Source organism: Mercenaria mercenaria, chromosome 1, assembly GCF_021730395.1.
Source record: "Mercenaria mercenaria strain notata chromosome 1, MADL_Memer_1, whole genome shotgun sequence".
Taxonomy (NCBI): domain Eukaryota; kingdom Metazoa; phylum Mollusca; class Bivalvia; order Venerida; family Veneridae; genus Mercenaria; species Mercenaria mercenaria.
In genome coordinates, this window is record NC_069361.1 from 388,891 (window position 1) to 451,672 (window position 62,782).

At 33.8% G+C, this 62,782-nt stretch overlaps 2 protein-coding genes across 2 annotated transcripts; one reads left to right on the plus strand and one right to left on the minus strand.

Annotated features, from left to right (window-relative positions):
- Window positions 1-23,173: 23,173 nt before the first annotated feature.
- On the plus strand, window positions 23,174-25,759 carry LOC128547985 (guanylate-binding protein 1-like). Its single transcript, XM_053522127.1, has 3 exons — window positions 23,174-23,210; window positions 24,007-24,149; window positions 25,316-25,759. The coding sequence occupies exons 1-3, from the start codon at window positions 23,174-23,176 to the stop codon at window positions 25,757-25,759; spliced, it is 624 nt and encodes a 207-aa protein (XP_053378102.1).
- Window positions 25,760-44,451: 18,692 nt separating this feature from the next.
- LOC128547986 (uncharacterized) lies at window positions 44,452-48,262 on the minus strand. The gene is made up of 4 exons (XM_053522133.1): window positions 47,238-48,262; window positions 46,744-46,959; window positions 46,070-46,154; window positions 44,452-45,728 (listed from the first exon to the last, which is right to left on the minus strand). The coding sequence occupies exons 1-4, from the start codon at window positions 47,448-47,450 to the stop codon at window positions 45,151-45,153; spliced, it is 1,092 nt and encodes a 363-aa protein (XP_053378108.1). The 5' UTR covers window positions 47,451-48,262; the 3' UTR covers window positions 44,452-45,150.
- Window positions 48,263-62,782: the final 14,520 nt, after the last annotated feature.

Sequence of the window (62,782 nt, forward strand, 5' to 3'; positions counted from 1 at the left end):
CGAACCGTAGTTTTAATGTTCAGTACAAAAGTCCCAGTATTTTTCTATGTAACCCAAAAACCACTATTTTATGTAAAGGGGGCAAAGCACCAGTTTTTTTAAATTGTCACGAGAAAGCACCACTAGTTTTAATGTCCCGAGCGGGATGCAGAAATAGAAAAAGGGTGAAAAAAATCAGTTTTTTTTCTCCCTCAAATTTCATGGGAAAAATTTTTAATTTACTTGTTAGAAATAAATGTTTATTTAAAAACATTTGGGTTTTTCGATAGCCCCCCGCTAATTATCATGGTAATATGTGATAAGAGGGGATTTTCCAAACCCAAAAAAGGGCCACAGCGACCCAAAATTTCCCCTGTAATTTTAAAAAAGTTTTAATTTTTCTTTTTTAAATATGACTGTTTTTTTGAGGGGTATCGCAAAAAAAATAACGGAAAACAACAAATGTGCGTGAATTATAATAAAATCGTCATTTTTGAAAATCTATCTTCATTGTTTTGCTTTTAAAGTTTTGGGTTAGTTCTGGTGCCTACGTAAAATCAAAAAACGACCATGATTCCCCCGATCCTTCAAGCAATTTTAAAATGGCAGAAGCGGAAACATTGGCGGGGGGGCCCTTAGAAATGAAAATAAAGTTATGGGAAAGAAAGAAAAAAATTTATATCTCAGCAAGCAACCAGATGATCCGGGCTTGCAACCCTTTCACAAAGAAGTATTTAAAAGTGTTATGGGCATACTTTAAAAAAGGGAAACGTGTTTGATGATATAAGCATTTTTTGAAAAAAACAAGTTTGGGAGGATTTTGAAAAAAATCTTTGTCATTTTAAAAACCCTTTGTCTTAAAAATTTTTGGCATACTGGTTTTTTGGGTTTGGGTTTTTTGGTTTACCCGGTTTAAAAAAAAGAAATATCAGGGTTTTTTCTGTCTAGAAAAGACGTCATGTCTAAAGGTTTTTTAGTTTCATACCCCACCTGCACGTTAAACAAAAGAAAATGATTTGCAGATTTTGGTTCCATGATATTTCAAATTTAAAAATTTCCCTTTTTTCCTTTTACTTAAGATAACGAGAAGATATACCCGGGTTTGTACGAGGATGATTTTAAAAAGATAATTTTTTGAAAGGGGAAAGTTGAAAAAACTCCCTTTTTCAAGGGAAACCCGGGAAATCACGTGTGTTAGTTTCCCTTGAAAACCATTTAGTTTGGGAGAATGTATTGTCATCCCCGTATTACGGTACATCCGCAACGAGACGACATCTGTTGATTTGTTTTTTAAAAAATTTAATCAGATCATCCCTTTAAAAAAAATGGTTTAAAGGGTATAAAAAATACCGCAGATCTTTAAATTTCATTTTTTTCAGGTGACATTGAACACATGAAATTTAAAGGGATTCTTTAGTTTAAAAAAATCTAAGAAAATGCTTTATACAAATGGAGAAAAAAAATCATAAATGATCATTCAACCAAACTTAAACAAAAAAATTAGAAAAAATTTTAAACAATGGTGCTCGATTAGTCTTGGGGCTCGAGGGAGTTTGAGGGTTTGAGTGAACCCGGGTTTCTTTAGTGAACCCGGGTGCCGAGTGAGTCTGAATGCTCGAGTGAAAAATGGGTGCTGAGTTTAAAATAAAATGTGAGTGAACCCGGGTGTGCCCGGTTTAGCATGGGTTTCTCTAGTGGAAATTGAGTGTTTTTGAAGAACCTGAGTTCCGTAAGCCCGGGCTTCGGGAAAAAATTAAATGCACGAGTGAGTTGGGTGCCCCAAATAATAGATGCCCCCCATCGAAAGAGGGTTTCCGTTGTTCCCTTTTTTTTTTGTTTTTTTCGGGCTGTTTTTTGAGCAAAACTCCAACAGTTTTAAAAATGTTGACAAGAATTCCAAAAACCCCTTTGCCCAAGGAGAAAACGAGATCCCTGGGGGTTAAAGGGTTCGTAAAAAAATCAACAATTTGTACATTTCTGCCTCCCCTGGAAAATGATGAATTTTATAGCTTTATATTGATTGGAAAAATTTAAAACAGTACAAGAAAAAAGAGCCAAAAATTGGTTAAGGTTTAAAGGGCTTTAAGTTTTAATTTAACCCCGTAAAAAAAAGGGGTTTTTTTCGCTTTAATGTTTAAGAGTTTTGCCCCCTTTTTTTACCGATGGCTTATATGGGCTATTTTTCCCAAAATGTTTTTACTTTTAAATAAAACAGGATATAAAAAAAATATTTTAGAATACCTTATATTTAAATTCATTAATTAAAAATACATATTTCAAAATTTTTGCCCAAAAATTTTTTCAGGCACGAGAAACCCTTCAAAAAATTTGCAACAAAAAAAGAAGAAAAGGGAAAATGTTTATCAGTTGGGCTTGAAAATTTCAAGAAAGGTTTTTTTGTTTTTTTGTTTTTAAGAACTTCTCAGTTTAATTTTGTTAAATGAAAAAATCAACCCCTTTCCCGCCGATTCTTTGGTTTTGTACAGAAATTTAAGGGGTTTTCCCAAAAAACAGTTTGTTTTCATTTAAGGGGGTTACAAAATTGTGTTTTAAATTTTAAACAATTGGGAAGGAAGCATTATCCAAGAAAGGGGGAAGACACTTTCCTTTTGGGGATAAAGGACCCGGGTTCAAGTCCCGGTCACTCCTGTTGGGGAGTGTCCTTGAGCAAAGGGAAACCCCTTTAAAGTCAATTTAGTCAACAGAGCTGTATTTTGGGGGTTTCCTGTGAATTTCTTGGGGTGTGGTATAATTGGGCCCGTTTCGTGTTTTTTTAAAAAAGGTATCCTAAAAGTCAACGCAGTTTTAATTGAAAAATAAAAACCAGTACCCGTTTTTAAAAAGTCCAAAATACACACATAAAAAAGTGTTTTTTTAAAAAGGCCCCAAAAAAAATTTTTAAAAAAGGATGCAAAGGTGGGTATAATTACCATTTTCAGATTTATGGGCAAATTTTCAAATAGGTAAGGGGCCCCAATTTAAAGGGTTTCCATGCTTCCCCCTAGAAATTTTTTCATAGGTACCAAATTTTTCGGCAGGACCAACCCCTTTTAAAAAAAAAATTGTCCCCCTGAAAAAACCCCTTTCCCACTATATTTGGGTTCCACTGTTATCATGGAACCCTTCGTTAAACCCGGGTACCAAAAAATGTAAAAATTCTTTCGAGGTATGATAAAATAAAGAAGTTTCTTTTTTTTTTTTCCCGCCTTGGTAAAAATTTTGCTCGTATTTTTTAAATTTTAGGCAATTTTGTGTTTGTTTTTGGGAAATTTTTTAAAATTGGGGTTAAAAGCAGTTAAATAGATAAAGTTTTTTAGTAGTAAAAAAATTTTTCGTTTATTTTTGTACATAGATTTAAGAGTTTTCGATAATGTTCGAAAAAAACTTTAATGAAATATCCGAGTAACTTGTTTTTAATATTAAAGACCCCTTTATTTTTAACTATCTGACGCATTACTTTTTTTCAGGAAAACAGGGCAAACTTTTCCCCAAAAGGTTAGGGTGGGGGTTTATTTTTGAAAATTACACCCCCCGGGGAAAGAAATTTAAAAGAAGACAAAACTTTAAAGCTAAAGCCCGTCTTATGGTTTTTTTCCCAAACATACGGTCTTAAAAAATCGGGGAAAAAGTATTTGGGAAATTTTTGACACTAAAAAAACAAGGTCGGAGGCATGCCCCAGGAAAAATATCGCCCCAAGATCCATATTTATAAACTTAAAAAAGAGGGCAGAAATTGGAGAAAATTGTTGGGGGAAAAACATCCATAGATTTGGGAAACAGTTTTAAAAGGGGCAAATCGCCCCCTTTTTTCAAGAAAAATATCCCCCCTGACGGTTTAGGGGTTAGGGGAAAATGAGAGGCGCAAAAAGAGAGCACGTACAAAGTTTCAACAGGATGAGGTCTGTGATAAAAAAAAAGTACCCCTGATAAAATGGGGGGAAAACGGTAAGGAAAACCCAAAAGGAAAAAGGTTTGTAAAAACCAGTTTATTGGGTTTAAAACTATGACAATGTGCGAAACATTTTTTTTTAAAAATGTAATTTGACGCAATTTTTAAATTTGGGAAAATTTTTCGCGGAAAAGTATTCAATATTTGACACCTGTTGCGACTTTTGATAACGTATAATATAATCTCGAACTATCTTTGAACCCCAGATGCAATATGTTCGCTACATATATAGCTGTGTGAGAGTTAAACAACATTTTAATGTTAGTTTTTTATGATTTTAGCATACTTTACCAATTTGCTTCCGTTATGAACGAAACAGAACAAAACAGAAAATACTATCTTAGAAATATACATTCAACTTATGACAATTTTCTCAAGATCACGATTACTAAGGAAATTAATTGTTAATATCATGGCGTCACATGCAAAACATAAAGTAAACATTTCCAGCAAAATGAGGTATTCATGTGCTAAGCTGGAATGGGTTTCATGACTTGATCTATAATCCATCATAAAAAAATGGAAAATGAACTTAATTAAAGAACAAGCAAGATATGTAATTCTAAGATACTTAGCTGTACTGATTATCTTTCGACTGGAACCGCAGTGTAAAATTAAAACATTCTAGGGAAGGATAATTGGAATATCGTTTAATTAAAATGAAACTTCTAAAATTGGGGATGTTGTTAATAAATGTTTAAGGGGCACTTTAAAAATGTCAAGGTTTCTCTCTTAGAATCTTTTTTGTACAAAATTGACATATTCTTTCATGGGCGTTTCTACCATACCCTTTCCCCCTGTGAGCAGACACGTGAACTCGTGTCAGAGCGAACCTGAAAGTTCTACATTGAAGTTAGGTCAGACACACAAGTTTGCATATAATAAGCACATCAAATGTAAAATCGTTAATGTTTAAGTGATTATCAGTTAATTTCTCAACCTCATTTATAACATTAGTCAGAATATTACCAAAGAATTAGACAAAATATGTTTGAAACTCTTCACCTGATATTCTTGCATCGTGTTTTCTGACTTTAAGTTTTAAATTGTTACCGAAAATCAACGATTTACTTCTTCTTCATTTAGTGAGTTCTTTACTCATTCACAATGTAAATGTTCTATAACATTTGAATATGAAGACATGTGCATTCTTAAGTTTTTGGTCTTACTATAGCAGTTTTAAATTTATCACAATTTATATTCTTCCGCATTCTAGCGTAGTTCCCAGCAAAAATCTTACTACATACAGTAGTTTTCACTGTAAGAAAACAAGACATATTTCTATTTGATTATTTTAAAATGTGCTTAAAACATGTAAAAACAGTGACAATGGAATTTAAGCACTTAAACACATCGAAATAATGTGTTTCCTACTAACGTTTTATCATTTTGCACATATTATAAAGACGACTTAAGAATAAGTTGTATGTAAGAATCATGTGAATGTGTGCATGCTGGTAGTTACTGTTATACTTTTTAGGGGTTTGGCCGAAATTGTTGCTTCAATTGAGAATTATTCTTAGCTTATTTCTTTTGAATTTATAAAACATTGTAACATTATTAAATGACATATTGTCCTGTGTGAATTTTATATAATTTTCTAGGTATATGTATGTAACAGTTCGTGTCAAATAATCATTGCATTGTATTGCTTTTAATGCAATGTTCATACAAGAAATGTAAATAAAGTTATTAAATCAATTTAAACATGTATACATAATCTGGAAGCGATATCAGGATATTTGCTATTTTTGATTATTTTGCAAGCAATCATATATACTGAATATCTCATCACATCCAATGGACTGATTTATTATTTCAAAGTAATACTGTAGAGACAAACACGTAACACCATGTTTGTGACGTCGTTTCACTATACGATGGTGCTGATATTCTTGATCAGAGACCACCGATTTAAATAACCGGAAAAAGGTACTTGTGTACTTGCAAAAAGTAACGTTTATTTCGTTCTGATTGGTCAGAAATATAAAAAATAACAAGAAATGAATTTGATTTGAAAATCGAACTTTTTACTGCGTTTTCAGTAATTTATTATACTAAACGTTTTGACAATAATTTTCTACATTTGATTTTTATTTAAAAAAAAGATTTACCGTACGGTTATTTCCAACCATGCTAACAACGTAAAGATGTATGCCAACATTGTGAAGAAGTAAACAAGAGTTTTTATCATTAATGTGAAATATTCTCAAACATTTGTGATTAACATGATCTTTAAAGTTCTATGTTTCATCAAGAAATCCACCAAAATATCTAATTGTGATCATCAACAGTTATGTTAATCGAATTTGTAAAACATTTGATCAATTGGGGTCTGCTATCAAACATAATAAATTCAACTATGAATGTTGATCTCTTCTTTTGAATTGTCAATTTTAGAATAATGATCCATAAACACAGAAGAAAACTAACTTTTTTATCGTTTATTTCGGCAGTATCTCTCACTGCCTTCCTCCCTCAGCGATGGCGTACTAATTTGCATCATGTGGCGATAGAAGGTCACCTGACCGAAGGAGGGAGCTGTAAACCGGAGGTAAAATGAAATATGATGTGTTATAGACTACTCAAAATGTGAAAATTGTGAACAAGCCTAGGCGGGCGAAACTTGCAGAGCATTAGACATTCGCATGAAAGAGCATATGGCTAGATCAAACTCGGCCATATATGAACACTGTCAATAGACTGGACATCATTTCAAGCCAGAGAACACGCTGGTCATAACATTTGAGGACCATCACACCAAAAGGTGTGTCAAAGAGGCTATCAACATCAAGCAAAGGCGGCCATCGCTCAACCAGGACGAGGGGCTTCCTATTGATCTGGCTACACCTTTAACACTAGACGGCCTCTCCCACTGTACCCTTCCACAGAGTCCTATGTTTATGTTAATAATTATTATTATTATTTACTGATTTTTATGGCGCTCTTTTCATCTATAAAATAAACGTTCAAAGCGCTGTACAAACACAGAATGATATGGACATACAATACAAAACAAAATATCAACAATAAAAGGTATTTAGCCTGAATCAGGTTTTACTCTACATTTTAATTGTACTAGATACTTTAAAGAACAATAAACAGTAGGAAATAATTTCCATGGCAAAGCTTGTTTTTCAGTGCAAAGTCAGTTTCAATAGACCTTGAAGAAAAAGCGTGTTTTCAATGATCGTTTGAAAGCATCCAAATTTTTAGCGTCTATAATGATACCCAGAAGAGCATTCCATAACTTCGGTGCCGCTGATGAAAAAATACGATCCCACATCCTACAGTTTTGCTTTTTGGAACAACTAGTTGTTTTGAGGTTGTTCTTGGATCTCAATTGTTTTGCTGGCCGATAGAGTTCAAGCAAGTCTTTAACATAGATCGGTGATTGGTCATGCAATGCTTTGTATGTGTGAACTAGAATCTTAAAGTCCATTCTCTGAGTAACTGGTATCCAATGCAGTTCTTTTAATACCCGGCGTAATGTGATCATAACGCGATATTCTCGTTATAATTCGAGCTGCAGTGTTCTAAAGACTTTGAAGTCTATTCAGCAAGACCTTCGGAACACCATACAAGAGATTTTGTAGCTGTGTATTTAGATATTTCTGATGTGGGGCCCATTTGAGTAACTGTCCGTACCTGATCTACAAAAATGAGTTTATATGTTTTTAATGCTCATTTTGGAGTCCAGAAAAGTACGGTTCCTTCACATTTAGATGGTTTAATGTTTCTTTCTCCAGTTTTCACAGTAACCGATTCAATATGTTTTTCGTTTCTTTGGGGAGTTAAATACAATGCTTCAGTTTTATAGGCATTGATTTTCAACATGTTGCTGTTCATCCAAGATACGATTTTACGAGAAGGTTTTCAACAAAAGTTTTTAAAGATCCTTTTGAGGGAACCAGATTTGTTGGTTTGATAGAAAATAAATAAATAAAGTTGCCCCTCGTCGGTGTAAAAATATGATTTAGTCCTTGTTTCTTGCATATTGTACCAATGGTTTGTGTACATTGTGAAAAATTTTTGGGACGGAACGGACCCTGTGGGACACTGTATGTCATTTGCACTGGTTTTGACAATTCCCCTATCTATGGTCACTGTTTGGTTTGCGGTCGCTCAGATATGAAATTATCAAATTTTAATGGTTTCCTGCGATTCCAAAGTGGTCATGGAGGCGATGCAAAAGTGTCTTGTGGTCGATGGTATCGAAAGCAGCCGAAAGGTCAAGCATCAATTACATTGTTACTTTATTTTGGTCAAGGGAGTTGAGAATGTTATTTTGAACTTTCAGTTAATGCAGTCTCAGTGGAGTGAAATTTTCTGTATGCAGACTGATGTTCTTCATGGAGATGTTCAAAGACCAGTGGCTTTCCCAAAAGAGCATCGACTACCTTTTCAAGTATTTTAGACACGTACGGTAAATTAGATACAGGTCTGTAGTTTTTCAGAACATTTGCATCTAGATCTGACTTTTTGATGAGTGGTCTGATCAACGAACTTGTGAAAGATTTCGGTACATTGCTTTCTCCAAAAAATTAATTGTTTTTTTTTTTGTGACAGATGGTAGCAGTTCTTCTAAACATTCTTTCAAAAGCCATGTTGGAAGTGGATCTAGCTCACACGATTTACTTGCAGATTTTGAAATAACTTTTTTCACTTCATCCTGTGAGACTGGAGTGAATTCAACAAGTTTATCTATTTGCGTGTTCGAAATTTCCTCGGTGGTAACACCAGTTTTAAGTCTGTTTCTGACCTAATTTTATTGCTTATTCCATCAATTTTATCGCTGAAAGTTTGCGCTATTTCTTTGGAAGAAGAAGATGTTGGCAGCACGGCCTCCTCGTCTCTACCAAGAAGATTCTTTGTCACTTTGAAGTTTTCGTTTCAAATGTTTGGCTTCGTGTAGTTCTTCATTATACTATTGTTTTAGTAAGCCAAGGGCGTGTTGGTCAACGAGTGATATCAAACTGTTGTTTAATGATTCCACGTGCTCGTCAACTTCAGAAATTAACGTGTTCGTGTCAAGAACATGTATAATTATACATGTTTCTCAAGTGCAGTGATTTACTGCAGACACCTAAAATACTCAAATAGTTACATGTAAAAGTTTGCTAAAGGTCAAAATATAATACAGACCTAAAGAAAGTTTATAAACAATGTCTTCGTAAAATAACTGAGCTACAGTTATCTTACATAAGCCTTTTGGACAAATAATGAAACAGTGTATTTTTATACTTCATCTTAAGTTCTATATCGACCTATACAATAGCATATATCTAATAAAGAAATGATAATGCAGACCATTGAATGTGTGGGTAAGAGTTGAGCATAATACTTTGCATCTCTGTATAGCCGATGGAGCTCATTCACCACGGGTAAAATAACTGTTGCAGGCCGTCCTAGTTAAAATTATTATATCTGCTCGTTGTTCAAAATAATGATAGCAGTACCAATCAGCAGCGCAATAGAATAAATGCTTTTTAGGATAATGACTCAAGAATTTGTCGTGAATTTACAAAAGCTGACAGAAAAGGTTATGATCAGGTTACCCTTAACAAACAACGTTTAATTTTAGGCGTGACAACCTTTTAAAAATTTGACTAAAATTGTAATAGGTTTGCCAGGTTTTATTTCTCTAGCACAAAGGTCTTCAAAAAAGCATTGGTTTGATTCATTTATAACTGCTTTTGTATGTATTTTTGTAATTATATTCATGAGCTTCCTCCAACTTACAGCAGCTTATTATGAAATGTATAACATAATTAAAACCAAGTACCATATCTTTTCCATTTCCAGTCGACATTATTAGCAATGTGAATGTATGCTATAAATGCCTGTCTACAACCTGCTTGATACAATGTTCTTTGTTACATGCGTGAACATCTCTTAGGAGGTTGCTTTTAATACGTCTAATTGCTATAAAAAATTATCTGACTTCATTTCGATATTTCCTTGCATGATAGAACATTCTATCATTCCAGTTGTCATGTGCCCACCCGCTTAGCTCAGTAGGTAAGAGCGTTGGTCTACGGATCACGGGGTCCTGAGTTCGATCCTCGGGCGGGGCGCATGTTCTCCGTGACTATTTGATAAACGACATTGTGTCTGCAATCATTAGTCCTCCACCTCTGATTCATGTGGGGAAGTTGGCAGTTACTTGCGGAAAACAGGTTTGTACTGGTACAGAATCCAGGAACACTGGTTAGGTTAACTGCCCGCCGTTACATGACTGAAATACTGTTGAAAAACGGCGTTAAACCCAAAACAAACAAACAAACAGTTGTCATGTGCGCTTCTCAAATTTTTGTAACGAGGCATAGCTGTAAATAAAGATAGCCTATGCCTGCAAACGTATTGAGACATTACCACAACCAGATAATGCATTATAAAGAATGTTAGCTTAAAGTGTTGTATAGGTGGCTACGTTTTTTTGGTGGGTCTTTTCCTGTTGGATTTATGGCCTTGGTTTTATGTCAAAAAGATGGCTTACTACGGAATTAGTCAGCATGTACCAAAACTGTTTGACCTACAGCTAACAACTAGCAAACTGTTTTACTATAGAAAATACCAGGGTGTCTCATTGTCTGTGTTCGTAACATTATCCCTTTTTGGATTTGTTTTGATTCACCTGCTGCAAACAAATGCATGCCATGTACAGCTTTCTCATAAATGCATATAAAGTGCTGGATGTATCGTTGAGCATTATATTCTTGCATGTATTATTTGCGTTTGCAGGCATAAGCATGAAGATTACATTATTTATTACACTGCTTCATCGCATACCATTTAGTGCACCACATGATGTGACTTAGCACTTTTGGAACAATACATGGTCATGTTATAAATAAAAGCATCAAGCTGTAAGTCAGTGAATGGAGCCAGATAAAATTCTAGTTCCGTAAGGAAATAGACAGCTTGGAAACATCTAAACTATCTGATGTTAACATTTCTAATATATCCACAGAACAATTTATTTATAAGGTCCATGTTTGGGGAGAGACATTAAGGTATAAACTGTTTATACTAAACACCTGGCAACAGCTGGCCTTTTTTATTCTAGACAGAACTGACACATTTCAAATGGCTACAGCACACAGTAATAGGTAACAGTAAGGGTCGTTGAGAAAATTGTCAGTGCTGAAAAAAAAAATCAAAAGAAAATTGAGTGTCACATATTTCAGGCAAACATACAAACTGCAAAATTGGCTATAAATGACACCCAAAATTGTATTGGAGGTGTATGACCTAAGTTTCAATGATGAATCTATCTTTCTGTCATATCATTACAAAAAAGCTTCCTTAATGTCAAGGATAGATCTGTTATGTGATTTCGGGTAAATAGTTACACAGAGCAAAAAAGGAGGAGTCTTTGGATCCGCCATTTTGCGACTACCATGACTTTTTTCGCGCCAGTTTCCTATCAATTAAGAAATAATAAGTTCCCAAACGTGGTTTATCATAGAATAATCCGAGTTTTGAGTTCTCATGCGTAAGAATATATAACGTAGGTCGTAGGCCTGAGTGATATAATGTTACGCATAAGAACGAAAATCTCGGGTTATTCTACGATCACTTGGGAACTAATTATTTCGATTCTAACACAACATACTAGTATCAACAGTGTTAAAAAAATGGTGACTACTTTGTATGACCGTGCTGCGCACTTTAATCGGATGACGTCATTGCACGCGAGTAGTTTATTGCAGAATACCCCGAGATAGATTTTGCTCTACATGTATGTAGGTTATTTGCTGGTCGTGTTAGAATCGTCTGTATACCTTAATTGTGCCCCTTGCATTGCTTAATTCTGTTGGATGGACCCGCAGTGACACTCAAGTTTCATTACTATGTACACTTAAAAGAAGCAATTAAATGCCAGTGCATTAACACAGTCGTGTATAGGGAATGTAAATTTGTCAAGCTAGAAATATTGGAAAACCTATTATAGTTCTTAGCTATCTATTGAAAGGATGCAAATATCAATTTCTTTTATTCTATGGGTCTTTGGATGAGTCATTTGATTTGAAAACATGATTATATCATAAACTGTTATGTAACAGACAAGATTAAGGGGTTAATTTCGATGTTCCCTACAAAAACATACAAAAATTGAGTGGGCCTCTCTTTTTAATAGTAATCTATTGCCCTAATAAATACAGCTATTAAGGTTGACTCCTGGACCTCAAAACGTGAATATTTGTTTGGCTTTTTGGCTTATACATGATGTACATAAATTCACTTTCTTTATTTATGTTAAATCAGTAATATGATTTTAACAATTGAAATAAATCAATTTGCCCTCTAAATGAATTTTTTTAACAATTTCCCTTTTAAGGACCTCATATCATTTTGCCTGAGCCATATATATTGAATGTATACAAAATATATTAAATTCAATAAGTTTTGTGTCAATGGTCACAACTGATTAAGGTCATGAATTAACATTTTGGAAATTGTTCTAGATATTTAATTGAAATAGATAAAAGGTAGTCCCCCTTGGGGCCTCTTGTTTGGTTAATTCAAGCTAACAAATTGTATATGTAATCAAATTCTGATTCAGTATACTTTATAATAATTAATTACAAACTTTCACGCTTTCTTCATAAGAAACATATTTTCACACTCAGTTTTAAAATTAAACATACAGTAAATATCTGATTACGTCCCTTTCTAGTATGTATCTTGAGAAATGTGTATTTTAGGGGTAAACGTTGCATATTTGTCAATACCAAATGGTTATCTGTCTATATTAGTGATATTTTATCCATTTTTAGTTCAGATGAAACATTACTATATAGATAAATTTCAATTTAAAGAAAAACATTTTTTTTCAAGACATTTTTCCCTCCATTTTTAAAATTGATTTTAAATTTCGTTGTTTTGGTCAAAATAGCAATTTCGTGGGGATATAAATTCGTGGGTTTCAACTTCTGAACATAAAATGTATGGGAATTTTACTTATCGTTGGGATTAATTTTCGTGGATTGACTCAGCCACGAAATCCACGAAAATTAGTCCCCCACGAATATTTAAAATACCACAGTAAATACTCCGTCTGTAGTAAGTACTTGATATGCGGTCTGTCAAAATCATTTGACAAAAGACATCTATGTAATAATGAACACTGCGGATATTCAATGAATATGGAAACGACACAATTCATTTATTGAAGTTTCAATTGCATGCTTATCCAGCAACTGTATTTTGTTCTTTATTATTAATACACCGACATGCGCGTCTGTATCGTCTTTTAAGATCCTTCTTTGATGCTCTGTGAGTTAAACTGGGCGATACATAAAACCTGATATATTCAACAAGCAAAATTAACAGAAAGAGATATTTAATGCAAACTCGACAGCAGATATGACAATAAAATGGAAGCAGCTTTTTATTTTGACAGAAATGCATAATACCTGTCATGAAATTGAAAATTATATTTTTATTGCAAAATTCTTTTTAAGTGTCAGCTAAATGCTTACAGTACATGGAGAAAGTTTTCTAACGGCATACATCAATGCAAAGAGGACACGAGTTTGTCGTTCATTCTAGAAACAAGACAATGTCAGTAAATATAATGAATAACAGGTTTTATTGGGTTTAAGATGTGGTCGTGCAGTAAAGTTTTTGTTTTTCTGTTGTTAAAAGGTCGCCCTTGCAAATTCTAGGAAATAAGCTCAAGAGAGATAATTTACTCCAAAAGTAAATATCCATTCATGTTGTTCCTGTTTTGGTGGCTTCGTTCTTTGATTGTGGCTTTTCACTTTGGACTTTTGTCCTAAGATCGAGATGCTGTCAGATTTAAAAGTGTACTTTAGTCATGTGGTATGCATCAACATGTGAACGGACCAACCCATGCCCGCGGTCATACATTAGATGTTGTAATAACCAGGAACGACAGCAAAATAATATCATGTGTCGAGGTCATCGATCCAGGTCTTTGCGACAATACTGGTAATATGTCACAGGATCACCATGCAATTCACTTCAACGCCTGTGCCGCAAAACCAGCTCCAATACGTTTCCAGAAGGCGCAGACGTGGATCAGCTAGTAAAAGCATATTCAAAAGGATTATCCTTACTGATAGATAAACACGCTCCTTTACGCACAAAAACTATCGTTCTTCGACCTAGCTGTCCGTGGTTTACAGACGAACTTCATAAGGCTTAACACTTAAAAAACGCAAGCTTGAGCGGAAGCGGCGTAAATCCAAACTAACAATCGACCATCAAATTTATAGGGACCAATGTGCTACCATGAATAAACTCCTAATTCAGGCCCGAACCGACTACTTCTCTGATAAGGTGAAGTCGTGTGGCACTGACCACAAAAGTTTGGCCAAGATAACCAAAAATCTATTAGGAGACAGCCAAGATGCTTCCCGTCCCTCTAACAAATCATCAAAGGAACTTGCGCAGAAGTTTAGTGACTTTTTCATCGAGAAAATTGAGAACATTAGGAATGATATTATTTCGCATAGCCAAACTGATCGTGATTCAGTAGACTTGCATTGTCCAGAACACCAAGAAGTAGCAAACTGTCTTATTGATTTGGCTCCTACAACGATAGAAGAGATAGAACAAATTAAACAAAAATCTCCAAGCAAATCCTGCGAACTTGACCCTTTACCAACATGGCTTCTGAAGAAATGTCTCGATGAGCTCTTGCCGCTGATAACAAACATCATAAATACATCAATGGAATTAGGTTATGTACCAAAAGAGTTTAAAAGTGCTAGGATAAGACCCCTGCTTAAGAAACCAGGTCTTGAACCAAACATTTTCAAAAACTACAGGCCTGTATCTAACCTCCCTTTCATTTCAAAAATCTTAGAAAAGGTAGTAGATGCGCGTCTTGAGCGGAACTTGAGTGAAAATGAGCTACATGAGGGACTGCAGTCTGCTTACAGAAAGTTTCATTCAACTGAGTCGGCTTTAATAAAGGTATAGAATGACATCCTCACATCTCTCGATCAAAATTCTGTAACAGTCCTCGTGCTACTCGATCTTTCTGCGGCTTTCGACACGATTGATCACCAAACACTGTTTACACCGGCTCGAACATCATTTTGGAGTCACAGACAAACCACTTGCATGGATGTCATCATATCTTAGTGACCGCTATCAAACTGTATGCGTTGATGGTGAGTTGTCGACGCCTACGTTGATGAAATACAGTGTGCCCCAGGGATCAATGCTTGGTCCAAAGAACTATATCATGTACACTAAACCCATGGGTGCCATATGCAGACGTCATGGACTTCTTCATCATTTCTACGCTGATGACTCTCAGTTATACCTATCTTTTAAGCCGATAGAGGCTGTGGCCAGAAGTGAAGCTTTGCGCCGCATTGAGGGCTGCCTGGCTGAAATTGTCTCGTAGATGAATTCCAACATGCTGAAGCTCAATGCTGATAAAACTGAGATAATGCTATTGACATCAAAGCGTTACTCCAAGTACATTGATGACGTTTCTGTGAAGGTCGGTGATTCTGTGATAAAATCCACGAAATGTGTTAGGAATCTTGGAGCAGTATTTGACAGCGGTATGGATATGGAACAACAAGTCAACTTGGTGTGCCGGGCTGGATATGCACAACTTCGCAGAATAGGTCACATCAGACGGAATCTTACCAGTGATGCCACAAAAACCCTGATAAGAACACTGCAGCTCGCGTAATCACTAAGACGCCCCGTCGCAATCATATAACACTGGTTCTGAAGGAGCTTCACTGGTTGCCAGTGAAATACAGGGTGCAGTACAAGGTTCTGACCCACACTTTTAAGGCTTTACACAATCAGTCCACTGCCTATACTAGGGATATGCTAGAAGTGTATAAATCGGTCAGGACCCTAAGATCACAAGACACGCTGACACTGGTTATGCCAAAATCTAAAACCATGATGTATGGCAATCGAAGCTTTTCGTGCACTGCTCCAAAGCTTTGGAACTCCCTTCCTGTCAAGATCAGGGAAGCTGACACGCTAGCTGCTTTCAAAAGCCTGCTCAAAACCCACTTCGTTGTACAATATTTTGTTAACTGACCGATACATTTATTTTTTTTTACCTGTTTTTAAATTATACTTGTTTTCATTCATGATTTTTGTTATTGTGGAATGCATTATCTTTGTATACGTATTTATTTGTATTTTTGCAATTTATTCTGTAAAGCACTTTTGAACGTGTACAAGTGCATGGAAAGAGTGCTATATAAATGTGGTATAATAATAATAATAATAATAATAATGACAATTGACAAGACTACACCCAATAGAAAAAGGATTGGAATGATAGAAACAACTAAAATATTTCCTCTCCTTACAGATGAATCACATACAATAATGGCAGGCATTGAATATACGATCTTAAATACATAACATCGAAGTAAGCTGTTTTACTAAACTTTGAAGTTGTAGAAAATGGTGAACAAGAAAATTTGAAAAGTTGTGAGATGAGTACGTAGCAATTATCAAATAATTATCTTAGATTAGTTTTTCATAGCTTCATTTTGAGCATTACTAAATCAGAATAGTAACTATGTCTGGTTTAAAATATCGCTAGTTGTTTCACCTAAGCAAGTGCATACTAAAGTATGAAATTACGACCTTGACCTTTGACCTACTAATCTCAAGATCAATAGGGGTCATCTGCTGGTCATGACCAACCTCCCTGAAAACCGACTTGTCTACTGACCAACCGACCGACAGATTGACCGACATCAGAAAAACAACATGTCCCTCCTTCTTCGAAGGCGGAGTGGCATAATAACGTAAGTGTTTGATATGACTTTGAATCACCAAATGCCGTCTATTTACTGGCATATCAACCGAAAAGTGCCAGAAATGCAGTATAAATTTAGACCTAAACAGCAATATTCGAACTATTTTGTAAAGTCGATAATTTTATCAAGTAAAAATGTACTTCTTATGTAAAAATCTTGCCAACCAACGCTGAGTAACATTTGAAAACATATTTCTTGTGTAATCAAAGATAGGAAACATTTTAATCAAACATAAAAAAGAAAGCGTTTTTAAAACCATCAGTATAAATTTACAATAAATGATAAACGGTATTTTATTTTGCGAAAACACTTGAACGTGATAAACCTTCATTTGTACAGGTTTTGCCCTATAAACAATCAAAAAAGATTATTTTCAAAACACGTTAGTACTGATACGAGAAGTTGAAAACTCACAAGTAAATAATTTTCTTACCGTCTGAGTAAAAATCGATCATTACCCTTATCATGCAAATGTTTTTCAACTTAAACAGGTAGTGTTGGCGTTTCCTAGAAGCAGCTGACAATTACTTTCGCCGCGACAATATAAACCCTGTCGTATAAACCTTGTCATGTGCATTCTGATCATAAGTGGCAATATACAGAGATATAACTGGAATAAAACAAGGTAATGTTTTACTTGATTTGTTGATTTTGTTTGTTTGTGTTTTGGTTTACCGTTTTTCAACAGTATTTCGATTAAGTATTGTCTGGCAGTTTACCTATCCATTTTGCCTGAATTCTGTACCAGTACAAACCTTTTTCCCGCAAGTAACTGCCAATTTCTTTACATGAATGAAACCGAGGATGAACGCAATATGCACTCTCCTTGTTGGACTAAGCGGACAGGCTAATTTAGTTGACTAGCTTTTATTTGTAAATGCTGTAAATTTTGTCCCACATTTACATGCATTTATAGTGTCTTAGGATGACACTTACATTTTTATTCCATGAAATTTCATATATAGTTATGTTTGTATCAGTATAATTGCAATAACATAATGATGACCTCTATTTACCCTAACTTAAATTGCTTCCTCCGCGTTCTACCAATGATAGCCCATGGACAATTAAAATGAAAAAGATTTAAAGGATGTTCCAGTTTATATCCATTATTTGTGCCGCTGTCCGAGGTATTACGCTTTCCAGAATCATATGCTATAAGCTATGAATGAATATTGCTTTCAAAAGCTCAAATGAAGACAATACACATAAGACAAAAGTAAAGGTAGATTTTTCGGAACCACAGCCACAGAACCACGCATTTACAAAGTAGGCCCGCAACAAAAACAAAGCTGTAACGGAAAAAATATTATACACGGGTAGCTTCAAAAATCCAACAAGCACATTTAATTTTTGATGTTGAACCATAAACGTAAACGTTATGATAATGTTAACTAGCTCAATCTTCTTATCTCTTATCTTCTTTTGTTTTCTAATGTTTCTGGACAACAGTAGCAAACACATCATGCAACACCAAGGGACACTAGAAATTTTCCTGCTGTAATATTTTCTCGAAAGGAGTCAAGAAGATATACGTTACCACGTATATAGATAGGCATACATTTTGAAAAATGTTAGTTAAATATCTAAATCATAGTTGAAACTGTGTGTTTATATTTTCTGGCACTTTGGTACCGCAGTGTCCATTCAAGGTTGCTATTATAAAATTCTAAAAAAGCGAGTGCTAGGGGGCGTTGCTCATTTCATTATCTCTCATAACAGACTCAGCCAAACCGATTCTGCTACTTTTTCGATTAGTTGCATTCTATGCCAGAAAGAAATGAATTATGTAGCGTTACTCTTTCCTAAAATCTAACTTATTAACTAAAATCTAATATATAACAGTTTAAATTATTGTTTTATCCTTATCTAGTATAATCTGTTTGTACCGTTATTGAAAGTTGTGAAGAGGTTAAACGTTTATTTTGAACCTGTTGAAACTGATAAAGTACGCCATAAATATTAAACATGTACAACACTATATTTAGTTTAAATTCCTAGAAGAAGGTTTTTTTTATAATTTTATTATAGGAAAAGTAGGTAAGTTGATTTTTGTAAATTCATCAACCGTAACAACTGCAACAGGTGCTGTTCACAAACAGTATGATTTTAAATAATACAATTATGTTAATAAGGGAAATGTATTTCGAAAAATTCAGTCCGATAAAGACAAAAAGCCGAAAACGACCGACCATACAACGGACAAACTCGATAGGATTAGAAATTCGATGGGTTCACAAAAACGGGGACAAGGGTCACAACAATTAAGAATATACAAAAACTAAAGGGCTCAAAATAATTTATTTCACACTTACTAACGTTGTAATATGAATTACCACTTAAACCCACTTTATAAGCAAAATAATTTTTTCTTTGCAAAACTAATATAAGCGTTTTAGCTGACATAAGAGTATGCAAAAATGAGATCATTCGCTATGTAGTTTAATTCTTTTACGGATCTGTACACGATTTAGGAAAATATTCGTTTCGCTAATTGCAGTACCAATAACCTCGTACAAAATTATCCTAACCGTAACAATCAAGTATATTTACCCATTAAAGTTTTTCGAATGAATGATTAAGCATTACTATAGGAAAAGGAAAAAACGGTTCACCTCTTTTTAACAAAAAAATAAGCTAAGGTTTCTTTATTCTACTTAAGGGTGATTTCTGTCAGCGATCAGAGATATTATTTTGCTGCATGGCGCGCAAATAAATTAATGTTGAATTAATAAATACTGCCATTGAAATGGAATTCATGCTGAATAGTATGACAAGACAAATGTTGCATTTTTATATAATGGAATAGTCATTGTTTAGAAATTACAGACAAAAGAAAGATGAGCGATGAAAGTCCATCAGAGCCGCGCGAGCCCGAAAAGCTGTCAAAAAGTATAATAGACATATTTTCTAAAAAGGATAATGTACTGCCTATTCCATCGCAGTAAGTGTGCAAATATTCTCAACCCCTTTTTTAATGTGACATAGAAAATGTGTTATAAATTGCTTATTCTGGTGTAGCAAATAACTTATGTCGATTGATACTGAGAAAGTTTTATTTCAAGGTATAAAGGATAATAGGTAATGGCGGATTTTTCGGAAGCCACGCATTCGCAAAGTAGGCCCATAACAAAAAGAATCTGTAACGGAAAAAAAATATTATAGACGAAAGAGAATTCTTCACATGAAATTATTTAAATGTCTTATTTCAGTGTTATTTGGTACGTGTATATCTTTGGAAGAAACATTTTCCTTGGTTTAAATTAGTGTTCAGAGAGGCTCATCAGCTTGTAGATTAAAGTTAATATGAAATTAGGTGCTACCTAAAAGGCAGAGCTCCCTTGAAAAATCACAGTGCCCCTTTAAATTTAAAGGAGTGGTGTTGGAATAGTCTGGAATTATGGATTCGTTTAGGAAGTTTATGTTCTGTTAGATCTATTAAAATTATAAGTATTAATGATAATTCATGATTTCTGAATGCATGTTTTAGACTGCATCAAATTTAATTCTTGACATGTAAAATACTCGAAAGATATTCTGTATATAGTTAAAAGAAAGTTCGATATAGATTAAAATCTGCAGTAAGATAAAGAAGAAAACGTATATGAATAATTTCTGTTATTCCTATTAAAACGTACTGCATCAACAATTTTACATAAATTATTATCATAACCAGTCACAAATGATAACTCATTCAAATTGAAAAGCTTCAAACCTTACAGAATCTCATTAGGCCAATAGCCGAAGGAATTCTATCTCTTTGCGTGTAAATGTTTGGCAATAAGGACTTAATGTAAAAAGTTAATGTTTCAGTTCCAAATTAGAATTTACATAATCCTGGAAATGACTATTGTAATTCTTTTAAATGTCATTATTGTCAAATTTTGGTTCTTTCTGAAAGGAAGAATGATTGTGTCCAACTTTCAGTCAAAAATACTGCTATAATAGACGCCTGGTATGGGAAAATTACAATCATTTACAAGACTATACAAAACTTGTTTTAAACCCAAAAGACTAGCAATTTTTAAAAGTTAATGATCAGAATTTTACCTGTTTGCCAAAATTCTCGAAAAACCCTGTTTATTTACTGAACTTCTAAGTTAACATTTCTATGGCTTTTTTATGGTTAATCTTTTAGCACCATAAAATATTGATGGTAGTAAGAACCTTTTTGATGTTTATTGATAATTCATCGCCAATAGCTTTAGTGTTTTTTTTATAAACTCTGGTCAGATGAAATATGGATGAAATATATGCAGACGGGGAGAAGAGCATTATTTGCTTTTCACAGTTCAATGCCTGTATATTTTGATCCTAAAGCTGTTTTTGTTTTTAAAGTTATGTCTACTGACTACTGCACAGACACTACATTGGAACCTGACATCAAAACTAAACACTTGTTAAATTTCACATGAATGACTTTAGTTATACAATATTTTCAAAACTCATAATAATAGGAAAAAAAAACTGAAATAAAAAAGGAATTGAAAAAAGAATCTGGTCCAGGTGAGGTTCGAACTCACGACCTATGGTTTTGAACGCGAACTCGCTAACCACTACACCATTGTGGAGTTATGACGTCATCATGACAAACATAAGTATATAATAAAGTTCGGTAATGGCAGCGTGACGAAAGTCGTTTCAAAATGAAAATATTGTATTTTATTTCTTTTTTCCTTCGTAGAAAATGTATTTAGCACTAATTTTTGTTATCAAACGCGCATTTACATTTTTATTCAATATTCAAAGCTGTAAGCGAGACGCTTTTGTCAACCGTAAACAGTAAGCGTCTACTGACGTCTTTACTGATTAATTACTATGTGCATAGAGCGCATGAAAAAATCCGAACAACACCGATTCCAAAAAGTACCACGAATTTTCAACTCGATAGTATACACAGTTAGATCTCTCTATTCGTTTTCTTGTTCATACGTCTAACCGTAATGCGACGCTGTCGGCACCGCTTCGCGGCGCCGGTAGCTCTGCTATTAAAAGACCCCAGGAAACATAATTCTTTTATCAGATAAGATGAGATGAAATAACATGAATAATATTTTGTTATATGTAATATGTGTATTGTATCTATATATACATATGAAATATCATATTTTTAATATACCCGTTTCACATTTTATATTATTTCCGTCAAAGACAGTCTGACTTAAGTACATCTCCTACTACGCTACGCTTAGGATCTGAACACGAGCTATTGATAGCCTCGTTCTGGCCACCCTTCCGCTAGCCAATCAAAAGCTAACTTAAAACATTCTGCCTTAGTTTCTTTGATATCTTTAATTTTTATGTCGTAAGAGGTCAGATAGCCGGTTAGCTCAGTTGGTAGGGCACTTGCTTTGTTAGCGAGGGGTGCCGAGTTCGAACCTTGGACTGACTGCAATTTTTTCTTACTCTTTGACATTCGAACAAATCGTCTGATTGGTTCAAATAAAAATAGATTTGCGAAAATAAAAATAGCAATATTGGAAATCCAAAATATACAGAAGACGAATATGAATGGATCGTTCTCAGATCTTCGTTTAGAAGATCAAGCACTTTAGTCAGATTGCGTCAAAGAAATACTGTAATTAATAAATGTCCAGAAGATTAGTGAAATAATCTCTAGTCAAAGAAATATAAACCTTTAGCCTGCTGGCAGCAATTGATTTTGCCTTTGCGACAAGTGCAGACCAAGATCAGCCTGCACATCCGTGTAGTCTGATCATGGTCTGCACTGTTCGCTATTCAGTCAGTAAATTTTCAGTAAACACCCCTTCAAATGATAAATTGTTCTGTTCAAACTGAATGATGGACCAGTCCACTATAGAAATTTAGCAGGGTAAAGTTAAAGTGATATTAGTTTCGCTGACCGTTTTGACATTTTTGTCAATTTTAACCTTTTCCACCATATAATCGGTGCGGTGGGAAAGTGGTAACACAAATACTAGTAATCATAAATGATTTTGCATGATGCATGTTTTACAACGCTGCAGTTGACAAAAAGAGATTTCCAGAAAAAACAAAGGCCTTATAACCGTTCGTGTTTAATACATTGGCATTTCACTAAATATAGCTTCTCATTTGTCAGAGTCATTGATTAGAGCACTTAGCGTTTTTTTGTTTTACCTCCCACCAGATTCTAGCCCTTTCATTGGTTGAGTAGTGTCACGTGATTGCCCTCTATATTTCCATAGAGGGTCCGTGGATGACCCTACATGAGAATTGCAAGTCAAAATGACGGAAATTTGCATTTTTCGATATAAAAATGACGATAAAGTAAAATTGGAGGTAAAATTATAAGGTTTGTAACTGATCCTCTACGGAAATATGTAGGGTCAGTATGCTTTATATAGGACGAGGTGAAGTAGCAAACCCAATAATTAATAATATATATATTTTCACTGGAAAAGTTCATGTGTTTGTATTGATATGGTGAAATATATGGCATTAACTCGACAAGTTGATGGATAGTAGGACCTATTCTGCTCACCCCACGAAAGGTGAGAGTTGTCCTACTCACCGGGCGCCGACGAGCAAAGCAACATCTTAGCAGAAAATGCATTTATTTGACTGAAACTTCGCACAATGCTTTATAGTCATCAAACCTACTATATACTTTCCCGGTTTGACAACTTTAGTTTAAACTTGGCGTTATATTTAAGTTTGGAATCAAATATGTATCAGTGTTATTATTACAGTGATAATTTCTTTCGAATAGTCGAGAGCGTTGCCTTCTAGACAGCTCCTGATAGAGTTTTCGTTGGTATTAATGATTTGAAGCATTTTTACAAGAAGGCATATTTTTCGGCAAAGAAAAATATACGATCAGAGTAAAAATAGACAACTCTGTAAGTATTTTCGGTCTAGTAAATAATGTACGGATAAAACTTCAATATCAAGTTTTGTGGTGCTAACACCTGCTAAATGATAATAAGAGCAAAATAATTTATCATTTTTTAAGACATTAATCACACATCTTGCTCGTATTTCCATTTGTAAACCAGAATATAGCTTTTACTTACCATAAGTTTGTATGTAATACATGTATTATAATTACGTAAGATTGCTTAAATGTATATTTTATGTTTTGTCACTTTGTACATTGATTTTATTTTCCATTTATCAGACGTGATTTTAGGATAGCAGTATGCAGTACTTAATTAGATCTACAGATAAGGTCTACAACATTTTACGTTTATCTTCAGGCCTGACAACCAAATATTTCATTCACCCATGAAACTGGTATCAACTATATATTTGAAATATTGATTCTTAAAATTAGTGTGTATTTTTCAGCTAGTGATAAATCTTGGTTTGAGACGGGTCACACAACGAAAGCTGTGACAAAAGGTATCTGGGTAATGTGTCGTCCACACCCTACACAGGAAGACCAAGTTCTTGTTTTACTAGATACAGAAGGGATTGATGATCCTGATAAGGTATTGGTTATAAGCATTCATGCTAAAAGATTACTGGGTATTTTATTGGTCTTGGTTATCAAACAATCATATTAAAAGTTTATAATGTATCTTAAGATAATTGGTCTTGGTAATAAAGTACTCATTTTGAAATGTTATAATGTATTTTAAGCGGATCGGGACTAAGCATTATAGCAATAATTCTGAAAACGTTTTAGGAATGTATATATACATGTATACTTACTCCTCCACAGAATTTTATCAAAAGAAAATTTGTGAAACTGTTTATATACACGTGACATAAGCATAAGACTTTATACTGAAAAAAAAACAACAACAAAAAACGAGCATATATATTTTAGCAGTAGGCAATCGTTAGATCAAAATCTAAAAATGTATGTGAAAGCGAGATATGTTAAAGAAATCTTATAATTTGTAAACATTGTCACAATTCGTTTTATAATACCTATACTAACGTATCTAGCTACCTTTAATGATAACATAATTATGACGAGATATTCAGACTATCAAATGTTTTCGTGAGACAAATGGCTAAGCTACATCATATTTTAATCGTAATTTAAATAATGTTTAAGTCATAATTTTCTAAACCTTATGTGTGTCAGATCTCCAGAACTCGACAAGTCAGTCTATAGAGTGTCTATTTTGTTTAGATCGGAAAATATTCTGAATTCCGAGATGGTACTTTTTCTGTAAGTCTGTGATAATAAAATGTGATTTGCATTAACATCTGTTATATTGAATTCACTTGCTTTATGTGCAACATTATCAATACTATCAACATAAATTATATCTAGGTCGATATAGAAGACGACTAAAACCTGTTTGTACTTGCCACGCTTTTATCCAACACAATGGTTTACAATACAAGAGGGAACTTTGATAAAACTGCAATTGATAAATTTAAGAATCCTTTTTATTATGCTTTAAAAGTAGATAACTTACGTGTAAACAATACACAAGCCAAAAGACTACATTCAGTTACAATACATTTACTTTGGTTCAAGGAATAAAATAAAAACGAACCCCGACTGTACAGGCCCATAATGCTGAACTTTATGTTAATTCAAGTTCTAATTTTAAGTATATTTCGGCAAATGACTTTAGAAAGTATATGAATTAGGTAGTAACACACACTATACTCACAGTTTTCTTTGACCATACAGATTTTTAACAACAAGATTAAAACATCAATAAAAGTAAGCTGTTCAGAAGAAGACGATTCTATCCTTGATTTCTTTTTCCCGAACTTTGTTCTCACACTAAGGGATTTTACTCTTGAAACTAACAATGAGGACGATGATACCTTTCTTGAAAATAATTTAGAGCTGGAACAACACAAAAAGATGAAAAAAGGTAAACAAGAGGATCTCGATGAACACAACCTTCCACGAATACTTATCCGAAGATATTTCAAGAACAGAAAATGCTTCCGGTTCAGAAAACTGGTCAAACAAGATCTGCTGAAAGAATTGATGACGCTGTCAGAGAATTCATTGAAGACAGAATTTCGGGAAACTTTGGACAAGTTCCGGAATTACATATTTTCTTGTAAGCCGAAGTTACTGAAATCAGGAAAAGCAATAAATGGCAGGAGTAAGTACACATGATAATTTTCTAGCTGAACAATAATTGAGTTGCAAGTCAACTTGTATCTATTGCAATTTCAAGCATCCAAATTTAATATAAACTGAAATTAATATTCTGATTTGTTATCTGTTTTATGTCTTGTTTCCTTAATACTAATCGTTTTTCGTTCATAAATATACTTATTTTTAATATGCTTTATATTCTTTCATTTATCTGTTAAGTATCTTAAGGTGCTATTTGTGACATTTATTGTTGTATTTACAGTGTTTTGTTCTCTATTACGGAACTAAATCAGTTCCATACGAGCTGGAGAGTCTCCATGTTTGACAAGCGCAATGATATCAATGTCAGCAGAGGAAAATAAACATGTAGTCTCAAAAGCTTCGGAAATATATGAAGCTGAAATGCAAAAACGTCTACCTTCCTATTCACCGAGGGAGAAAGTTCTTGTTAACTACCACAAGGATATATGCAAGTAGCTCAAGAAGTTTTGAAGTCTGAACTAATTATTGACGATGAACAAATCTATGAAAAACAGGCAATGGTAAATTAAAACATTTTTATGAATCAACAGTTGATAATGATAAATATGAGCGTGCCATGAGAAAACTAACATAGTGGGTTTCCGACCAGCATGGATCCATGCTGTTCGTTTTTAAAGCCTATTGGAATTGGAGAAACTGTTAGCAAACAACATGAGTCCTGACCAGACTGTGCGGATGCGCAGGCTGGTCTGGATCTATGCTGGTCGCAAACCCACTATGTTGGTTTTCTCATGGCACAGCTCATATGATAAAATGTAAACTTTTGAGCATACATTTTCATTTTGATATTGCCATCGTACAATAAATGACTGCGACGTTGTCCTTTCCGTCCTATGGGCAAGTATTTATTTGATATGCTAATATGCCTCTCTGTTAAAATAACCTTACGCTAGAATGACGTCACGTTAACATGCGGTGACATCAATGATTTGTTGCGACCAAGAATGAGCGCTTCTGTATTTTATTAACTGTTTTAGATTGAGGGCATATTAGAATCGAAATAATTTATAGCAAAATAGTGTTTTAACACTATTTATACTCTCGGGCGGTAATACGTCGTACAAATAATTTTACTCGGGCTGCGCCCTCGTGAAATTATTGAGCCCGACGTATAACCACCCGTCGTTCATAAATAGAGTTAAACACTTTTTCTTGCTATTAATTATTTCTTAATTCATCGCTTGTAATACCAAAGTTAGTGCGTTCTTTTGAATAATAATAACTTTGTGCTTCGCAGTTTATTTTAATGAATAATTTTAGGTTTGCTTCAAAGAACAGTTTGACAAATTCAAGAATATTGTCAAGAAAGATTTAGAAGCAAAATGTTTGGATATACTGGGAAGACTTGATACCACGAAAATACAAGTGAAGATAAAGAATCGCAAATACTGCACACCAACAGGCTTTGATGATTGCATGAAATATATAGATTCGTTGATCAAGCAGTTCACTAATGAAGCAGGTTACATGGGATCTGTGGTAAGCAGTATCTTTGAAGGCTTTGAAGATAAAACGAAAAGTCTTTCCCTCTATATGATACTTAATTACTTATTTCAAGTCAAGGTATAGGATTAAGTCAATATATTCTTTATACATGAACTGTTTGATCATAAAAATCGACTTCCTGCTACAACACTTAAATAATACAGAAGGCTGTGAAGGCTTCTTGGTCATTTAACCATTCGCGACTACTTTAATCGAACTGATTCATATTGTTATTTTTCAAAGGCCAGAATGGTTCTTCAAGAGTTTCTCGATAAAAAAGTAGAAGAAGAGGAAACTGTGTACAAAATGTCCCTAGAGGCACAAGATGGGCAAGGTAAGAGTTTTCAAGTATGTAATAAGATATCAGAATATTCGTATAGTATTATGAACACAGTAAATGTATTCGGTTATGTGAAATCAAGACCAGTTATTCAATCGTTGTTTTGCTTTGTAAGATTAAAACTTGTATCCATTTTATAGAATGCATTTGAATACACTGTTTCTGTTCAATATTGAAAATAATAAGCCATAAACGAAATGTGCCACATTGTACACAAATTTCTGAATTTTGCTGTTTGCTGTTTTACTACTAGTATGTGATTTAATCCAATTTTGGTAACAAATGTATTAGATTATTCCACAAAATGCAAACTACGAATGAAAAATTTAGCCGTAAGACGTAAATATTAAAACAAACGTTCGAAATGATTTCTGTAAGAGAGTTCACTGAATGTTTTTCAATAACGTAGTTGCAGAAGGTCTAGAAAAGCAATGAGGCAGAAGAAGTTGAAGAAGCAATTAGAGCTGATATTGAAATGTTACAAGTCAATGGCCTACAGAACATCGGAACACAATACCTTGGCATGCTGAAGACAAAAATTGAAGAAATAGACAGAGTGAAAAAAGAGCTCTCTCAGAGCAATTCATACTACCGTAAATTGTGTCAAGAAACGGCTCATTGGAAAGACATTTTTGACAAGGCTACATTTAATCTACCCAAAGGCACAGTTTATAATGAGCCTCGGGAAGATGTTATAGGACCGCTTTGGGAGAAAGCGCTCAAGAAGAATGAATCTACAGAAGACGGTGTCACATCACAATCTTCTTTTGATGAGGAAAATTGCAAACTTGCACAAGAAAACTCTGCAAGTGGTGCAACTGGTCTACCTGACAGATTACCGCCAGAGGGGATGTCAGATAACCCAGTTTATTGTGACCCGGTTACTGTTACTACTGTTAAAGAACGAAAAAAATCTCACAAATGTAGCATAATGTAAATGTAACCGATTATTGGAGAAATCGACTCAGCAAAGATGTGCATGATTGAACTTAACAACAAACTTTTATAAGGTAATTTAAGTGTTTGTGAGCTACTGTTTTATTTTTGGTATAAAATACAGTTTCGAATTATGGTACACATAGCCAAAAAGCATTTTAGCTCACCAGAGCAATGTGCTTAAGGTGGGCTATTGTTGTTATAACATTTCTAATGTCTAATAATTTTGTGAAATCTTCAATAAAAAATTACGAATTCCAAACTGTCTTCATAATGTTCCAACTTTTTCTGTCGAAATATGTATTTCATATTCTTAATGAATACTAATTATGGGGTCGATTCGAGATGACGTTTCAGTTATTTTCAATGTTTATTAAATTTGAAAAGTCTATCATTTACGTTGAAGTAGTACAAATTAAACATAACAATTCAACTCATCTCTTCCAATCGGGGTTAAAGATCCTAATAATGTTGATTCGTAGATATTATAATGATATTTTTAAAAATACGTTCAGAAGAATGGATAAAAAAGAAGAATATAAGAAACAATAATAAGCCGCTGAAATTCTTCACGGAATCATCTTGTGTTTTCGCGTACTTCTAACTTCTTCCTAACGACGTCTTTAGAACGTTATTTGAAATAAAGCTTCTAAATTCATTTCATGAAGACGATAGGCGCGTTGGCGTAAATGGTCTTGTATGTATATTATGGTGGTGAATAGTTCATATAAATTCTCTCTACTCTTTCCCTCTCTAGGGTATTTTCATGCTTACTTCGAACTGTAAAACTGTAAAATGAATGTCCGTAAATTATTAACGACCTTTGGTAACGAAATCACATGTTTCCTCTCCATTCTTTTTAAATCTATTCAGCCCATGTCTAATAATAATAATTAACAGAAAGTTTAGAAAAAAAAATATAAAGACATACACTGCAGAGTTTGTGGAATCTCCTAAAAAGCCCCTCGTACCTTTTTCATGTCAAATAACGTGTTATTTAAAAGACATGTTTACATTTGTATAAAGATATGATTACACTAGAATCCTGTATTTAAAAGTGGATTTAAGAGGCTCTTTTTTTTAATGAGTGCTATTATTATTTAGTTATGGTAAATATTAGTCAAAATAAAGGAATTCGGTAAGTTACATGCATTATATTTACTTAAAAACACTCGTAAAGTGTGTAAAATATGTAACTCTCTTTTTTAAATCGTTAGTCACAAAGTAGAAATGTAGTACAATAGAAGTCTGTTTAGTTGTACTTATTATAAATCAGTAATACTTGTTTATGCCTTTTTATATTAAATTTTGATATTTTATAAAAATGATGATTCATTTTGTGGAATGCCTCTTTATTTCGTGCTAAAAGATTAACGACGGAGAAAATACGTTTGAATATTATAAATTGCACTAAATACAATTCACAACCGACTTTAATCTAGAAAATACTGAAAGACGTAAAACATAGACTTGATGCAAAAGTATTAACAACAACAACAAGTTTATTAGGGAAATTGACAATAAGTTGCCGGTGGCTACTTAGCAAAAACGAATTTCATGTTATGATACACAAATATAAATACACATATCTGATAATTTCCAATTCAAATACTAATCCCCAATGATAACCTGATTCCAGCCGAAACGCGAGGACCATTCTATGATAACTGATAAAATAACAATTCATAATGCTTGCATATTACTTGACAAGTAAATATTAGTATTTGTTTCATTTTTACTATCCAGTTAGTATACTGCAACATAGCTCATTCGGGTAAAATGAAGATAACAATCGGATAAAAGCAAATCGTTTTGTAAGTTCGAACCCTAATGAAGATTTTTTTTTCAGATTTTTGTTTTGTTTTTCCTATTTGTTTTCATTTTTGTTCCCATATTTTTGTTCCTTTCTTTGATGGTTTGTATTTTGCCACACGGCAAAAGATCTGTTTAACATGGACAGTATGCTTTATATATGAGCTAATTTGTAGTTGCTTTATCTATATTTTAACATGTTAGAAAAATGTTGAATTCCCTACGTTCCATTTTAATCTATTTATAGTCAGGTTTGTAAACATCAAGTTATCGCTGGGGCATAGTAGTTTCGACAAATAATTACGGATTCTGGCATATACAGATAGGAAATATTATATCATGAACATTTCTTTACATTCAACTTATTAACAGTAACTGTGAAATATTATAATTAGCTAATTAGTTACAGTTATCTGTACCTCGTTACCTGACTACAGAAATGTACCCGTGTGAAAAGCATTCCCTCATTTATGATAGATAGATTTCGTTGAAATTAGATATTCTGAGCTTGCTTTTGGAAGTAGGAGAGTTTTATAAAACTGATATGAATGAAAGGGGTAAAAGTTTGCTTGAATGTCTTGATTCCTTTTGCGAGTAGCTGTCTGTCGATATTGCAAAAAGTAGGCTCGGCCGCTTCACTCTGATTGAAAAAAAATGCAATAAATATTTCATTCTGTTCATTTGACCGATGTGTGGTTAGAAGTAGCATCTCAACATGTCACTTATTATAGATATTTGTGTTTCTCTCGTACAGCAGTTTAAAGAGAATTAATGTATTTGCTGTTGTCGTCGATAAATTGTATTCACGTATTCATATGTAACTCAATGGGAAATTGTTATTTTGGACCTGAATGGCTATGCATTTCTTATCCTAGGGATTTTAAAATGAAATTTACACAAAAAAGTCAAATTGTTGAAACTCAGTAGTACTTAGAGAATTGTTTATGACCAACCGATATGAGCCTTTATGCTTGTGGTAATTATGTTATTAATACCCCTGCCAATACCATGCTACGACAGGCCGTTTACTTTTTTTTTCATTTTCATTCATAATTTTGCGTTTCTATCTTACAAAACAATTGCGGTTTTATCATTTCTTTTAATGTGTTCCCGTGGTATCGAGCAAATACAAACTTATTTGTTGTCCGATGTAGCTTACTTATTTGGGAGATACACATAATAAAATACTGTTTTTAGAAACAAATATTGTCGTATTTATTTTTTTATTGTACCTGTAATTGTATTTTGTGACCATTACCTAGATAACTGAAGTGCAAATATTCTAAATGTGATCCTTATGTATTACATTATTTGTTATTCGTAACTGCTATTTTTCTTTGTTTTACCATATTATTAGTCGGAAATCCTCGACATTTTGTGATGATCCATAGTAATAATTCTAATGAATTGTTGTTTACTTTTACCTTGCATGATATACTCTTGCTTAAGAATGTAATTGTAAATACTGTATGTGCATTAGAGCCTTATTATCCTTGCTTTTAAATACTTTGTATTCTTAATGTGCATGTCTTAGTTATCAGCTTTGGAAGTTGGCTTAGGAAAATGTATTAGAATATCTATATCCATTTAAATAGTGACTGAAATGTGATATCAGATAACCTATTCAAAAATTTAATAGTTTATTGAATCAGTTCTTTTTTCTTTACAGTTATTCGTTTGTTTTGTTAAGGAACATATTTTCGTAACAAATGATGTGATACTGTTATACCATATCTGACAAAAATAAAGATAAGTGCATTAGCTTTTTCGTTTGGACACTAAAGAATAGGCAAGTTGCCTGTCTTTTTTGAAAAATTAAGTCTTCTTAACAGAAAGGAATACTTGGACCATTTTATATGTACGCCTGTATACCAATGCACTAACTCTTCCTTTTCGAAAATTATATTAAAGTATAAGACAAAAGGTTTACAAAGCTAATTCATGTTCTCAAAGCAAACTAATCAGTACGGAATGTATATCTTTATCTCGCTTCTTAGTTTTTTAAAATCAAATGTATAGAAAATAAATATTTTGAAAAGCATGTCGTTGCTTTACACTTAAAAAACTTGTCTGGCTTTAAATTCTGTAACAAAATATTTCACAGGAAGGAAAGGAAACATTTGCCTTCAAGAGAAATCTCAGCACCATTCCCCATCCCTGTACGACCCCCAAAGTTCAAATGGCCGGCCTCTTAACATTTCAATGTAGGAGGTCTTAAAATATATGTTATGTTTAACGTAATCAAGCAAGTTAGTCTTAACAAACTAAAAGATAAGAGAGACTCCCGTTCAATAATTATATCTTAATCATATTTTAGATATAAAGTGGGAATGGGTTGAAAGTGTGTCTGAGCTGGAAGAGCGGGGGAGAGGAGGGGGTTGGTGAAGGAAAAAGATCATAGGGAAGTGAAGGGAAACTATACCACTAGCATACAAGATAATATACATACCATATAAACAAGGCAGTCTCAAAGACAGCTAAATCCCCCGCCACTGTTATGGATAGTGAAATGGTAAACCTTTGACCCTGAGCTGTGACCTTGACTTTAAACTGACATAGCTGATTCATGAATTCTGCACATTGTCTTGATGAGATGATCATTTGACCCAAGTTTCACGCAAATCCTTCAAGGGGTTTAGGAGAAACAAAGCTCAAACCTTTGACCTTGATTTGTGACATTGACCTTAACTTGACATGGCTGACTCATGAGTTCATGATGAGGTGATCATTTGACCCAATCTTGATGAAAATCTTTTAAGGGCTTAAGGAGATACAGAGTGGACTAAAAAACTGGAAGGCTCAATAATTTGACCTCAAGTTGTGAACTTGACCTTGTGCCAGCATGGCTGACTCATAAGTTTTGCACATTGTCTTGAGGAGGTAATATTTCGATCTAAGTTAGATGAAGCTCCTTTAAGGGGTTAAGGAGATACAGAGCGGACACAAAATGGAAGGCTCAAACCTTTGACCCTAAGTTTGGACCTTGACCTTGAGCCGGTGTGGCTAAGTCATGTGTTCTTCACAGTGTCTTGATGAGGGGATCATTTGACCCAAGTTTCATGAAAATCCTTCAAGAGGTTTAGGAGATATGGAGCGGACACGAAAGTGTTACGGACAGACGGACGGAAGGACGGACGGAAGGACAGACGGAGACCATTCCTATAACCCCCACCACTCGTGGCGGGAGATTAAAAAGGAAGGACAAAAAACATGTTTAAGATAGGAGCAAACCTTGGGAATGGTCATTAACCTATATAGAGGTAACCGTTTTTTTAACCTGTTGGGACATGCCAGCCTCGCACTTTCACTAGTTACAAAAAATTAGACAAGACAATGTACTTAAAATAAATTCCTCCTAGACAACCTCTAACTGAAGTGACGAAATACCAGGCTGTTTTGAGTCCGAGGTATCAGTACACTAATGTACTTTTCTAAAGTCGAAGCACCAAGAGCATAGCTATTAATGGCCCAATTAAGAAAGTTGCAAGACAAAAATACACTTCGTAAAATCTAAAAGAAACGCTTCAAAGAATCCCGCATCAAAAGGATTGCTCCGGATCTTTTGATGTACCAAAACAGATTAACGCCAACATTTTCATATACTTTAGATACGAAGTCAAAATCAAACAATATTTTGTAGTACATAGCGTTGATTTAGCAATGTATAAAGTTTTAGATTAGAGTTTTGTATAATTTTGGGATCCAATAACGAGAGTAGTAAAGGCTTATAATCCCTGTACCGTTACTACAAATAGAGCGAGACCAGTATCCTATCGAGTTTTAGCATGAGGTACCAGATCATCATCCAGGAGGGTAACAGCTCATCATCCAGGGCGGTACCAGTTTATCATCCAGTAACAGTTCATCATCCAGTACCTGGTCACCATCCAGCACCAGATCGCCATTCAGTACAAAATCATCCAGTATTAGCTCATCATCAAGTGACATTTGTTTTACAAGTAGACAATAAGAAAGATGCTTTCTTTAGTTTAGAAATGGGGTGGTTTTGAAAAGGGTCGTTGTGTTTGAGTAGTATCTCTAATGAGATAGTGGTGCTATCAGCAGGGGCACTTCGGATGTATCAGTGAACTCATACAACCTTTACGTAGCGTCGACCCATATATATCTTTCCTCCATTCTCTGCCTTTCTGCCCGCCTCCGCTGTTATCTATCTTTAAAAGATCGTTTTATTCGTCCTTCGCTGTGTCTCACTCCACCGATCATCTTCTCTTCTAAGTGTACTTAAAATGTTTTTTTAAGGACAGCAGCTCTGGCTTCAAGTTGTTGCAGCTCTTAAATTTGCTCGGAATGCACTACATTGTGAACGGATGACAGAATGTTGATAAATAAACTAGTTTATTTTGACGACCGACATCGTTACATGCATACATGACTAAGTGTAAATAAGACAAGGTTTTCTTGTCTTTTTAGGGGATTTAATGGCATCTTAATACTATGCCTAGATAGGAAAAATAATAACAAAATATGAATATAGTGCGTACACGTTTTTTAACAAGTAACTGTAATATCAAAAACATTAAGGTACAAATAATCATGATCTAACACATACAATTTAATCAAAGCCAAAGCAAGTTTATCAAATTGATCTGCTATACAACACTGACGGTGTTCCTGTTTAGCTAGTTATCTAGCTTTTGCATACAAGTTTTAACTTCATTGTAATTTAGATGCAAGTATCTAGACACTGAACAAAATTTGATTGTCAGTATAATCTCTTAATCGCATAATCTATATAAAGCGTCCAGAGCAAAAATACAGAAAACACAAAACATATCACTGCTCCATCTTTGAAGGTTCTTAGTCCAACTGTTGGTGTCCAAGAAAGGTCGGAAGTTTTATTTCTAAGGGTGGTAATCCATAAGAGTCAATGTAAATGGTTGTATATTCTCTGAAGTAAATAACCAACCAATGTTCATCGGGTTCTTCCGAATTAGGTGTTTTCACTATGTAAGCTTTGGTAGATTATCCTTGGGGCACGCTTCTCCATTCAGTATTCCCATTTTGAAGGAGTTATTCAAGATGTATTGAAGTTCATGGGTATTCATTATTCTAGACGTCTTTCAATCGTTCTAACCACATACTCATCCAGCTGATTGACGACGGTCCAAATTCCCCCCTTATATCTAACCAAATATGTAAGCTTATACTTTCTTACTGCCAATGAGTTCCAGGAGCTCTAGTTCTGGATACCACTTTTCCGCGACATTGTATTCAATTGACCAGTAACTTTTCTCAATGTACAACTCCACCCACACAGTTGATGCTGTAATTGTGGGTGATGGTCCACTTGACATCTAAAAAGTTCTTATATACTAAATTAAAGATGAGTGTTTGAAGATCATCCACAACAAAATTGTTAAAAGTGTCTCGCATAGTCTGACGTTATCTTTTGAATACGGGTTCGTGATATTTTACTTTTTAAGTATCTTTTCTGAGGTTTATTTATCCCAGAGTTCAATAGCCCTCAGTTGTGTGTGTTTACATTCTTTGTTGTAGGACAACAGATCTATACGGATAGGTATGCGGGTTGCTCGAAATCAGTCTATTGTTCAAATACAGATCAACGCTAGAATCTCTGAATGGTGTGCGACTACGTCTCAACATCTTTTATCGACATGACGGCTGACGACAACACTTCGTTTTAGGACCTTTTATACTTTTGATCAAAGATTCTCCCAATGTTGCCATTGCCTTTCAAAAAGACTTTTACGCTTTTTATCCACGATACTTTAAAATATGTTTTGGATTTTCCCCGACACGGTATAGTTGGCTGCAGCGATATCTTGATTTATCCCTTCCTATCTGAGTGCCTTGATTGTTGATTTAACGAAGGACGTAACAAAACGAGAAGATTTTTCCAGGGCAAATTAAATATAGACTCAAGTCCATGAACATATCGGCAAGGAACACCACGATACACAGGATACATGTAGATTATAAATTAAAACAAGGAAGAATATCCAACAGGGAAAGCCATGTTCCAAAAACGCAGCTTCCCTAATAGCACACACGAACAACACTCGCACACCACACACAAAATAAACACACAAGGACAAAACAAACAAATACACCAGACGATGGTGCTGATATTCTTGATCAGAGACCACCGATCCAAATAACCGGGAAAAGGTACTTGTGTACCTGTAAAAAAGGTTACGTTTAGTCCGTTCTGATTGGTCAGTGTGACAGGTGTGACAGGATGGACGTACAGGGGACAATAACTATCAGAACAAATCAACACACATTACAATATTTACAAATTTATTTACAGAAAATGATAATTTACAATGAATAAATGAAAAATGAAAAAATAACGTATTGTAAGAAAGGAAGAAACAAAATCTGAGCTCAGTAACTCTTTTTAACAGGTATAAAGTCCTAACACTAACAGTTTTCCGTGACACAGATGTTTCCGTTAACTTTGGACTTTAAGCAGCACCAAAATAAACAACATATCTTTAAGTCAAGTCCCTCTAAACCATGAAAACGTTGACTCCGTTTTGGCTTCCTATGATGGTAGGTGTTTGCATCCCTGAGCTGTTTCAGTTGATAGCAAAAATCATTGTCTTTGCGGGTTACGGCACAACCATGGGACGAAAGCTCTGCGCTGTGAAAATCATATCCAGGCGAGCGAAGATAAAATAACTTCGAGTAATGTACTTCCGGGTCGTGACATCACCAGGTAAAAGTCGTCTGGTGAAAGAAGCTAAAATATATAACATATGGTAAACACCATAGCAAAACAAATAAGTAAGGGCATAAAACTGCTCCTTTGGGTACACCATACCTCCTACACTCCCATAAATAATACTAGGCTTCTTATACAAAATATGAGCGCTACTAAGTTCATACGTCACGTGATTCAAATATTTCACTTATCACTTCCATTATTTCTAAAATTAATTACTTACAAATCTAAAGTAAAAGTATGAAAAAATATGAAAAGTTTATGATGAAAAATTATAGATAAGGAAATGATAAACTGCAGCTATTATTTACAACTACAAATTAACAAAATTCAATGCAATATAAACGTTATACAATAGCTGGTATCAATATAATATCAAATGTCATACAACAAAACGGACATTGTATGTATATGCTATAGACTGGCACACAGTAATTTCAAATTAAAATAACATCTTACATACACGGTACTAGACTTGCTACATACATTTATACATTACAATGCAATGCAGTATCGGCGTTCCATAATTAACAACGAACTGTTTGGCATATGTTTTTGACAAAGAGTACTTTACAATTATCATGTTTCACAATTTTCAGTACAAATCTTACAACTTATACAAACGAAACATTTCAGATTCCTCTTTCGAAATAATTTACAAAAGTCTGAAAAATTTAATATTCGTCTAATGTCGAATGTGGTGTGCACTAGGCATATCTAGTCCACTCTATTTGTAGGGTAATGTCCCAAATACTAAATTTCATGGGACTCACGACATATGCGTGTACTCTGACTATTTGCATTTCCACGGGAATCACGATATAGCCGGGAAATCTGACTACTTTGGTGCGGATTGAAATTGAACAATTTAAGGCCCGTTATAGTGGTTTTTGGGATAAAAACATAAATTACTGAAGTTTATAAAATACCAACTTCCTTATTACAGAACCGAATTTAACAAAATTTACTTGGAAATTTAAGTTATGAAATACAGAAAAACATGAGAGGTATTTTATGCGTAAAATCAGACATTTACCTCAATATCTCAAAAATTTACAAAAAGACGATGCAATACCTGCATTTACATTACAGACACATTAAGGCCCGTATGTCATTTTGTGACAGTCAATTATACAGAAAATCAAATGATTTTGTTTTGAAAACTGAACTGCGTTTTCATTAATTTCTACACCTTTTGCTAATACTTTTCTACATTTGATGTGTATTTAGAAAATATGGTACGGTTATTTCCTATCATGCCAAACACGTAAAGATGTAAGCAAGGGGTCATATGCCAACTACTTAAAGATGTGAACAAGGGGTCATACGCCAAAAAAACCGTAAAGATCTAAACAGGGGGTCATTTGCCAACAACGTGAATATGTAAACAGTTGGTCATATGCCAACAACCTGAAGATGTAAATAAAGGGTTATATGCCAACAAGGCCTGGGTTGCAAACACCGTGAAGATGTAATTAAGGGGTCATATGCAAACAACGTAAAGATGTAAACAAGGAGTGATATGCCAACAAAGTAAAGATGTAAACAGGGTGCCATATGCCAACAGCGTGAAGATGTAAACAAGGGGTCATATAATAAACTCGAATAAAGTATAACTTTTCCTATATTCTCCGTCTGTTATTTTATTGAAACTAAGGTAGTTCACGGACAAAATAGGATTAGATTCGTGAAAGATTGTACACGGCATTACGTTGTAATGGAAGTATATTTGAAAACAATTTGTGTGCTCTGTAGCTAATGTAACAGATAAAACATCACCTTTCTCGGAGGACACCACAACTTGTGTAACTGGTCACAAATCTGTTGCGAATTATGAAAAAAAAACACATTTTTATGCAACACTAAGGTTAAAGTTTGAATATATTTAATTCTGGGACACACTTTTCACATGTTTGCTTATTTCAGTCTGTTATTCTTTAAACCAAAACAGACTCTTCTTCCTCTTTGTTGTGTCCAACAATGTTCAAAATTAGTATACTTTGTTTTAATGTTTTACATTAGCGTCACCTTTGCGAAAAATTGCAATAAAATTACGATAGGGTTTAAAACTAGGCATGTGAATTGGCCTGAGGCTAACTTGTCTTAGACAACTAAAGTGTTTTTATATTTCTTTTCAAAGTTGATCTTTTTTTCTTGCGTCTACAGTATTTTCATATGTATATATTACAAAATTGTGTATATCTGGCATGTGTCCATGCGACAGGTGGTCATAACATTTGAGCAAAAGTTACTATTCATATGTTTTTGTCGGTTACTTTGGTGAAACGGAGATAGTTCTTGAAAAACATGTGTGATTAGATATTTATGTTTAGATTTATGGAAGGCCATACACGCAATCTTCATCAACGTAGCGCAGTGACATTTGCTCATTTATCATCAACCATATTTTCAGAAAAACAGAGCAGTATCTATGGCTCATTTGTCAGCAAGCATTTTGTCACTTCTAAACTGCTGTTTGAAAACTCAACATAGTACCATTTAAGCATTTGCTGTGTTCATACATTTTGCTCACTTATTTGCAAAGTAATATGTCTTTTAACAACTTTGACCTTGTCATATCTCTTTGTTATCAGTTCATATGTGGTTTTCAAAACACTCCGTTGTAAAATACTCACTCGCATACTGCTCATTTGTAATGCAACAAGGCATCGAATACTAAATATCGACATAATGCCTTATCATTAACTTATTACAATATTGTGAGTGATACGCTCTGAACTACATCTAGACGGGCTAAATCTTTGTTGCTGGTTTTTGTAATAGTCCTTCCAGTGGTTTAGAGGATATGGAGCGGACACAGAATTAAGCCACCGATCTCTGACTTCCAAGTGTGACCTTGCCCTTAGACCAATTGAACAGGGTTGTGTGACATGCTCGTAGTTTTGAATAGGTAAATATTTGATGGTACTTATATGAAAATCTACAAAGTAAATAAGAAGATATAGAGCGGACACGAAGTTAAGCTTTTTGACATTTTACCTCTATGTGTGACCTTGATCTTTTAGCTTGTGGCCTTGCACTTCCATCTTAATGAGATTAATAACTGATGCAAGTTTTATGAAAATCTTCCCAGCGGTAAAGATATGGGACGCAAAAACTGACGGACGGACCGACATACCGGGCATGTATGACGCTAATACAACCCCGTATACTGTGTTTCTGGTACTATGTTTAGCCTGAAACAGCTGGTTTTTATTTTGTCTTCTTCATGGGGTTTATCAACAGGAAAGTAATATGTGTGCGACCCATGGCAAAGTGTTTACATAAAACAGTTCCATAATGGATAATTCAAAAGGAAATGACGATAGTGACATCAAACAATGCTGACATTCCTGTGCAATTCATGAGTATGTAATGACGTTGACGGACAATTTATTCATTTGCTTTGGTGTGTGTGTGAGGGGAGGGGATGCGGTGGGAGGGGATGGGGGGGGGGGGGGCGCAGTTCAAAGTACAGCTATGCAAAAGAATGTAATATTTTCAACTGGTACTTTTTTGTCATGATTAATCAACAATGCGACAATTTTACACTAATTACTCGCCGTAGAAGTTTGGACTGATTCCCATCTCTATCAAAATGCACGTATCCTGTTTACGTGATAAAGTGAATCACCGGAAAAGTGTTTTAAAGTACCAAATATGTCTAATAAATCATTATGTATAAGTCCCAAATTGAAGGTCAACTTAGAAGAATTACTAACCCGCATCCTAAAAAATGTTTATTAACAATACGAATAATTAACATTCACTATATATTTGTATTGAAAGAAAGTAGTGTTCATTTTGAAATTCGTTTATACAAAATTGGTGAAATAATATCAAGGACGGCCATTTTCGCGAGATTGCGCGCGTAAACTGACGTCATTCGCAATTCAGAGACACTTACCCAAAATGGCGTAGTCTGAAAAAACTCATTCAAAATTGGACGCCAGAAATTTCAAATAGAACATTAAATAAATGCTTAAACGTATTTCTCTGACGGTAAAGATAAAAATTGAATCGACACGACGATTCAACCAGTCGGAAGGCGGATTACAATTGAACGTTGATAGGTCTCTTTGGCAGTTCTGTTAACAAATGTAGATGTAGAAAAGGCCGATATCCCGATATATATTTTGATTTTCTGTTACATTTTTAAAGCAAATCGCTTATTTTTGAACCAAACTACCGTAAAAATGTGAATATAAGAATTGATTTTTTTATTTGTGCACGTATGTTCGCTATACATTAACTATCTTTACTCAAATAATTTTGATGAAAAAGTAATTTCTTGTCTTATATTTGATTGTTTTTTCCGTTAGCAATATGATATATACTATAGCAATGAATGGCTTAATTAAACTTGCAACTGATACATTTGCTCTACGCGATCTTTATTTTAAATAATTTTGATGAAAAAGTAAAGTGAATTGTTGTTATATTTGTGTGTTATATCGAAAAACGTCCCTTGACAATCGTGAGTAAGATTAACGATAATTTATCCAAAATATATTTGACTCACCTTTATCACGAAATATCACAAGGATAAAAAATAACCAAGTTCCAAGAAACCTGACACTGAGAGCTCAGAACGTGGAAAACGATCCATAAAGATGAAACTTTATAACAAATTAAAATGTGTTATGATGTCACACTGACACCTTTTAAGTCATAAAGTGGTGTTCAAGCTTTTAATGGTGGAAATTATGTGCGTGTGTGTGTGCGTATATGTGTGTCTGTGTGTTTGAAATAAGCGTCTTTTTCAACCACTACGGTGTATACTTGGAGCAGTGAGCATAATGTCCAACTTTCTAGTGCTGACTCAGTGTAATATCACACCGTAGACACATGACATGAAACGCTACCCAGTCACATTATACTGACACCGGGCTGATCAGGCCTAAAACTAACCTCTTAATACCAAGTGCTTAGCGAAGAAGCGTCTATGGTATGACGCTTAATGTTGTAGAGAGAGACTCAATGTACTCCTCTATAATATCAAGAACGGACAGGCACCTGTTTAGAAACCACCATAAACCCTGCATTAACGAATTACCTATATTTGCGCATGATATTAAGTAATCAATGACACTATCACTTCGCAACAGATCCCACACCAAACGTTTAAAGAACAATGTGTACTTTAATTTAGTCAGCAAAATATTTTGTTAAATTTTAACACGTTCTACATTGACTAGACTGGATACTCTTGTAATTTTGATCTTCACTGATTTTCGGAGTATCAGGAATTATAACATTAACCAATTTATTTTTCCAATAATTATAAAAAAAGTAAAATGTTAAAAAAGTGTACAGTTACAAAACACAATTTACTTCCGCATTGATTAAAACAAATTAATAAAATGTGGGAATGCAATGACAAGTAAGGGGAAACTACACCTACGATTCAAATATATGTAAAACCATATAAAATATCTCCCTTACCTTTAAGTTGTAAAGAATGGATTAAAATTAATAATTAAAAAACCACAGGTCGCCCAACACGACATAGACAGTGATAAAGCTGCAGGCTCAGTTTGATTGAGACTGTTCATAGTAAATACAAATAATTGAAATATAACACATTGCTTCCCAGAACAAATCTATTATCAATGCGTGGCTAACCGCCTCGATAGCCTAGTGCTAGAGCGTCCGCTTCGAGTGCGGGAGGTCGTGGGTTAGATCCACCGCCGCGTCATACCAAAGACGTGAAAATTGGTACCAGTAGCTCCCTTGCTTCGCGCTCAGCATTAAAAGGGAGAAACTGGCCTCTTCTCTCATACCCTCGAGGCGATGGATTCCATCGGGAATGAGGTGTCGAGAGTAATTAATATAAGTTGTAGAGCTTCCTTCACAATCTAACTGAAATAAATTATGTATAAACTGATGCATGGCTAGGCCTAACTTTATGAAAGCAACAATTAGTTATTTCGACAGATCGAGATATCAATATGAAGAAATTTCACTCTCACCAAAACATAACCGAACTGGCAGTATGTCGAATTAGACATAAATGGAGTAAAACTGTATACCCGGAGAAACAATAATAACGGAACATGACAACTTCAAGGTGAGGGTTTTAAATATATATTGAAAGCATAGATTGTGAAATAATATGTGCAATAGCTGTTTCAGACAGTCTGTTTCATATTCGTCATCATCACAGTATAGTACAATATTACTCACCGTTCATCACTTCACACTCAATACTTCAAACATCATACTTCATAGTTCGCACTTCATGCCTCACTTTTAATACATTACACTTCATATTTTACGATCATATAATGTGATATGACGAAAGTCATTACTTGAAACTTAAGGTTATGTAAGGATTCCAATATAAACAAAAGCGCCAGTTCTTGGATTATCAACTACAATATTAGAAGATGGGTATTAAACATAAATAAGATTCATCAAATTATGTCAAAGTTAAATAAAAGTAAATAAAATCGATAAAGTGAAATTGCATAAATATTAACCTGAAATTCTAAGAAAAAGGGGGTATAATTCATATAATATTGGTGCCAGAGTTATGAACCGTGTGTCATATGATGTGGGTGATGATGTGCTACAACTATTTTAAGTTCGAATCAAATCTGTTTGGTAATAACAGATATAGAGTGAAAGTGCATCGAAACTTTTAACTAACTGTAAAAGGGGGCATAATTCATGAAATATTTTATGTTTTCTTTGATGCACTCTGTGTTTCTAAAGGATAATTTTGCAGATTTTATTGAAGAGCAATACAATTTTTCTTTCCGAACTCAAAGCCAAAAAACATAATAGCTCTGACTTTCGAACTTATACAATGAAGAAGATCTCTTGTATAAGCATTTAATGAAAAGAAGCTATGGCTTTCATCCTTAACACTATATCAAAGTACAGCTTGAGGAAGATCACTGATTGTTTTTGAAATCAGACGCTCAAAGGTTAAGGTTAGAGGAACTAACTTTAATTTTGTAAACTTTCCGTTTCCGGATATAAGAAAGTACATTTTGTATAATAGCTATGGCTTATAGACTTAAACAATGATTAAGTAGCATTAGAGGAGGATTCTATTGTTCAAGGCCAAAACTTCATGCAAAGGAATAATTTCGATTTTTTTTGCGGAGCTGGTAGTTGAGATGTAGTATTTTATATCAGAAAGGTTCGTTTATTACAATCCCCCGAATCTACTCAATTTACTTTCAATGTCTCCTTACGATACATAGAATTCTTACGCCGCCATTGTTATCTAGCATATATGAACATAAAATTTCGATACAGTTCTATCAATATATACCGAACACAAACACTATTGCTATTAATATCTGGACTACTTAGTGATGAACAGCCTTTAAATACGATATCTGATTAGATCATGGATAAGTTTGATTGACAAGTGGCGACAGGTCAATTAGATACTCATGGCTTTAAACAATAATCATTAAGACAATGAAAGGACTTTACTACATTTTAGCAATCTATGAAAAAACATACGGCATGTTTTCCATAAAGGAGTATGTATGAATTATCATTATATATAGCTAAAATGCAAGATTGTAAATGACGAAAAAATAACTTAAAACTTTGTATCTAAACACATATAATATTCAATAATGAAGAACATAATTCTGCTTGTCTTATTTAAAAATAATTGCCATAGTGTTTCTAAATAGATCATGCCGTTTCAATTACATCTCTTGTTGCCATTTTTCAAATTTTTCATGTTATAACACGAAGAAACATGCGTAATGCCTACATTTAATAAGATTACAACTGAATATGTAGTAGCATAGCAATACAGAATAAAGTATAATGTATGATAACGTTTTATCTACCACACACATTCTAAACGAATAAGCTTCTCAACGCGAGACAATCCATTAGAGTAATTCTAATTTACGAAGGTTATATTTGCAAAATTTTCCGGGTCTCGATGTTTTGGAAAACGCCTTTGTTATATATCAAGTATGCATTTCAATGCCTGATCCATATGCTTTGATTAACAACACATGAGTTAAAATTTCCTTCGAGACCACCAAATCAAAGAATGGGACACTCGTCTTTTTTGTCATTTTTCATTTTCCCTCCGTTCAAGATCTATGATGAATTTGGAATCAATCGACTCAGGATCAATCGGTGCCGGGTTAGGTTTGACGCGGAAATAATTTTCATCGTATTTGTGCCTGGCATCCCCACCATCTCCCGGTGCTCTTTCTTTTTGTTTTGATATCGCATTATCTTGTTTGTCGTCAACCTTTGCAAATGATTCGATGATTCTGAAACTTGACTTGTTGTCAAGTGCGTTACCTCAGATGATGATTCTGTTATAGACTGCAATTTGTTTTTGTACTGTGGCATATTCCAAGTTGCCTTTTCCAACAATTTCTTCCAGTGCTCCGTTTCAAGCAGGAGTGATTCATAATACGGATCATCAGACGATAATTCATCTTTCACGTGCTCTAGTTCTTTAATTTTCATATCAAGCATTTCAAGGTATTGACTTCCAATACTCTTCATACCATTGATTTGCAGGACTGTAATATCTCGTTTGATTTCTTTTTTTATCTTCTCCTCTTCAGTCACCTTCTTCTTTTCATTTTCAGCTAGAGTTTGAGGATCCTCTTCAGTGAGAGAACGTAAGCGCTGTATTCGCGGACGAGATTTTTCTTGAGTCCCTGTTAAGTATTAACAGTACAGAAGTTTTGAGTTTGAATAATTTAAATATTAAAGGAAACGTTCAGTTCAAAGGGCATGCCTCAAGTATGACATCAAAAGATTTTTTATTTTTTAAAACTAAGGAAAGTCGGCAGTTTTTTAACGTTTCGATTTACTCCACAGTCGGCACTCTTGTATTTGTAAAACAAATCCTGCCAACATCCCAGTTTTTAATGAACTGGTCTCTAAACTTACCCCTACTTTTTAGAAATATTCTGTTCATGAATATTGATAATAAGTGTATGTCTCCAATATAACATACATACAGTTAAGCATAATATCATAAAACGCCATCACTCACCTTTTTGTGCCTGTAAGACCATTTGATACACTTTTTCCTCTTCAGATTCTTTACCATCAAGAAACTCTTGAAGTGCTGGTCGTGCCTGAAAACGTTGTGCACATGTACATAAATATAACCACACACGTGCAATTCATTGACAAAAAAGTAAACAAAAATGTATTACCGAACTGTCGACATGAAATCTATCACAGTATGACCCGTTTCCTACTACGGCCAGAGTTATTTCTTGTTCATATACAATGTATATCTTAGAGTTGTCACTGTGTCTGGTCATTTGATATTATGGAGTCAGTTCAACGTTCTAGTTAGTACAGTTCCTCTTAAGCAAGTGGATATTGGCGTGAAGGTTTTGTACAATTCATAAACAGATCAAATGGTTCCTGCTGTTCTTCTGCTTTGTTGTGTTTTATTATTCCAAAGGCGCTTTTGACTTATTTGTTTTATATTCACAGTGGCAGTATTTTTGTACCGCGGGCGGCCGTTCAAGTTCGCCTTGTATTTGGATGTTGTTACTGTTTCAAAGTTGTTTACGTAAGGTACGGGGGCGGGGGGTGGGGTTCGCATATTCAATTACTTTTCTTAACAAACTCAGCCAAAGCGACTCTGCTGTATCTTTGCTTGGTTGCGTGGTATGCTTTCATTGTATCTTCTTATTTATTTGATTATCTTACCTTTGTGTCAAGATATAATGCATCCTTGTTGTACTGTTTTATCAACCAATCAATATCCTTCAAATACTCGTCGTAACAAGCAGGATGACAGTACATACGGTTATTGATCTTCTTCACCACTTTCAAATTAATAATTTCAAGCCTGTTTTGACAGATAGCTTTCGAGTTCTTGTCTGCAGCTGATTTGAATTTTCTAAGTAGTTCTTTGAACTTCACCTGTAAATGCAGTAACCAAGTGTTGTTATTTTTCTAATCCTTTGGGATATAAGAGATCCGCTTAAGCCGATGCTATTGGGCATGGATGTAAAGCACATGTCAACAGACTCAATCGAACTTATTACGTTGACCGGTTGCATTCTATATTCCAAGGGATCTTCTCTAGATTACTACAACTTGGTTTCCCCAAAATTTTGTCTTGTAGCTTATATTACATTATTTTAGAATTTCAATTATGTAATAATGTAGACATAACTTATACCAACACAACTACTTACAAGAGCTTGTTCTCCGTACACTTGTTCTTCATCAAACACAAGTCCAGTTTTCAAAACTTCAATGGCTGCTTTCATGCTATCCCTGTGGAAGTTAACGAGACCAGTATCAGTAGGAGTGTTATGTGCCGCAATACGTATTTTAATCTCTGCGTTGTAAACTTCAGTTGCTTTTTCAACAGCACATGCATTTTCAATGTCAGCCATTGTTGCCATGGCCTCGCTGAGACACGGTGGTTTTCCATCCTGAATTGAGTTGACGTAGCTTGAAAGAGGTATTGCGAGCACTGTGAAATGTGAAACATGAAATTAAATATTTAAGGATTCATTACGTTAATCTGCTTGTCTTTTATGCATAATATAGAGCGAATAATTCTCTTTGTCCGTTTACAAATTCTAGGGAGTAGGTCATGATTAGCACCTGTTTAGCAATTAGCAGTTTAGGGATAAAACATGAAAATGGTCCGTTAGCTTCGCCGACAGGGCATAGAAATCCTATCCCGAGACTCCATATTTTAGTCGCAATCAAATCTGGCTGCACATTTTCGTCACACTATTACACTTACTTTAATTTTTAAATGATATGATAGGGTGGAACTTACATTACTGACATGTTCTAAGAATCGTTTGTTTAGGTTGAAATATGATATATTTTCTGCTCATAAAACTATAAGACTGTCAGCTGTCACGTATATTGACATACTATTCACCTTTACCGCTCTAATTCAGCAAGAATTTAAAGATTTGCGAATATTAAACAAGTAATAATGAACAAACACATATATTAACATACTTCTTCCATTAATTCCTCTCCCGTACTTTAAAATTTTTGGTTAACAAGAAAAGGTAATTATAGTCTCGAAAAGAGTTCAGGGTCTGAAGGAACTCTGGTTTTAAATCAGCCTCTGGGACTTCCATCAGCTGGGAAATATCTTCTGATAAGTTGTATTGTCTCATTAAATTTCCGACTGTCCGTCTTTCCACGCTGTAACGTTAATTTACCTTCTAAGAAAACGTCTGCCGTCTTTTCTTCTATGGTAAGAGTGAAATCTCTTAATGCAATAACGAAGTTGGGAAAGAAGAAGTCTAGAATAGAATCATCGGTTGTCGCACCAGTTACACTTATTGATGTTTTAATTTCTCTAAGAAATCTTTTGCTTTGTTAAGGTTATATGTTTACATATTATGGTATATTCCAGCCATAAATACAATAAAATATGTCATGATTAGAGTTTTATACTAATCATTACTGTTGGTTCCAGGCATGTAAGGTAAATTTTCTTGATATGAGGAAGCTATAAGTTTGTGGAACGTGTGCTTAATGTGATGGAGTACACTCAGCAAAATTCCTAATCGGTCACTTTATATTGTATTAGTATTTGGTTAATAATGAATGTGTTTACAAGAAATTTAACATACCGACATTTGAATAGGTAGTGCAGCTAATTATTGGTTTATTTTTGGCCGACTAACGTCCAACGTAACCGCATAAGGCGTTTTGACAAATATGGCATATTTTATACGTGCAGGGCACGTGCACCAATATGCACATGTTAATGAATACTTCTAGCATTGCTGACGACAGTCCTACTAGAAAAACACATTTTATCGTAAAATTGACTCAAGACCAACGCGCTCGAGCTGTCGGAATTTTACAACAAAATTCAAAATCGGTCACTTCAATGAATTGTACTCAGTTGAGTTGAATTTGGCCAAAAGAGCGCGGATGGTAGATAACCAACGATCGAAGGTTCTTGTAAACGGAAATAAGGTCAAAAATAGATATAACCATCAAAGTAACAGCTACAAATAAATTATAGCAAAATTATTTTGAAATTGCAAAAATAATTACACACATGTCGTGAATGTGTCCCGGCTAACAACATTCCGACAGCTCGATCGCGTTGCTGTTGTGTCAATTTCACCATGATATGTGCTTTTCTAGTAGGACTTTCGTCAGTAATGCCAAAAGTGTAAACAAACACGTGCATGTTGATGCACATGCCCTGTACGTGCAAAATATGCAATATTGGTCAAAACGCAAAATGCGGTAACTTTGGCCGTGAGTTGCTAAAATGAATTAATAATTAACTGCAGTACCTATTCAAATACCGGTATGTAAAATTTCGTGTGAATACATGCATGCATTATTAACAAAATAGTAATACAATATAAAGTGACCGATTAGGAATTTTGTGGAGTGTACGTATCAGATAAATTGCTATCTGCAATAAATTGCCTGTCTGCTGTTTATTTATACAATTAAAAACCTCATTGATTAAACATATCTTAGTGTACAACAAAGACCGATCTAATTTCAAGTAGATTGATTAAAGCGCACAAAGTACATGTATCCGGTATATTGCTTTCTTTATACAGTTGCCTGCTTGCTGTGTATTTATAAAAGAAACTTCATTGTTTAAACATATTTGTACAGCAAAGTTCGATCTATTTTCAACAATTAGATTTATTGAAACATTTAAATTATTGAAAAAAATGGTTATGTTTCAGACCGATACCAGATTATATAAAACGCTTAAAAGATTCCTAAATTTTTCAATAGCTTGCCTGTCGAAATGTCCCCTTGTGTTGAAAACCATTGTGCTGTAAAGCAGGGTAGACAAGATAAAAAGCCATTGGTCGTCTGTTATCTCAACCTGTAACAAAAAATAAATAGAAACATAAAAATTTGTTGAATCTCTTAAGCTTACGAAAGAAAAATATTCTATTTCGTAAATGCAATTTCAGATTAAGAAATTTAAAGCGTCCAAGAAAATGTTAAGTGGTATTTGAAATTTGTTAATGAAATGCATGCTAGTGTTATCAGTTTGCATGCTGATATATTAAACGGTTATTATGAAAGATTAGGCTTAGAAGTAAAACCTTGGATGGTTTTAAATGCGACACAAGTTGTAAAAACGAATATTTCAAACTTTTCGTCTACATTTTGTAGTTTTCTTGCCTCCAGAATTATTTCTTAAAGATTTATCAGCTATGTTAGTAACTGAAATTGAAAATCAAGACAAAGCGGTTTTGTTTTTTTCGATGAGTCGTAGAAAATAGATTTTTGTTTTTGTTTTTTTTGAAAAATAATTCATTTTGAAAGCGTATTTTTTAACATTTTAATTTACGGCTTAAATTAAATTCAGCAATATCATCAGACTATTTACACTTGTATTTTGTAAGTCACGTACATCTGGAAACATTTCCCTTAACGACTCTTTCTAGTTCTAGGATTAACAGTATTTTTATTACGTATCTCCTTACTTTATGGGACCAGTCTTTATTTCAACAGAAAATTTTGCTGGCTAAAACTTGAATACAAAATAATGAAAATTTATCTATGTCGTCAAGTAATTAAACACTTCTTGAATGGCTAGCAAGTAAATGGTAAAAACTTTTAGTTAATGGAAGAATGCTAATATTAGTTTGAAATTTTCATCGTTATTCAATGTAAAAAAAATGCAATAAAATGAAAAAAAAATGAATGAAATGAATACACCTTATCAGGATCATCAATTCCCTCAGTATCGAGGAGAACAAGAATCATCCTCTTGTGTTGGACATTACCCAAATACCTTTGGTGACTGCTTTCGGTGTATGTCCTGTCTCAAATTCATTCTTTACAGCAACAACTGCAAAACAACTCGAATTGTTAGCATTTTTGTATAGGTCAAATCCTGGAATTATGAATGCAGACTATCAAATATATATTGGCATGGAATTTCTTTTATTAGAAATTTGTTAATGGAAAATGTTATGAATTGTTTAGAATATTAAATCAATAAACTATGCAGAAATAATTGCATTGCATGACTATGATGGAGTAAGCAAGGTCTACCAAATCATTTGCATTTATTTTAACACCAGGGAGTCTGTTAAACCAGGCGCCAGGATATCTTTGCAAACCCAGAACGTTGGTATTTCTAAGTGAATTTGAAACGTCTGCCTAAATTTGACGGAAGTTTAGGGTTTAGGAGGAACAAATGACAGAAACGTTAACACATATGTGTTTCTTAAATATGTGTGTGCAACAAAAACTGTTCAAACTGTTTACATAAAACAATTAAATATAATTACAAATCATTAAAACAGAGAGTAGCACTGGAGCTATGATTCTACATAATGTTTTTGAAGAAGTTATTGCACCAGTAGTTTTATACATACATCTCTAAAATACAACCTGCTTCTGTGTTTGCAAGTTTATTAAGCAAGAACGACTTCCCAGTTCTCAGACTTCCAACCATTGATACAACGTTTAGAGTTTTCTCAGTTTTGCTGAGTTCAGCTAGAGTTTCGTGATTTAAAGTTGTCTTGCCATCGGTGCTGACAACCTGTCTCATAGGTGTTTCAAAAATTGGAGATACTGGTCTGAAATAAAAGTCAAGTGCTTATAGTATGTGCTGATATGAAAACGTGGACTAAATGCAAAATATGGTAATTACACACAAGCGTTGATTTCCCATTTGAATACCATTATATAAGAATAATCATACTGTTTCGTAGATGTTTGTGCAGGTTTGTTGAATACCGAATATCGACTCTCTGTAAGCTTTCGAGGTCCCGCTGGTTCCGTTATATTTTCTTGCCTTTTGCGAACGGTCGTATTATACTTTCCTCAGATTGCATTAAAATGAAGGGATGGGCCGTCAGTCGAAAATCGGTTAACAGAAAAACAAGTCGAAAATAGATTAACAGACAAAAACGGCTGCTGAAAAATGCATATGGCTTTTGTGCACATATATATGCTAATGTCAGACAAAGTGAATCAAAATGGTAGTGTTAGGGTGAGAAAGAAGATCATAGCTCTCCTTGATTTCGTCCCGGTTAGGGCATTTTGATGGTTTCCATGAATTGCCAATGAAACACAGACCTACCGTTGACAAAAAAGGTACACATTCATACTTGCTTGAGGGACACACTGAATGCCTTGAAGTTAGTTCAAGTCTAACTTTAACTTTAATCAAACCGTACTGACATCTTAACGTCAGCTACTGGACATAGGTAACGTTCTCGTACATTCAATAATTATGCTAATAATAAAATCATTTAGTTGAAGACGTGCAAGACGTGCACGTCTTAAGCATAGTCATTAAATTAATTTGCCAACAATAAAATCGTCGTATTGAGCATACGCATCCAATAATTATGTCAACAATATATCGTCTGTTTTTCAGACGTGCACGTCTTGAGCATATGCATCCAATAATTATATCAACAATAAAATCGTCTGCTTTTAGACGTCCACGTCTTTAAAATGAGCATCTAAATGAACAATTGTGCCAACAAAAAATTCTCTGTTTCGAGACGTGCACGTCTTAAGCATAAGCATCTAATGATTATACAAACAATAAAATTGTCTGTTTTGGGACGTGCACGTCTTAAAACAAACACAAACATCCAAGAATTATGTCAACAGTAAAATCGTCTGTTTCAATAAGATCGACATACCGCTGATGTAGAATGATTCAAATGATAATTCAACAAGTTTAAGTTTCGACACTATTCACTTTTAATAAATACATTATCTTCTATAAAACAGAACCTACTCGAGGTTTAAAAGGTACCTCACACGGTTTAAGAGGTATTCATGACCTTCACCTTCGATGTATTTAAAACTGTCATTTTAATGTTGATATACCACTGATTGAGGAAGGTCACGCTCCAAGAGCGTATCCCCGCCAAACCAAAAGCCTGCATCAAACGCATGTAAAGAATAGTAATGTATAAAACCTATTGTTGAAAAAAGAACAATAAAATGGAGGGGTATGTGAATGTTATTAATGTCGCTGTATCCAATATTTAAATATAAATGAATCTAACTGATATTCTAGAACCACAAATTTATCTGTTATACTATAAGTCATGATTTGTCACGCATTTCAATTGTTTTATACATTTTAATGACATGTAATAATGTTTCAAACAGAACGTACTGTTGACGTCTTCGTCACTGACATCGTCTGACGCTGACGTCATTTTCTTTATCATTGTTTATGTTCATTGTATACCCTGGGGAAGGCTAATGTAGTCGAAAAGTGACTTGATGTCATTTCATGAGTTTTGCTTAATTAAACCGGAAATGTTCGTCTGATTCGTTTACAAAATACTAGAAGTTTTAAGAAGTTTAGAACTGTGAAATGTAAGTTGTTTTTGAATTAGATATGATCTGAAATTCATAATCTTACCTCGATATATAAATGTCAAGGTCCAAGTGTAAGTATTTACCGCTAAAATTGTATTCGGCGGTCTATGTAAAAGTCAGAGGTATGTCCGTATGCAGGTGATGTCATATGGCAATATAAATACACACAGCGCATCCAGTTTGAGCAGATCGTCCTGAGAGTTCGAAGAGTGCACATCGAAGAGAAATTGGAGAAATATAATTATGGTATTGCGCCAGGTGTAGGCTGCATATTTCTGAGCTCCTAAGTTTTGACTGTTTTGAAGTGTTTCTGCTTGACGTAGATTATTGAAATTTTGCAGTTGTGTGCAGAAAATAGCTAGGATTGTGTTTTTGTGTTACTTCTTAGATTCATTGTGTGCTTTTTGAGAAATTTGGATTTAAAAGAAAAGCGTATATACGGACATTTAAACTTTGGTTTTTTACCTACAGCAAGATGAGGAACACGTTTTAATGTGTTTAAAATATAAAGATAATTTTTTAAAAATATGGAAAATCAGTGACTCCCCGGGGTATCACCTAATCCATTGTCATACCCGAAAAAATTTTTAATAAGGGGAGTGAGGGACCCCGTATATTACCCTATACGGAAAAAATACGGGAAAAAAAAAATCGGGCGTGTAGGGTTGAATTTAAAAGTCCGTATACTAAAAAAATACGGATTTCCTATTTTTAAAATCCATTCTTGTAACGTACCCCGTTTTTATTAAAATAGGGGAAATTCTAAAAAGGGGTTATTTCGATCGTTACAACCCCGATTTTCCGTTATTCTGGTGGGGGAATACTAAACCCGATAACGAAAATAGGGGAGAATTTCCCTAATTTTTTATATACAACCCCGTATATTTCCCGATTTCTGGATAACGGGATATGTATAGTTTGAAATTTTTTCGAAATACGGTTTAAATTTTTTTCCGAATCTTGAAAAACCCCCGTTATTTCCCGATTTCCGAATTACTTTTTAAATAATTTGTATATTTCGAAAATAGGGGGACGAAAAGTCCCTATATGTTTCATATAAAAACCCCGATATTTCCCGTTTTATTCTGGATATGGGGATTATTTTGTTGTATTTTTCAAAAATACGGGGATTAAATTCCCGTTATTCTTCGTATACAACCCGTTTTTTTTTCCCCGTAATGCCAAATGGGATTTAAATAATTTGTAATTTAAAAATCGGAACTTTTTTCCCGTATATTCTTTGTTCAACCCCCAAATTCCCGATTTTTTGGGAAAACGGGTATGAAGTTTGTATTTTAAAAAACGGGGATTAAATTTTCCCCGTATTTTTCGTTAAACCCGTTTTTCCCGTAATGCCGAAATACGGTTTTAAAATAATTTTTTATTTTTGAAAATACGGCACGTTAGTCCGTAATGCTTGGTATACAACTCCGTTTTTTCCCGTATTCCGGAAATGGGGGTTTAAATAATTATATATTTCAAAAATGGGGATAAATTCAATATGTGAGTGAAAATTTTTTTCCCCCGGCCATTTCAAAGTAAAACGTTTGCATTTTTCGAATTGTACGTGTTTAGAATAAAACCAATTTTAAAAAGAAAAAAAATGTTTAATACAAAGACTGAACTGAAAAAAGCATTCACGGCCAAACGGGTATAAAAAAATAAAACATGAAGAATCCACATTTCATCTAGCGCTTTCCCCCGTTTTATTTTAACATTAATCAAATAACGATTGAGAAAAAAAAAGGTTTAAATCAATCATCCCTATTTATTGTAGACAAAACATCCGTGGATCATCGCCAGTAAAAATCTTGCAAGCAAAATTAACTCTTTTTCTGCACTTTTCCCCAACGTTGTGCTTAAAATGAAATATTTATAAAAAAAAGGGGAACAAAATCCTTTTAAATTTTTGTACTGAAAAAGTATAAAACATGTTTTGAACTTTCTTATGAAATCAATTCAAATTTTTTTACAACGAAAAGAATCGATATAATGCGTCGTGTCCAAAATTCGAACAAACGCCTTTGTTCGTTTTAATACAGCATCGTCGCACCGACCGGTAGGTCTTTTTTTTGTTTTTTGTTGGGTTTAAACGTTCGCTGAACACTTTTTGGTCCTTTAGCGACTTTCCTGTTTTCGGGGGGGAAACCCCGGGTCCCACGTGCAAATTTCATCGTGACAGCGACACCTGTTTAAATGTCTTCCCCCATGGAAAATTTTAACACTCGATGAGGCTTGAACCCGCATCGGTGATGGCAACTGTTTGAGCACGTCTAAACCACTGACCAGGGAAACCCACTCCAGGTGGCGAATTTTTTAACCCCAACATTGAAACATAGCATTTTGGTAAAAAGAAAGCACAAAATCACCGAAGTCATTCTTTTTAATATAATTCAAAGAGCTATAAAATAGTTTTTATCCCTTTTTTTCAAGTTCATTTTAACTGTTATTTAAATTATAAATATTAAGGATAAATATTTTCATATCCGTTACTTTTTTCGAATAATTCTCAAGTTTATTATATCGTGGAAGCGAGGACATAGGAAATTTTTACTTTTTCTGTTGCACGGTTATAACCCACGTGCGTATTGGGGTAATTCACACGTGCGGGGGCGATAACTATCACGTGCGCAAGTGCAGCACTTATAACCATGTGCCCATGTGAAAACAAACTGTCACGTGTTACTGTTAAATGAAAAAGCGCGAAAGATCTGAATTTTTCAAAATGGATTTTTTTCAAAAGGAATTTATTTAATTTAGCTGAAATTTTTCGAAGAAAGTGTTTCTTGTTTTAAAAAAAAAGGCTGATATCCGATTATTTTTCGTTGGGTAATATTTCACGTTCGCACGGTCAGCTAACAACTACAACTGATGCACACACGAAGGGTTTTAGCTAAATAGTTTTTACGTCGCACGTGTTAACAACACATTCGCACGTGGTATTAACTGTGCAAATTGGTGTAACCTTTGGGCAGTGATAAAAAAAAATTTTCCCTATGTCCCTTATTCCCACTTAGTATACACTGTGGCAGACATTTTTTTTCTGTGGATGGGGGTCCTTTATTTGACCTCACATTAATATTTCGTATATTTCCCAAAAATTCATTTTCAATGCCCAAAATAAATAGCGATACAAAATTTTACTTTTTAAAATTCTTAGTTGATATTATACTTCGCATTGCGGGAGCTGGCGGAAAAGCTTTTCTCCAAATATCAGGTGTGGGTTCAGTTTTGGCCATACCTTTTCCCCAAATTTTTTTGAAAAATTTTCCACTATTGCAAACGCACCGGATATTAGGGTCCATTTTTTAAAATTATAAATTTTCCCCCTTGTAAAAAATAAATTTTTTAAAAATTTTCTAGAAAAAAAGAAAGACACATTACCAGTCCAAGCTACTAAAAAAAAAATATTTAAAGGAAAAAAAATAAAATTAAAAAAAAAACAGGTACGATAAAATCACATTACTTTACTTTAAAGAAAGTAACCTTTAAACGTATGGCGGCACTGTTCGTATAAAATACAATATTGTTTTAAAATTTAAACGAAACCGCCAAAAACATTGCAAAGATAATGAGTGCTTTCATTAAATCAAATGATATAGCTTTTACACATTTCCCACTCCGAAAAAAACTGTACAAAATTTTTTCGCCAAACATTTTACTGCAACATTAATTGATAAAAAATTGTATGCATTTAACTAAATCGTAGAACCCATTACCCTAACCCTGGTAATCCAGTTGAAAATTTCAAACTTTTTCTACCCTGAAAATTTGAAAATATAAACTCGATGAATGCCAAAATTAACAAAAATTAGCGAAAAATTAATTTGGATTTTTAAAAGCATGTATTAGGTACCAATCAGTTGGAAAACCTTCGTCACGTTTTCGCGCGTTCATTCTCGAACGATAACACGCTCAAGTAAACCGCACGGAAATCTGTATTTTTGCTTTTTTTCGGGGGAAAGGAAGTCACGATAAGTACTTATTTGATTTTATTTTTAATTTTTAATAAAAAATTTTTTTTTTGTCAAAACCGCCCATGAATTTTATTCAATTAATGGGAAACAGGGTTTTGTTTTTTATTGCTTTAAAAAATTCAGAAGCGTAAAAAGGCATTTAATTTTGTAATCTTAATATAAATAAAAAATTCAAATACCGTTAAATATTCATTCATTCTTTCATTCGATTATCTTTTCTTCACAATTAATCTTTTAAAAACTATTATTTAATTCTTTTTCCCCGATAGTCAAAAGGGATTCATCCCCAAAATTTTTGTGTTGCAGTGTTTGAAATAAAAAAAAAAATACGTGCTAAACATTTAATACCTTTGAGTTAAACAAATTTAAAGTTAAAAGGAAAAAACAATCCAATAAATTTTTATTTCGTAAAGTAGGACCGAGGCTAGCTTTAAGAATGAATAGGGGCCCCACTTCATTCTTTGATTAAAACTGGAATCTGGGAAAAAGCATTAATAAATTTAATAATTACAATCTTTATTTTAGAAAAGGGGTACCGGAAATCTGAAAAATAACTCTTTTTTTCTAAGCATTTTTTGAAAAAAAAAATTACAACTCTCTTGCCTCTTCTAGAGAAAATTTTTTTTCCTGCAAAATATCGGTCATATAAAAAATTAATACTGTTTTAGATTATTTTTCCACAGACTTTAATCTATGAAAGGGGTTGTCACCGTATTTTTTTTTAAATATTATATAAAAAAAGGGTTGGGTAAATTAAAAATTTATATTATGTAAATTTTGTTTATTAATCTGAAAGTTATAAAATTTTTATAATGACCAAAAAATACTAATACTATGTCTTTCTTAACATCTTAAAACCGATAAAGGGGGAGAACAAAAAACCAATTTGTCGTTTTCCCGTACAAATGTTGTTTTTTAACACGGGGGGGTGGGGTAAATCGAAACTAATATTTGGTCATTATAATTTTTTATCTTGCTTTTTCAGGCAAACGGTTACAACAGTACTTTGAATAAGTTTAAATTAATTTTAAAAGTAAAATTTGGAAAAAGTCGAATATGAAAAAATTTTATTTTTTGTCAAATAAAAAGAAAAATTTTTTTAAAATTGAATAGTATCTAACATTTTAAAAATTTTTTACATATATACACAAAACAAACTTTATTTTTTGGACCAACATGTACAAACAATAAAAAAAGCTCAGCTTGTTTTTATTTTAAATCGATTTTCAACCTTTTTTAAAAAGTTGACATTTTTTCCTTGATGGTATTTTTCATTCTCTTTTTACTCCATTTTACATTTTTTAATCTTAAAAATATACCACAAACGCTTTTTTTTTTTCAGCAGGGCGCAAAATGATGTACTAACATTTAACCTAAAACCATAAAATTTAAAGTACCTATCACTTGTATAAGGGGGTTAAAAATTTTTTATAAAAACCCAGCTTGAAAAAACACAACCGGGTTTTCTTTTCCCCAGGGAATATTTAATACAAATGAAATTTTAAAGTGATTAAACATTTTACACAATAAATTATCTTTTTAATGTAACTTATCAATCTTGGGGTTAAAAAAAATTTTTAAAAAAACGCAATGTTTAAACAATACTAAAAAAGGGATGGGTCCGATCGTCCCCCACAAAAAAAAAAAAAAAAAATAAAGAGCCCTCATGAAAAACAAAATAGTCTTAGTTTTCGACCACATAAACGCCCCGGGGGGGGGGGGGGGGGTAAAAAGGGGGGGGGGGGGGGGGGGACAACGCATTCCTCCAATCAGTGCGCACTGGATATCCATGCTGGCGCAAAACCCACAATGGGTTTTTTTTATGGCAACGGGCAATATTTTTTTAAAATTTGAAATTTTTTAATGGGGTTAAATTTTCTACGTATATGACAGACTATAATGTTGCGGAAACACATGGAATTAATTTTTAACTAATTTTACGATAAAATTGTATATTTAACGCGCATTTTAAAAACCAAAACCCTCCCTTGCGTTATAATTGGTAACACGTGGAAAACTTTTTTTTGCCCTGCGGGCAGGGGTTTGTTTCCCGGCCCACCATCTTTTTTTTTTATATGACATTTTTTAAAAGTTTATTTGAAACAAAAAGATTCCTATTTTAATTTTATAAGTGACAACTTCACTTAAAATATCCTTATGAACTGATAATTGTCTTTTTTTCGAACCTCCTTTTAATTTTACTCCCTAAAGTTATTTTTAGAATTTATCGTCAACATACCCTTTTGGGATTTTAAGGGAAAATTTATTAAGGGAATATTAAAAACCCTTTTTCCTGGGGCTATATATTTTGAAAAAAAAACTTGAAACAAAAAACCTCGCGGGGAAAGGCATCTTTGCATTTTACCCTTTTTTGTTTCCTAGCCAGGCCCCGTTCCTGCACGAGTAGACATCGCTCGTGCAAAACCAATCTTCTGAAAACAAAGTGGGCATTTATTTAAAGAAAAGGTATCTTTAAAATTTGTCTTCAAACATTCAATAAACTAACCCTTCTTTTATTTTTAAAAAAGATTAAAATTTAAACGTTACATAATTATTATCGAATATTCCAAAATCTAAATTTTAAAAATTAAAATTATATTGATACCCTATATATTTTTATATTTTAGTTAGGTTAATCTATGGATTTGGGGTAATTTTAAACCAGATTTACAGATGCATTATATTTTTTTTTTTAAATGAAAAGAATGGGCGTTTAGATGAATTTTTACTTGTCAAGAATTTTAACGACCCCGAGATTGGGAAAAATTGAAATCTTCAATTTTAACCAAAATTTTAAAAATTTAGAGGGAAAAATACGTTTTAAACTTGTTCATCAAAAAGTTTAAAGAATGTTTGAAATAAAATTAAAAAAAAAAATTTAAAAACGCGACGTTATCATTCTCATCAGTCAGATTTTTCGCAAAACCCCGGGGGAACCCCGGAGACCCCTTTGGGATGCGAAATCTGTTTTTCACTCATTATTTTATCCAAACGACAAAAGATTTATTTTGCATTTTTTAATAATTCTAACACGGAGATTTCATAAGCAAGTTAAGGAAACTATTTTCAAGTTTACATTAACACAGCGTTGGTTTTAAAAAAACCGTGGGTGTAGTTTTTACATTTTTTGGGAAAATAAAATGGGGGGAAATTTATTTTGATCCCATTTCCGCCTTTAGGCTTTTAAGTTTTGGACAGGAAAACTCCTGAAAAAATCTCTCCCCTATTATGTTATGTTATTATGTAGTCGTTTTTAAACAATCCATCAAAAAGAGGGGGGATTGACCGGACAACGTGTGGGCACTAGAACCCATGCATTTTTTATTAAAAAATAATTTGGGGATAGATTTTTTAAGTAATATAACCCTAAAAGCAAAAAAACACACATAGATAACTTGTATTAATACAACACCTTTTAAAGATATCCAAATTTTTTTTCGCGACAAAATGAGTTTTGGGGGTTTGACACTTAAATGATGCCTCATACCTGCCCCATTCATTTTATTTTCAAATTTTCACACATTTTATTATTAAATTTTCAGTACTATGAATTCAAGGTCCACTTTTTTTAACTTTTTAAAGCGGCATTTTTTTATTTCCCGGTGACAAAGATTGTTTATTGAATCAGAAAAAGGACACATTATTTTCACACAGAGAATTACTTAGTGTATTTTTACTATTTTACAAAAAATGCAGAAGACACCCGGGCAGCCATTCGTTCTCGGACATTCGTAAAACAGGGAAAAACTTAACTTTTTAAACTGAAAGATATTCCATGTTTCACATTTGAACCTCTTACATATGTTTCCGTACAGAACCAACATGCGTCTTTTTAAAGACTCTTTTGGGCATTAAGGGGGGGTGTTCTGCTCTTTTTAGAAGCGGCAAATCGAAAAACCTAAGGGTAAACAGCATTCATGGAATAACAAAAAATGACAACAATTAAAGAAGTGATCTGAAGATTGTTGAGCAACCGGCAGAAAAAATGTCGAAATTGCTATTTTTTAATTAGAAATGAAATAAAAATATTAAAAATGCTTTTATTTATTGATTATTCCCTTTAAAAGCTTTTTTCTTGGGCAAGAAAAAATATTCTAACCCTTTGAAAATGTTTTTTAAAAGTATTTTTTTTGAATAAATGTTATTTAATCTCCGCTCCAAAATAACATTGATTTTTTTTTTCAAACCCGCTTTGTCTTGCTTTTTCTAAAATACCCTATTTCTGTAGGACACCGACATTTATTTTTTTCATCTTTCATGGGGCCCTATACAAAATCTTTTTAAAAAGAAAAATCGGATTTGTAACTACCTGCATAACGGAAAATCTGTAAATGTATCTTTTAGAATCGGTCCCTGAATTCCCCGAATACGAAAAAAAATTCGTCAAAAAATGCACAAAAATGGGAAACTGAAAAAACGCAAACTTGCTTTAAAAGGGAAAAACCGCCCGTATACAAAAAACCACAGGTTTTTATATCCCCAATCAATGCAAATAACTTCCAATGACACGGTACGGGGTCCGTATATTGCGTTACAGCATAACGGGGCTAGCCGTACCCTATAGTAAAAATACGTTTTCTATTTTTCCCCCCTTATGACACAAGACGGGGTCCGTATATTTTTATACCAGCAAAAACGGGGCTGTCCGTAGCCCGAATTGAAAAAATACGTTTGTAATCCCCTATATCAAAATACGGGATCCGTATACTTAGTATAATGCGAACAAAAAAAAAGAAAGCCTTAATTTGAAAATACAAGCGAAACCCCGTAATTTTTATGCAATCAAACCTTGAAAAAAATACGGGGTCCGTATACTTAAAAACATGCGTAACGGAAAAAATCCGGCCCGTAATTAGAAAAAACAATCCTATATGCCCCGTATATTAAGCAATCACAGCCGATATATAAAAATACGGGTCCAACTAGGTATATTAATAACAGCTCGTATACTTACCCCGGGAAGAATACTTCCGGGGCTTTTACCTAAAAGAGTTTTTTTTGAAATTTTGAAGTTCCAATTTAAACCTTCCCACTTTTACGTAAAATTTCCCAAAGTATTTTTTGATCTGTGTACATTTTTTTTCATTTCTGATGTCTTTTAAAAGTTGTTTATTGTTTTTTTAGGATTACATTTCTGTGCGGAAGGGTTAAAAAAAAAACCAGACTGTGGCCAGACAGATGTCAGGGGGAAAAATTTTAAAATGGACAGATACTTTGATGTTGCAAAAAAGTTCATCGTTTTGGGGTGTTTTTTTGTGATATATTGATGGGGGTTTTACCTTCAAAAACAGAGCTTCAAAGCTGCAATTTTGTTGTAAATTCACAATCCATTCCCAAAAAGGGTTTTTTTACTATACAGCAAAGAAGAAAATTATACCCGGCCGAACCAAACGTGTTTCCCCTTTTTTCTAAAATCGAAATATACG

Excerpts from the sequence above, each read along its gene's own strand:
- LOC128547985 (XM_053522127.1), top strand. The coding sequence starts at position 23,174 with ATGGATAGTAGGACCTATTCTGCTCACCCCACGAAAG. Across the intron at positions 23,211-24,006 it reads TTCTGCTCACCCCACGAAAG|CTAGTGATAAATCTTGGTTT; the intron begins GTGAGAGTTGTC and ends TGTATTTTTCAG. Across the intron at positions 24,150-25,315 it reads GGATTGATGATCCTGATAAG|ATTTTTAACAACAAGATTAA; the intron begins GTATTGGTTATA and ends TTGACCATACAG.
- LOC128547986 (XM_053522133.1), bottom strand. The coding sequence starts at position 47,450 with ATGGCAACAATGGCTGACATTGAAAATGCATGTGCTGTTGAAAAAGCA. Across the intron at positions 46,960-47,237 it reads TGTACGGAGAACAAGCTCTT|GTGAAGTTCAAAGAACTACT; the intron begins GTAAGTAGTTGT and ends CTGCATTTACAG. Across the intron at positions 45,729-46,069 it reads GGTCTTACAGGCACAAAAAG|GGACTCAAGAAAAATCTCGT; the intron begins GTGAGTGATGGC and ends AATACTTAACAG.